Source organism: Erithacus rubecula (genome assembly GCF_903797595.1).
Source record: "Erithacus rubecula genome assembly, chromosome: Z".
In the NCBI taxonomy this organism is placed as follows: Eukaryota; Metazoa; Chordata; class Aves; order Passeriformes; family Muscicapidae; genus Erithacus; species Erithacus rubecula.
Genome location: NC_136661.1, coordinates 31,527,510 through 31,597,587, shown reverse-complemented (window position 1 = coordinate 31,597,587; position 70,078 = coordinate 31,527,510). Strand labels below are relative to the sequence as shown.

The 70,078-nt window shown below is 54.4% G+C and overlaps 2 protein-coding genes across 2 annotated transcripts; one reads left to right on the top strand and one right to left on the bottom strand.

Moving 5' to 3' along the window:
* Window positions 1-14,085: 14,085 nt before the first annotated feature.
* On the bottom strand, window positions 14,086-44,857 carry WDR7 (WD repeat domain 7). Its single transcript, XM_079330289.1, has 29 exons — window positions 44,840-44,857; window positions 44,336-44,504; window positions 43,626-43,732; window positions 42,533-42,611; window positions 42,255-42,429; window positions 41,793-41,869; window positions 41,106-41,225; window positions 40,685-40,830; window positions 40,477-40,579; window positions 40,231-40,366; window positions 38,560-38,799; window positions 37,225-37,445; window positions 36,197-36,392; window positions 35,311-35,525; window positions 33,797-34,521; window positions 33,151-33,239; window positions 32,194-32,274; window positions 31,570-31,688; window positions 30,050-30,173; window positions 26,908-27,021; window positions 24,427-24,648; window positions 20,687-20,873; window positions 19,269-19,386; window positions 18,716-18,865; window positions 18,171-18,253; window positions 17,309-17,408; window positions 16,328-16,432; window positions 15,454-15,657; window positions 14,086-14,704 (listed from the first exon to the last, which is right to left on the bottom strand). The coding sequence occupies exons 2-28, from the start codon at window positions 44,489-44,491 to the stop codon at window positions 15,454-15,456; spliced, it is 4,392 nt and encodes a 1,463-aa protein (XP_079186415.1). The 5' UTR covers window positions 44,492-44,504; window positions 44,840-44,857; the 3' UTR covers window positions 14,086-14,704.
* Window positions 44,858-49,641: 4,784 nt separating this feature from the next.
* On the top strand, window positions 49,642-59,170 carry TXNL1 (thioredoxin like 1). The gene is made up of 8 exons (XM_079330239.1): window positions 49,642-49,841; window positions 50,636-50,732; window positions 52,258-52,431; window positions 52,592-52,714; window positions 53,829-53,898; window positions 54,128-54,300; window positions 55,589-55,693; window positions 58,968-59,170. Exons 1-8 carry the CDS (start codon window positions 49,744-49,746, stop codon window positions 58,995-58,997), a joined length of 870 nt encoding a protein of 289 aa, XP_079186365.1. The 5' UTR covers window positions 49,642-49,743; the 3' UTR covers window positions 58,998-59,170.
* Window positions 59,171-70,078: the final 10,908 nt, after the last annotated feature.

Sequence of the window (70,078 nt, the reverse complement as noted above, 5' to 3'; positions counted from 1 at the left end):
TGTGGATCCACTTATTGGAGCCTGCCCTGCACGGCTGCCTGGGCCTGCTTTAATGTTGGGCTGTCAGGAAATGCAAGCCAGGGAGGAATAGCTGGGGATCAGCTCTTTTGGTGCCAGCAGGAGAGGCAGGGGTGAGCTGGGGGCACTGGGGGCACTGGTGTGGGCTGGTCTCAATCCCTCCCTCAGGTGTTTGATGCTGGCAGCACACACCTTCTCCCGGTGCTGGGTGGGTCCCTCCCATTGACACCACACAGCTGCATTGATTTCATTAGGATTGCCAGGCAGCAGCCAGAGCAGAACTCACCCCCTTAATTAACTCTTGCTAAAGGCTGAATGATGGAGAGTAATTAACCCTGTAAAAGAACCACACGGTGCTGAGAAGGGGAGATAGATAATTTAGGAATCAGGAGGCCATTATGCAATATTAATTGCAGACAGCATGTCTGAGCAGCAGGGCACACCGTGAGGCCGAGCTGCTCTTGGGGTTCAACCAGGAGCCCCAGAGCTGCATCTCTGGGAGAAATGTCCTCCACACTGGGGTCACTTGGTGTGCTCAGGAGAGCTGCTTCTGCTGCTGCAGGCTCAACCAATTTCATTAATTAAAGTTCTAATTGTGCTAAGGGAGCTTTGACCTCCTAGGAGGACCCTTGCCCTTCTTTGCCAAGGAAATTGGATTATTCCACCTAGTGCTGATTGTGAGAGCCTTCTCTGCTGCTAAAATATTCTCTCTGCTTCCTAATCTAATGGTTTAAAAAGGCCAAACAAGGAACTTTCAACAGCAGTAACAAACACAGCCATTTATTAAAGCAGACACCAGAAACAGCAACTGCACAGGCAGTTTCTGGGGAAGGCTGTCAGGGGGGGTAAGGGAAGGTCCACTTGTCCCTGGTGGCAGCTCAGGGCTCAGCACTGGGCTGTGGAGCTCCTCTGAACACAGAAGGAGCAGTGCTGGAGATTGGGATGTGCCAGGGCTGGGACAGCAGCAGGAGCAGCTGGATCATTCCAGGGTGAGGACATTGCCACAGCTGCATGCCTCTCCTGTTTATTTCACCACAGTGAAACTTCCCTTACCCCTCTGCTTCCAACACTCTGCTCTCAGAGCAGCTCCATCATCGGGGCAGGGAAAGGTGGTGCTGACAAATCAATTAATGTTCATTTCCTATATCCATTAATGGCAAAGCTGGTAAGAACCATCTTGTTTAACTGTGAGGAGCAGAAAATGGTTTTCAGGGCTCTTGGCTGCCAGTTGCCTCCTGTGCACAGGGAAATGGTTGTGTGGTGCAGGGCTGCACAAAACCAGCAGGAAAATCCTGATCCTCCACATCTCACCCCTGTTTTGCTGACATCCCAGAGCACACCTTATTTTTATTCATCTCTTACATTTTATATCTTGCATTCTTAATTCAACCTTCCAGCTCATCCTTCTTGGTCCCCATTGCAGAACAGGCCTGAAGTTGTCAGGACCCAGCAGCAGGTGGAAGTGTCAGCAATTAGTCAGGCTAATGAACTGACACAGCCATGAAACTGCTTCCAAGGGAACAGCCTGGAAATCTCCTCTCACAGGTGCAGCTGCTGCTCCTGCAGAGGGAGGGCAGCTCCCTCAGGTGTGCACACTTGCACAGACAGACAGACAGACAGACAGGCAGGTCCCCAGCAGAGCTCAGCACTCCCTGTGCCTCTGTCCCTCAGCCTCCCCTCCTCACACACTCCATCAAGGGATTATTTCCTAGCTGACCCTAATTTTATTTCGTAGCTCTCACTAATGAGCTCTTTGTGTAATGTATCATAAATTACTTACAGCAAGATTTTTCTTTTACTTAGAATGGGTAAAAAATCGTCCTTGGCTCCAGCCTGTGCCCACACTGGACTGGATTTTTCCAGCCCAAGCTCAGCTATGCTCAAGCCCTAATTTTGCAGATAAACAGCTTCTATTTCATTAAATGAGCTCTGCACAGAATGTTTGTCTTAGTTATTTCCAGAAAATTAATTCATAGGGCTTAATCTGTTTAGCATCTGATTAATGGGATTTTTAATCACCCATAATAATGATAATAACAGGCTTAAAGTAATAACCCAGGCAAAGGTGTGTATTTGTCTTTTCTCTGCCCGTTGTGCTGACAGCCATCAGTGCTGCACAATAACTCCAGATATTTGGCATTGTTCCTTTCCAACCTATTGATCAGGTGGGAAAGCCAGGCCTGTTTGGAATCCATCTCCTTTAACAATGTTTGTAAAAGCACCTGTTATCAGGGAGGGACTTTGGGAAGCAGCAGTGGCAGCTCCTGGAGCCAAAATGCATCCAAACTGTCCCTGCTGGGACACAGATGCCATTGAGTGTGTCCCTGGGAATTAAACACCTGCTGCATGACACCTAAAATCAGATTTATTACTGGGCATGGCGAGGGGCAAACAGGGGTGTGGGTTTAGTGGGACAGTGACCATGCTGGGGCAGAGATGTTGGGGGCTGGTGTTCCACGGAGGGTTCTGAGCTCCGGTTTTGATCTGGGTGAGCCCCTGGGGGTCACAGAGAGCAGCTGAGAGCAGGCACAGCTCACTGCAGGGTGGCAGTCCTGCCAGGATTTATTCCCAGCTGCTTCCTGAGCTCTGCGGAGCCCCTGGCTCTGTGTGAGGGAGCAGCTCCTTGTGTGGCTGTTTCTGTGCCCGGCTGTGGCCGGGGCAGGTGAGCAGAGGGCAGGGCAGGGCTGCAGCCCTTCCCAGGAGGATCGATGGTGAGCGGGGAGGGGGCCGCCATCCTCTGCCTGCCCCTGAAACTGCAAAGGAGCCGATCGATCTCGGGCTCTTTTCGGGGTGGGGGGAGATGAGAGAACGAGATGGATGCGAGTAGCTGGAGCTCATCCTCCGCGGGAGAGGAAAATGCGGCGCAAATGTCACTCGGGGCTTCGCTCTGAGCTCCAGAATATTCCTCACCCGGCTGGGGTGGGAGGCTTGGAGCAACCCCACCGTGGCACTGGAGAGGCTTTAAAACCCCCTCCAAATCAAACCATTCTGGGATTTCCCGTGCCTGGAAATCCTCACACAGCCAAAGCTGCCTCCCATCAGCGCTCACTGTCCCGATCTGCAGCTCTTTGGGGTTCCAGCACCCATTCCTAGCGCACCCATTCCTGTCTCTCTGGCACAGAGTTATCAGTTCTCTGCAGTCCTGCAGCTCTTTGGGGTTCCGGCACCCATTCCCAGCGCACCCATTCCTGTCTCTTGGCACAGAGTTATCAATTCTCTGCAGTCCTGCAGCTCTTTGGGGTTCCAGCACCCATTCCTAGCGCACCCATTCCCGTCCCTGCCCCGCGGGATCAGCTCTGTGGCACAGCAGTTATCAATTCCCCGCAGAGCAGCTTCCAGGCTGATTGCCTTTCCTGACGGAGTCTCTGTGTAAATGAGGCTTTTCAGAGATGACAGATGGAGCTGCTCCTGCGGAGCATCAATCGCGGCAGCCCCCGGTGCCGCCACAGGCTGTTGAGCAGCGCGGCTCGGGGATGACACAGCGCTGCGCCGCCGGCTCCTCATCAATTAGCGCTGCGGGGCCGGGCCCGAGCGCCGGAGTGAAGCTGTCCGAGCACGGCTTCTCCCCTCGGAGGCCATTTCCCTTCTCCGGGACACCTCCTCCTCCTCCTGCTCATCCCCTGGCCGTGCAGGAGCTGCCGTGTGTCCTTTATCCCGTGCCAGCTCCGAGCTGGGCACCCCCCGGGCACCCACGGCAGGGGCAGGGGGGCTGCTGGGCATGGAATTGGCACAGCGAGGGAATTGGCACAGGGAGATTCCAGTGCAGGAATTGGCACAGGAATATTCCAGTGCAGGAATTGGCACAGGAATATTCCAGTGCAGGAATTGGCACAGTGCAGGAATTGGCACAGGGTTATGCAGTGCAGGAATTGGCACAGTGATGTTCTGGTGATGGAATTGGCACAGCGAGGGAATTGGCACAGGGAGATTCCAGTGCAGGAATTGGCACAGGAATATTCCAGTGCAGGAATTGGCACAGGAATATTCCAGTGCAGGAATTGGCACAGTGCAGGAATTGGCACAGGGTTATGCAGTGCAGGAATTGGCACAGTGATGTTCTGGTGATGGAATTGGCACAGCGAGGGAATTGGCACAGGGAGATTCCAGTGCAGGAATTGGCACAGGAATATTCCAGTGCAGGAATTGGCACAGTGCAGGAATTGGCACAGGGTTATGCAGTGCAGGAATTGGCACAGAGATGTTCTGGTGCAGGAATTGGCAGAGGGATTTTTGAGTGCAGGAATTGGCACAGTGATGTTCTGGTGATGGAACTGGCACAGTGCAGGAATTGGCACAGTGATGTTCTGGTGATGGAATTGGCACAGTGCAGGAATTGGCACAGTGATGTTCCAGGCAGGAATTGGCAGAGGGATGTTCTGGTGTTGGAACTGGCACAGTGCAGGAATTGGCACAGGAATATTCCAGTGCAGGAATTGGCACAGTGCAGGAATTGGCACAGGGTTATGCAGTGCAGGAATTGGCACAGTGATGTTCTGGTGATGGAATTGGCAGAGGGATTTTTGAGTGCAGGAATTGGCACAGTGATGTTCTGGTGATGGAACTGGCACAGTGCAGGAATTGGCACAGGGATGTTCCAGTGCAGGAATTGGCACAGTGCAGGAATTGGCACAGGGATGTTCCAGTGCAGGAATTGGCACAGTGCAGGAATTGGCACAGGGATGTTCCAGTGCAGGAATTGGCACAGTGCAGGAATTGGCACAGGGATGCCCCACACCAACCCTGCCCCAGTGCAGCACTGCAGAGGCAGCATGTGGAGGGATCATCCTGCCATCCAGCCAGGGCCCTTGTCCTGGGGGAGCCCAAAGTTTGCAGAGCAGACCCTCACTCAGGGGTGCTGTCCCTGTCCCAGCCATCACATTCCAGCCAGGCAGAGCTGCTGCCCCACGCTCATTACTCTGCTCCCAGATGAACAGTAAGTCTCTGCAACAGTACTTACAGCCTGTAATAATATTACTGCTCGCTCTGCTACATGGTCCCTCAGTCATTTTTTCAATTAAAAAAGGCCCAATGCTCTATTAACCTTTTGCCTGCTCCCCCATCCTTCATGTGCAGGGGCTGTGTGCAGCAGGAGCATAGATTATTGCAAAGCAGCACCAGCCCTGGCAGGGCCACGATGGACTGCCATTTGTTCAGTGCAAAATATGAGCCACTTTATCAAACTCCCCACCTCTGAACTGCTGCTGGAATCTCTTTGTTACTGTGCAGGAGGCAGGCACAGCAGAGACACAGGGATGCAAGGCTGGCAGGGCTGCTGCTGTCCCTTCTGCCATGGGCACAGGTGTTCTGTCCCAAATCCTTCAGCAGAGTCAGTATTATCAATAAATACATTTCCTTGCAGTGCCCTGGCAGTGAGGATTCTGCTCCTGCCTGTCCTGTGTCTGTGTGTCCCATCCCACCTTGCACGTGGGGAGCTCCATCCCATCCACCTTCCGTGGGATTTTCCTGCCAGGGTTCCCATACCTGGGTGCACCCCGTGTCCCACCACTGCCAAACCTGCTGGGTTTTGTTTTATCCCCATTTATTTCTGATTTGCTGCTTTAATTCCTCTCTCCAGGCACCATCCACTGGCTCTAGCTACAGGGACTTGTTAGGCAAGAGCCTGGGATGCTCCAGTTTGATTTCCAGGATCCACAAATAACAGTTTGCAGCACATTATTTGCTAGAAATTACCTGAAGCTCAGCCCTTCAGAGCTCACTGTGCTGTGCAGAAAAGAGACCCTGCTCCAATCAATATCCTTTCCACTCTCTGCCTGTCCACTGGCCATTATTTCACTGGGTTTATTTTCCTTACAGTCCCAGCTGCATCAATAGAGGAGCTCCAAGTGCTTTGGAGGTGGGTTTTGAGCTCTAACCCTCTCCCTGGCAAGGTTACAGGTCCTGGAAAAAAGGTGATATCCATAAAAAAATGCCTGTCTCTGTCCCAGCAGTGGGGAGAGCTAAAGCACAGAGAATTTACAGCATCAGCTGCAGTTTGGGCAGTGCCCACACATCCTCCCCTTGCCAGGTGAGCTCAGATTAGCAGGGGGCCAAAGCAGGCAGGGGACATGGGGATAACTCCCCAGGAGTATTGGGCTTTGTTTTCCACTTGAACTCAGGGTAAAGGTGCCTTGTCACTCCCTCCTGTTCCTGCAGAAATGCCCACACCCAGCCAGCAGGGCATTTCCCTGTCCTGCTGGGCTGAACACACCAGGCTCTCTCAGCTGCCTCTGGGAGGTCATTTTTGGCTGCAGGTGATCACCAACCTCTGTGATCCCAGGGAGGGCTGTCATGGGCTTGTGGCCACCTTTGCCAGGCTGGATTTGCCCCTCTCTGGGACAGAGGCTCTCCCTCTCCCAGCCCTGCTGATCTCCCCCCTTCCCTTCCTGGCTCCCAGATTTATTATTCTACAGTGATTGTGGTGAATTGCATTTGAAATCAATTAGCACAGGTACTCAGAGATGAATGTTCATGCTCTGAAAAAAGGTGATGAAAACATACCATTTAAATAGAAATCAATTTCCCTTTCATGTATTTCTTCCCAGCTGCTGGAATGAATAGTTTTTAGCTATTTGTGCTGGGAGAGGAGAGCTCCCCTGTAAAGCACTGCCCTGTCCTGTGCTCCAAGCATGCCCTGGAGGGGGGACTGTCCCTGGGCTGGAGCAGCTCTCAGCAGTGACCTTTGCTAGGCTGCCCCAAGAGTGACCTGTGCCCTCATCCTCTGCCCAGGCTCTTCCCAACCTGCTTGTCCACAGGGAGCAGCACTTTAATGCCATAATCATTTCATTTATTATCTTCTTTAGGCTACAAAACCTAATCCCCAAATTCAGGCAAGCATCTGTCCTCCTCATTTCCCACAAGGCTCCAAATTGCTGCTCAGCCCCTGTGCTGTGCCCTGATCCCTTCGATCTGGTTTGCCAGCGCTGCTGTTATTAATCTCCTCCTCCAATCACTTCTCCTCCCCATCTGTTTTCCAGCAGGACTCATGTTCTTGGGGGAGGACCCTGGGACTCCCTGGCTCTAATCCTGACCTCCTTGTGTCCCAGCCACAGCCAGGGTGGAAATAGGGCAGCAGGAGAGCTGAGGAGCTGTGCTGCTCTGGGAAATGAAGCACAAGGGTTAACTGGGTTCATCTTTATAGAGACGGGGGGCAGAGGCTGCTCCTGCTCCCTGTGTCCTTGTCCAGGGTCCCTTTCCCTGGATCAGACCCCACCCAGCCCTGGGAGAGCTCCAGGCACAGGGACACCTTGCAGTCAGCACCTCCACCTTTCATTTTTAGACGTTTTTGAGCTGTGCCCATGGCTGTCTCAGAGAAATGAGGTTTCCAGCTCAGGTCACAGTAAGAGCTGTTCACATCCTCAGTGTTTCTGGTCTCTGGGTATTGATCGTGGCTCCATTTTCCCCACTCTCTCTCCATTTTCCTGCCACTGCCTATTTTTGGTTGATGCTTCCTGCCAGCAGATCCTTCTGGAGCTTTTCTCAGGCTGCTGCTCTGCCTCCCACTGGCCCTGCAGCATCTCCCCAGGCCCTCCTGCTGGCCCCAGCCCTGCTCCTGCACTGTGCCATGGAGGGGCTGGCCCCAGTTTTGTACCTACAGCACATATTTCAGTCCTGAGACTCAATTCCCCTCCCAGCTAACCCCTCTGTGTTGCTAGGATCTCTATCCCCCTTTTATTTTTAGATCTAGATTATTTGCTGAAAGCACAGCTTTCCCCTGCTCTTGGGCTGCAATCTGTGTGGGTAGGAGTGCCAATCTGAGTTCCTGAATCTTTACCCAGCCAGGAGAATGTGCTGGGGGCCGATTTGGGGTTCTGCAGGCTGTCAGTGGAGTCTGGGCTATCCAAATCCCCAGCCAGCATTAGCTCAGCTGTGGCTGTGGTCCCTGATTGCCCCGTTTCTCCCTCCCTGTGCTGTCTGTCCCAGCTCAGGCTGGCAGGCTCAGCAATCAATCCAGCTCTGGAGTTCCTGGGCTGTGTGGGGATGGCTGCCACCTTCCCAGGACGCCTGTGACACAAGATAAATGGCCCTGGGTTTTTTGCCAACGTGCCATATTTCAAACTCATAATCAGCCCAGCATCAGCCTGGCCTTCCTGCAGCATCTCCTTCCTTCTGGGGGTGATTTATGGCCCCGGGTTCCAACACCAATTGTACATTTCTAATCCTCCCTGTATAATTCCTCTGTGCTGCATTTCCTTAATTACCCTCCTTCTGACCTTCCTTTTCCTTCCTTCCCCCTGCTTCCCCGACTCCTCCGTAACTTTACAGCGTGAGTGCTTTAGGAGCCCCCTGAGCCAGGTGCCAGCTCTGGGATCCTGGAACAAGGAGGAATTACACAACCTCTAAAGGCTGGAAAAGCCAAATATTGCCCTGTCTCTGCCCCGTGTCCCCAGAAGCCACATCCCCACCCTGGGCAGGGCCTGAGGGCAGAGGGAAAGCACAAGAGTTAACTCGGAGGAATCACTGGAACATCTTCATAATTAATAAATGGGAGACGTTGCTGCAGCTGATCAATAAAGTTGTTAGAGGGCATTGATCGCAGGGGGGAACTCTTTTTGTGGGTACAATTTCTCACCTCTGTGGAACAAAGGGCTCCCCGGGGTGCCCTCACGGTGATGGGCGCGGGGAGCCCGAGACAATTAACCAATTAATTAATTAGCGGCACCGCAGGGGCCGGACACTGTGCGAGGCCACTCGCGGCTGGCCTGGGCACGCCCGGCTCGGCCACCGGGGCCACCACCCTCAGCCCAGCGTGTCCCCCGCGGATTTTGGGTGCGAATGCTCAGCCCTGGGTGATTCCCCGTGCATTTTTGGCCATGACAAACCCCAGTGTCCGGGCAGGAAAAATCCCTCTAGCAGGGACTTTATAGGGTGATAATGAGCACAAAAACCCCGGGACTCGACATGAAAGGATTTGCCTCGGGAGATGAAATTTAAAGAGCTTGTTTGGGGGTTTTTCCTTGTTTGTTTTTTAGCTGTTTGGGTTTTTTGAAGTGGTTTGTTCCTTTTCTGCCTGGGCAGAGGGATCAGGGATCCGAGTGTGATGCATTATTTAAAACTTGGGGGACAATACAATTCTGGAGGAGACCAGCCCATTAGCTGGTCATTCCTCCCACTGTATTAGGGCTGTGTTAATGATTTTATATTCCCTTCTGACCCCACTCATTTCCTTTGCCTTTGTGTTGTTTAATGGGGCAGTGGGACTCGTTCCACGCACCCCTGGTTTGTCTGGCTCCTCTGGGCCCCTCAGCTCCCAGCTCAGATCCTGTGGGGTCTCAGAGGAGAGGGAAGCTGGCTAGAATCCCTTCATTAGCTCACTAACTCCCTAACTGGGGGGTGTTTGTAAAACACAGAAAACTTCCTGGAAATGAAAGGAGGGAAATAGGGAAAGGAGGGAAGGGGAGGAAAGGAGGGAGTAGCACAGCCCAGAGCCTCTAAGGGAGGTGGCACCTGTACCCAAAGCCACGGATCTGCTCCCTGGACCCAAAGCCATGGCTCGGGGCACAGCCTGGCAGGGCAGGGCAGGGGCCAGGAGCTGTCAGAAGGGACCGAGTCCCCCTCAGACAATGCAGCCCCCACTCATATTTGTCATCCCGGTTGAGGGTACAGTGTCAGCCCATGACCTTTGTCACACCCCAGTGCTTTCCGCGATGGAAATTAGGGCCTTTTTTTCCCCCCATCTGGACAGATAAGACGGACTCTGACTCGGAAGCCGATATTTATTGTGAGCCCACCGCTCCTCTCAGCAGGTGGACAAAGATAATACTGTCATTATGTGCTCAGAAAATGCTTTGTAAAATTTGGTAAAGTCCGCCAGATAACATCTGCCTCGAGCAGCGCTCCGCCGTAAACAGGGCTTGGAAAAGCGCGCCCGGCGCTTCCCGGCGGGAATATCGATTGTGGGTGTGGGGAAGGGTCGGATCCGAAGGGGCGGCACAAAGAGCGGCCGCGGCTCCGCTCGGCACAAAGAGCAGAGCGCGGGGCCGGCGCCGCTCCCACGGGAGCGGGCAGCTGCTGCCCGAGGGACGGGCACGGGATGGGCACGGGATGGGCACGGGATGGGGACGGGATGGGCACGGGATGGGCACGGGATGGGGCACGGGATGGGCACGGGATGGGGACGGGATGGGGACGGGATGGGGACGGGATGGGGGCACGGGATGGGGCACGGGATGGGGCACGGGATGGGGCACGGGATGGGGGGCACGGGAGCGGGCAGCTGCTGCCCGAGGGACGGGCACGGGATGGGCACGGGATGGGCACGGGATGGGGCACGGGATGGGCACGGGATGGGGACGGGATGGGGGGCACGGGATGGGGGGCACGGGATGGGGCACGGGATGGGGCACGGGAGCGGGCAGCTGCTGCCCGAGGGACGGGCACGGGATGGGCACGGGATGGGCACGGGATGGGGACGGGATGGGGCACGGGATGGGGAGCACGGGATGGGGCACGGGATGGGGGCACGGGATGGGCACGGGATGGGGGCACGGGATGGGGCACGGGATGGGGGGCACGGGATGGGGCACGGGATGGGGCACGGGATGGGGGCACGGGATGGGGCACGGGATGGGGGCACGGGATGGGCACGGGATGGGGGCACGGGATGGGGCACGGGATGGGCACGGGATGGGGCACGGGATGGGGCACGGGATGGGGGCACGGGATGGGGGCACGGGATGGGGGGCACGGGATGGGGCACGGGATGGGGCACGGGATGGGGGGCACGGGATGGGGCACGGGATGGGCACGGGATGGGGCACGGGATGGGCACGGGATGGGGCACGGGATGGGGCACGGGATGGGACACGGGATGGGGCACGGGATGGGACACGGGATGGGGCACGGGATGGGGGCACGGGATGGGGTACGGGATGGGGCACGGGATGGGGCACGGGATGGGGACGGGATGAGGGGCAGAGCCTGGGGAACACAGCCTGTAGGACAGAGCCCGTGGGGTAAAGCCTGGGGGCACAGCCTGGGAGCAGAGTGGTCTATGGGGAAGAACATCCTATGGGGCACAGCGTCCCGTGGGACCCTTTCCCCGTCCTTCCGCCTCAGAGATGCTGCCTCAAAAACCGGGAGAGAAACACGGGGGGAACCCGGGATGGTGTGCTGTGTCCCAGGTGTGCCCAGGTGTGTCCCACCCCTGTGGGCGTTCCCGTCCCCGCTCTGGTGCAGATCCCAAATCCCCAAATCCCCAATTCCCGCTGGTGGGTGTAAGCAGCCCCCCAGCAGAGGGGCTGCAGCGCTGACAGTGTGGAAACGCTCCAGCCGAGCTCCTGTCCCTCAGGAGCCCTTGGGCACAGCTCCTGCTCTAACGGGAAACAGAACACAGAACGGGCAGCAGGGGGAACGCGGCAGCGGCACAGAGGAGAGGGGCAGCTCCACATCCCTCAGCGTTCATTCACATCCCCTCTACGGGCTGGGACACGAGACACCGCCCGTGGGTCCTGTTCTGAGACAGAGAGGGGACTGGGATGTAGGGCTGGGAACAGAAGGAACCAGGATCCATTCTCCATCCCCACCCTCCCTCCTGTGCCTGCCCGGGTGCTCCGGGGTCCTGCCCCTGCCTCCCCCTCCCTGGCTGGATGCGGCAGCAGCAGCCCCAGGGAAGCTCCATCTTTCCCCTCCGGATCCCCCGAGCCCGGGGAGGGGGTTTAGCTCCAAATCCATCTCCCAGCTCATTATTATGCCGGGCAATTTTTCATTCATCGGGAATCTACGGCGGCATTTTAATGTGAGAAGCTCCCTGCTCTGTTTCTCTTTCCCTGAAGAAAAATAGCTTAATTTCTGCAGTCTGATAGATTTTCCTGAGCCTTCAAAAGGTAGAGAAAGACTCTTGAAAATCGGTCGTTGAACTATCCACAGGCATTTTATAATGGCCGTAAATAGGCCTGGGCTGAATAGCTCTCCAGGCAGCAGCTTGAATGGTGTCCTTGACACTGTTATTATTATCCCCACGGAGAAAAAAGGGAAAAAAGAAAAGGAGAGAAAGTCTGGGAGCCTCTCCACGCTGCAGTTGGTGTGTCTGTAGGCTGGAAGAGCTGGATCAACACCCCCCCGATGTGCTGCTTCTCCCTTCCCAGGATCGCCATGAACTTCATGGAATTTCCCGCATTAAAAAAATCCATCAGCTTGGCAAATTCCGCAAACTCCGGAGCAAATGAAGTGCGAGAAGTTTGGGGGGATTTATTTTCTGCCTTTTTGCCGCTTTGTCCCCCTAAACCCGTGGTTGTTTTCCAGCAGGGAATTACTTTTGTAGCTCCCCTCGGCAGGCAGAACTAGCGCGTCCTGGGAATGTGGGTGCGCCTGGAGGGAGGAGGATCCGGGAAGGGCTGGATGCTCGCGGGGCAGCCTCGGCGGGGGATGCTGTGCCAGGGTGAAAATGGGAGCTGCAGGGCGGGGAAGGGCTCAGAGCCAGAGCGGGGAGCGGGGGATGCCCCCATGGCCCGGCCGGCGCCGAACCGGGACAAACCCGCGCGTCCCAAAGCGGCACCGGCTTCGGCTTCCCTCCCTTCCCGGCACCGCTGCCTTTCCTGGAAGCGTTTCCTGCTCCAGTTCCGCCTCCATCCATAATTGATGCCGGGCTGGCGTTCCTGGGGCCGGCGGAGCTGCCATTTGGGATTTCTGCAGCGCTCCCACCCGCCCCGCCGCGTTCCACACACTGCCCTGAGCGAGTCCCTCCCTCTCCATCCATCTCAGCCCCGCAAACGCGGAGCCCCCAGCCCCAATTCTGTATTTAGAGCCCCCAGCCCCAATTCTGTATTTAGAGCCCCCAGCCCCAATTCTGTATTTAGAGCCCCCAGCCCGCCCCGCGCTCACAGAGCTCCCCCAGATTTTACAGCCCTGTTAATCGTCCCCCTCCTGCCCGCAGTGCAGGCACGAAATGAATCCCACAAAACCGCGGCTGACAGCTTTAAAAATCTATTTTGCTGCCAGGAGCTACGGGAAGGACGGCTGATTAATGAAGACTATGAAGAAAAGGTTTTATCCAGCAGATTAATTTCAAGGGGTGTTTAAATCCTTGGTGGGGCTGGACAGGATGCTCCGAGGAGGAGCTGGGGGGGCTCCCCCTGCCCGTGTCCCCCCCGGGCAGTTTGGGTGGGAGCTGCAGGAATTCTCAGCTTCCAGTGTCCATTTGGAAAGCAGGTGAGCAGCAGCAGGAACAGAGTTGTGAATCATGCAGTGTTTTACCAAAACAAGGGAATGTTTGTTCCCCAAAAAAAAACCAAGAAAAAAAGCCAAATCAAAACTTGCACTGCTCCCAGGCTGCTGCTTTGCTCTGGGTTGTAAACTGGGAGCAGCTCTGCAGGAGGAGTAAATGGCTGTTTAAGGTTATTTACATCAATAAATAAATATTTACCCCTTCTTAAGCGTCTGGAGCCCTGTGCAAACAGTTTTGCAATTTCCAGAAATCAATTAAAATCTGATATTGGAATGCACAGCCCAGGGTGCTGTTCCCGGAGATGTCACTCAGCTCCACTCCAAGCCCCACATCAGCATTCCAAAAGCTCTGCTGCTGAAAGAGCAGAAAGTTTCACCTTTTAATTTTTCATAGAGGATTAATTTTTAATTTTCAGACATCAGAGAGAGGGGGAAGCTCCCCAGGAGCCTCTCCTGCTTCAAAGCTCCAGGCTGGATCCAGTGTCAATTTATCACACTGGAGGCTCCCATCCAGATTTACCCTGATTATTTTTATTTTTTTTTGTTTTGTTCAGACATAAGTAAGAATGCTGAAGTTTTCTAAAAGGCTGTCCCCTGTCCTTGAACCCACAGGATCCCTCAGTGCCAAGGAAATGGTGAACTGGAATCACCAGCAGCACATCTCAGCCCAGTTTATTCCACAGACACATTTTGCACAGCAATTCAGCAGCCAGGGCAGGCAGCAGCTGCTCCTCCACCTCCCCAGGCACGGAGCTGCAATCCCACCTGCACAAATAACATCCCTGCAATGAAATCATCCTTTGCTCTTCTGGAGCCACCTGAAAATTCATTCCTTCATTTGTCCTGCAGCCTCAGGGAGGAGCTCGGCAGCCAAGGAAAAGCTGCACAAACACAGATATTGAAATCAAAGAGGATTTGAAAGATTTGGTTTTTTTTCTCTTTCCCATGAGCAGGAAACAGTGAATTGCACACAAAATAGTCCACAAAATCAGATATGTAAGGAGGAAACACAGTCACAGTGAGTATCACACAGGAATATTCCTACTGGAGGAAATAATTCAGTACATCCAGTCAATAATTCATTTTTCCCATAATTCTGATCATTTCTCCATTCAAATGGCCCCCTTTGTCCTTTATTTAAATAAATACCTGCACTGGTGGCAGAAACCACCTTTCTATATAAATACTGCTTTTTCTCAAGCCTGCCACTGAACAGGATTTTTAAATTACTTATTTACACGTGGACTAGCAGGGCACAGCAGCAATGCAATCCCCTCAGAAATGGGGATTTCTCCCCTGGGGATCAGCACAGCCCAAACCTGCAGCCCCATTCCCAGGGGTCTCCCAGCACTGCAGGGTCCATGTAAACTGGAGTTTGGTAAATACTGAACTCTGGGAGCTCTGCAGGGACAGGGGTGGGTGAGGGATGAGAATGGGATGAGCTGATCCTGATCCCAATCCTGGTCCTGATCCTGGTCCCACCTTGCCAGGCCACACTCGGAGCTGCCCTGGGCCCTTCTTCATCCTGGGGAAAAGGAAAAGGGTCAGTGCCACCAGCCCAGCCTGCAGGGATGGGATGGACCCCAAATGAACCCCTCAGATCCCAAATGAACCCCTCAGATCCCAAATGAACCCCTCAGATTCCAAATGAACCCCACAGATCCCAAATGAACCCCTCAGATCCCAAATGAACCCCTCAGATCCCAAATGAACCCCTCAGATCCCAAATGAACCCCTCAGGTCAGGGCAGGATTCCCTCAGATGTGACCCTGAGCTGCAGGAGGAGCCCAGTGACTCCCCAGTACCCACCTAGATGGCAAAGTGCTGCTCCCTGCCAGGTGCCCCATCAGGATGATGTTTGGGGTGCCCCATGATGATGTTTGGGGTACCCCAGGGTTACCATGCCCTATCAATATGATGTTTGGGGTGCCCCATGAGGTGTATTTTGGGGTACCCACCTAGATGACAAAGCGGTGCTCCCTGCCATCGTGCCCCATCAGGATGATGTTTGGGGTGCCCCAGGATTACCATGCCCTATCAGGATGATGTTTGGGGTGCCCCATGAGGGTATTTTGGGGTACCCACCTAGATGACAAAGCGGTGCTCCCTGCCATCGTGCCCCATCAGGATGATGTTTGGGGTATCCCAGGGTTACCATGCCCCATCAGGATGATGTTTGGGGTGCCCCATGATGATGTTTGGGGTACCCCAGGGTTACCATACCCTATCAATATGATGTTTGGGGTGCCCCATGATGATGTTTGGGGTACCCACCTAGATGACAAAGCGGTGCTCCCTGCCATCGTGCCCCATCAGGATGATGTTGCGGTTGGAGGTCCAGATGAGCCGCGCCAGGCGCAGGGCGCTGAGCGAGCCGGGCGAGGGCGGCTGCACCGGGGGCACCTGGAACGTCCTGACACAGCGCAGCTGGGGCGCCGAGTTCAGCATGCCAATGCTGCCCAGCAGGGATGTGTTCATCTGGGGAGACACACACTGGTTATTGGGGAGCTCCCCCAAAATCCCACAGTGCAGGGATCCCCCAAAATCCCACAGTGCAGGGCTCCCCCAAAATCCCACAGCCCAGGGCTCCCCCAAACCCCAGAGCGCAGCTGGGGCGCCGAGTTCAGCATGCCAATGCTGCCCAGCAGGGATGTGTTCATCTGGGGAGAGACACACTGGTTATTGGGGAGCTCCCCCAAAATCCCACAGTGCAGGGCTCCCCCAAAATCCCACAGCCCAGGGCTCCCCCAAAATCCCACAGTGCAGGGCTCCCCCAAAATCCCACAGTGCAGGGCTCCCCCAAACCCCAGAGCGCAGCTGGGGCGCCGAGTTCAGCATGCCAATGCTGCCCAGCAGGGATGTGTTCATCTGGGGAGAGACACTGGTTATTGGGGAGCTCCCCCAAAATCCCACAGTGCAGGGATCCCCCAAACCCCAGAGCGCAGCTGGGGCGCCGAGTTCAGCATGCCAATGCTGCCCAGCAGGGATGTGTTCATCTGGGGAGAGACACACTGGTTATTGGGGAACTCCCCCAAAATCCCACAGTGCAGGGCTCCCCCAAAATCCCACAGTGCAGGGCTCCCCCAAAATCCCACGGCACTCTCCATCCCCAGCCCTTGGGGACACCTGTGTCCCCAGGTGCCCTTACCTGCCAGAAGCAGAGGTGGCTGTCACAGTTGGAGTAGGTGGCCAGGTAACGCCCGTCGGGGGCGAAGGCCACGGCCGTGACTGGGCCCTTGTGCCCGTGGATGGTCTGCAAGAGGGGCACACAGCTGGCATGGCACCCCAAAATAACTGCAGCTGCACCCCAAAAACAGCAGCACCCCAAAAACAAACAGCCCCAAAACCAAGAGCCCCCAAAGCAGCCACTGGGACACTGAAACACTCTGGGACACTAAAACCCACTCAAACATTCATTAAACATATTCAAACATTCATTAATCACTCTTAGAGCAGGATTGACTCTCACCTGTCAGTTTTGGGGCAGGACTGACCCTCACCTGGCACTCTTAGGGCAGGGTTTGACTCTCCCCTGTCAGTTTTGGGCAGTGTTTATCCCTCCCCTGGCACTCTTTGGGCAGTGTTTATCCCTCCCCTGTCAGTTTTGGGCAGGGTTTGACCCTCACCTGGCACTTCCCCGTGCGGATGTCGTACAGTGCCACGCTGCCCTGGCACTCTTAGGGCAGGGTTTGACCCTCCCCTGGCAGTTTAGGGCAGTGTTTATCCCTCCCCTGGCACTCTTTGGGCAGTGTTTATCCCTCACCTGGCACTTCCCCGTGCGGATGTCATACAGTGCCACGCTGCCCTGGCACTCTCAGGGCAGGGTTTATCCCTCCCCTGTCAGTTTAGGGCAGTGTTTATCCCTCCCCTGTCAGTTTTGGGCAGTGTTTATCCCTCCCCTGGCACTCTTTGGGCAGTGTTTATCCCTCACCTGGCACTTCCCCGTGCGGATGTCGTACAGTGCCACGCTGCCCTGGCACTCTTAGGGCAGTGTTTATCCCTCCCCTGTCAGTTTAGGGCAGTGTTTATCCCTCCCCTGTCAGTTTTGGGCAGGGTTTATCCCTCACCTGTCAGTTTAGGGCAGTGTTTGACCCTCCCCTGTCAGTTTTGGGCAGGGTTTATCCCTCACCTGGCACTTCCCCGTGCGGATGTCGTACAGTGCCACGCTGCCCTGGCGCGCGCCCACGGCGATGCGGTGACTGCGCTCGTAGTAACTCACCATGTAGAACCTGAGCAGCCATTGACAGCACACACTAATTAACAGGGCTCCTTAAGGACTGCAAACCAGCTTTGATTCAAAATCCTGCTCGCTGGAAATCAAATGGTTCAGTGCCCATCAACACCCTGTGTGGTTTCTGGGCACTTCCCCTGAGAGGGAGGGAGGGAGGGAGGTGGAGGGAGAAAGAAGCAAACTCATCCATTTTTGATCAAGGAAAAGAGGGAAATTGAAATCAACCACTCTCTGCACCAGTAACACCCAGTGTGACCATGTGGCATTGACTGGAATCCCAAGAATTGCAAAATCCCAGGAATTCCAGCACCTCCAGCCCTCCCCATTTGCTGGGACCTGCTGGCATTTCCCTTGGGTGCTGGATCATTTTCACACTGCTGTAACCAGGAAATTTAAAATGCCATGACTGGGTAGACTGGGCACTAACTCCCATTTATCCTTCCCTTCATGGTCCAAGGAAAGCCACTTAAAGCATCAGGAAGGAGGAAGAGCATCTCCATCAGTATCCAACCTGTTCTTGAAACTGTTCAATATTTTAATAGGTTCTTCAATTAAAATGTAATGGCTGACAGGTGATTATTTGAATTTATTGGTTGGAGCAGTTTAAGAGGATCACTGGGATATTTATCCACCTTTAAAGATACTGGAAATGCTCCCAGTTTATAAATCACCTTTTGCTCTCTGTTGTGTCACCTGCTTCACTCTGAATTAGGAAATGATCCCATCATTGACTTGCCAGTGTTCCCAGAGAGGAGCTCACCTGCAGATGGCTGGGAAACACTCCTGAAGACCCTTTTTCTTCACCAAGGATCCTTCCAGGCAGTACATGATGATGTCCATCACCTTGGAAACCAAAATTACAGAATGAAAACTATCAACCTGTGCTTTATGTTCCAGAATTCAAGTTCTGAACACTTCCCAGCAGACCAGGTTGTTCCAAGCTGTGGAATAAAAGATCTTTGCCTTTACAGACAAACTGCAGGTTTGCTGAGAAACGAGACTGGATATTGAAATATGAACCAATGGGGGGAACCATGAGAATGAAAGGTTCAAAGGGAGGGCTGTGCATTAGAGGGGATCTCAGGTGTCAGGTGCTGTAGGAAGTGCCTCAGCCCTTGGGGAGAGAGAGGGAAATTGGGATAAAGGGAGGCTGTGTCCTCCAAAAACCTGAGAGACCCCACAGCCTCTGCCTTTATTGCAATAAAGCAAAATGACTCCTGTCTCCTTTCTGGACACAACCCCTGCTGTGGGTGGGTTCTCTTCCATGAGAGCAGCTCCCAGGGCAGGAGGATGGGCTGGGCTCACCTCCACCAGCAGCTCCACCACGTCGCTGGGCATCTTGTCAATGAGGATCTCGATGACGCGCAGCACCTCGGCCTTGGCACGCGCCAGGGCACTGGTGTGGATGCTCTGCTGGGACTGGGAGTTGGCAGCCAGGGCAGTGTGCCTGTGCACCTGGGGGACACAGGGGGTGACAGCAGTGACACGGGGTGACAGCAGGGACCCCCCCAGCCCGTGCCCTGTCCCTCACCTCCTTGGCGATGGTGGTGATGAAAGCGGGCGGGATCAGGGCCAGTGCATGGCAGTGACACAGGGGGTGGCACAGTGACACAGGGTGACAGCAGTGACACGGGGTGACAGCAGTGACACAGGGTGACAGCAGTGACCCCCCAGCCCGTGCCCTGTCCCTCACCTCCTTGGCGATGGTGGTGATGAAGGCGGGCGGGATCAGGGCCAGTGCATGGCAGTGACACAGGGGGTGACAGCAGTGACACAGGGGGTGACAGCAGTGACACAGGGTGACAGCAGTGACACAGGGTGACAGCAGTGACCCCCCAGCCCGTGCCCTGTCCCTCACCTCCTTGGCGATGGTGGTGATGAAGGCGGGCGGGCGCGCCGTGGCGATCAGCGCCAGCGCGTGTCGCGCCGAGCGAGCCGAGTCTGCGGCGGGGCTCAGGGGCAGCCCCATTGTGATGCTAAACCGGCCCCGGGCGGCCACAAAGGAACACAGCGGCAGGATTAGCGTGTCAGCTGAAGGTCGGCGATAATGCGCTCCCGACAAAGATCCCCGCGCCCGCGCCGGGTAATTAGCACCACGCGCAGCCTCGTTAACAAATGACCGTGTGTGCTGAACGGCCCCGCTCTGCTCCCTGACAGGGTTTGCAACAGCGGGAAAATCCCCTGGCCCGTCATGCCCTGTAACTCACGGCTTTACTCGCTGGGACAAGATAAAAGCAATAAGGTCCTAAGGACACGGGAACTGCAAAAATAAAATTTCTACGGGTCCTGCACATTATCCAAAGTTTCCCCGAGTGCAGAAATGTGGCTGGGCTGGGAGGGGTTTTCAGCATCTCCTATTCCACACCTTCCTCCCTCCCTGGCTGCTCCAACCTGGCCCTGAACCTTCCAGGGATTGGGCAGCCCCATATTTTCCTGGATAACCTGTGCAAGGGCTTCCTCCCTCTCCCCTGTGCTCTTGGACTGATTTTTTTGGGGGAAGAGAACAGCAGGAGTTTTATTTCCCTTTCCCATCCCTCACCATCAACATCAATGAAAACTCCCAAATGTGGAACTAAAGTCCCCATGTGAGCCCAGAGCTGCTGTGCAGGTGCTCCCTGCAGAGGGACAGTCAGGCAGGAGTGATCCCAAAGGCAGCAAACCCCAGTGCCTGCAGGGCTCCAGCACTGATTCTCCCCCAGGATGGTTGGCATTGAGAGAATTCTCCTGGAAAGCAACAGCTCCATTTCCCCCTGGGCTATCAGCAGCCCCATGGGGCTAGCAGCAGTGCTCACCTGGCCAGCTGCCTGTCAGCATCAGCACAGAGCTCCAGCAGCCCCACTGGGCTAGCAGCAGCCCCACTGGGCTATCAGCAGCCCCACGGGGCTATCAGCAGCCCCACGGGGCTAGCAGCAGCCCCATTGGGCTATCAGCAGCCCCACTGGGCTATCAGCAGCCCCATGGGGCTAGCAGCAGTGCTCACCTGGCCAGCTGCCTGTCAGCATCAGCACAGAGCTCCAGCAGCCCCACTGGGCTAGCAGCAGCCCCACTGGGCTATCAGCAGCCCCACGGGGCTATCAGCAGCCCCACGGGGCTAGCAGCAGCCCCATTGGGCTATCAGCAGCCCCACTGGGCTATCAGCAGCCCCATGGGGCTAGCAGCAGTGCTCACCTGGCCAGCTGCCTGTCAGCATCAGCACAGAGCTCCAGCAGCCCCATTGGGCTATCAGCAGCCCCACTGGGCTATCAGCAGCCCCACTGGGCTAGCAGCAGTGCTCACCTGGCCAGCTGCCTGTCAGCATCAGCACAGAGCTCCAGCAGCCCCATCAGCACGGCTGACACGTCCATGTAGGGCTCCCAGACGGTGAAGCCGCGGCCGATGAGGTCGATGGCGGTTCTGCGGATGGTGCTGTGCGCCGGGCAGCGCGCGCCCGCCGGCTGCAGCAGCAGGAACGTCAGAGCCTTGCCTGGGACAGGGAGAGATGCAGCTAGAACTGCAGCTGCAGCAGCAGGAACGTCAGAGCCTTGCCTGGGACAGGGAGAAATGCACCCAGAACTGCAGCACAGCTGCAGCTGCAGCAGCAGGAACGTCAGAGCCTTGCCTGGGACAGGGAGAAATGCACCCAGAACTGCACCCAGAGCTGCAGCTGCAGCAGCAGGAACGTCAGAGCCTTGCCTGGGACAGGGAGAAATGCACCCAGAGCTGTACCCAGAGCTGCAGCTGCAGCAGCAGGAACGTCAGAGCCTTGCCTGGGACAGGGAGAAATGCACCCAGAGCTGCACCCAGAGCTGCAGCACAGCAGCAGGAACGTCAGAGCCTTGCCTGGGACAGGGAGAAATGCACCCAGAACTGCACCCACAGCAGCAGCTGCAGCAGCAGGAACATCAGAGCCTTGCCTGGGACAGGGAGAAATGCACCCAGAACTGCACCCACAGCTGCAGCTGCAGGAATGTCAGAGCCTTGCCTGGGACAGGGAGAAATGCACCCAGAACTGCACCCACAGCTGCAGCTGCAGCAGCAGGAACGTCAGAGCCTTGCCTGGGACAGGGAGAAATGCACCCAGAACTGCAGCACAGCTGCAGCAGCAGGAATGTCAGAGCCTTGCCTGGGACAGGGAGAAATGCACCCAGAACTGCAGCACAGCTGCAGCTGCAGCAGCAGGAACGTCAGAGCCTTGCCTGGGACAGGGAGAAATGCACCCAGAACTGCAGCACAGCTGCAGCTGCAGCAGCAGGAACGTCAGAGCCTTGCCTGGGACAGGGAGAAATGCACCCAGAACTGCAGCACAGCTGCAGCAGCAGGAACATCAGAGCCTTGCCTGGGACAGGGAGAAATGCACCCAGAACTGCACCCACAGCTGCAGCTGCAGCAGCAGGAACGTCAGAGCCTTGCCTGGGACAGGGAGAAATGCACCCAGAACTGCAGCACAGCTGCAGCAGCAGGAACGTCAGAGCCTTGCCTGGGACAGGGAGAAATGCACCCAGAACTGCACCCACAGCTGCAGCACAGCAGAGCTGGAAGGACCCCAAACCAGCCAGTGCCACCTCACAAAGCTGCACTGCACAGTAACCAGCAATAAACACATCTGGGATAAAACTGGAGTGGAGGTGCCTCGTTAGGAGGGGACAGAAACACCCCAAAGTTCACCAGGTCTGGATCCTCATCCAGCTCCTGCACATTGTGCAAACAGTTAGTATTTCATGAAATGCATGAAATTGTTAATACAATTCATGTAAGAAATGAAATGAGTATTTCAGTTAGCAGCCTGCTTTAAATAGAAGTAATTATGCAGGCACAAATGGAGGAGGGCTGAACCAGGCAATTTCTCCTTATTCCCCATCATTACTTATTACCCCTCACTGCTGTTTCTTGTGGAAGGATAATTACTGATTCTATCAGATCTCTCCTCAACAAGTTGCTGGTTTTGTTTATTAAACAAGCCTGGGGAAAGCCAACAGTTGATTCACACCCAAGAATCTCCATCCCAAAACTCCTTCTCAGGCTGATTTGGTGCCTCAAAACCACAACCTTATTAAAAATGTGCCTCCTTGAGCATGAAATAAAATGAAATGAAACTAAATAAAACGAATATTCCCACTTTTCCTGACTGAGGCAACATCTTTGTTGCCAGCTTTGCCTGGGTTCCAAGGCAGGAATTAATATTGACAAAAACATCCCTGTGCTAATGAGCTGTTGGTTAGGGCAATAAACATGTCACATTAGAGTCAGGCCAGCAATCAGCTAATTAGCCCTGCAGAAGCTCAGCAGGAATATTCTGGGATAGCTGCTGGAATCTCTGTGGGCACAGGGCTCCTCGTTATCCCCAGCCTGCCAATGGATTTGCAAAAATGAAATTATCTGCTTGGGCAAACCCAGAGCCCAGGCAGGAGTGAGACACTGCAAACTCTGAGCAGGATCCAGCTAAATCCAAAGTGCAGGGTCCCACTAGCAGGAGGGAGGTTCCCATTCCCCATTCCCCATTCCCATTCCCCATTCCCATTCCCCATTCCCAGGTGTGTCTGTGCAGGGTCCCACTAGCAGGAGGGATGTTCCCATTCCCCATTCCCCATTCCCAGCCCCAGGTGTGTCTGTGCAGGGTCACACTAACAGGAGGGAGGTTCCCATTCCCCATTCCCCATTCCCCATTCCCCATTCCCCATTCCCATTCCCAGGTGTGTCTGTGCAGGGTCACACTAGCAGGAGGGAGGTTCCCATTCCCCATTCCCCATTCCCCATTCCCCATTCCCCATTCCCCATTCCCAGGTGTGTCTGTGCAGGGTCCCACTAACAGGAGGGAGGTTCCCATTCCCCATTCCCCATTCCCCATTCCCCATTCCCATTCCCCATTCCCCATTCCCCATTCCCAGGTGTGTCTGTGCAGGGTCCCACTAACAGGAGGGAGGTTCCCATTCCCCATTCCCCATTCCCAGGTGTGTCTGTGCAGGGTCCCACTAACAGGAGGGAGGTTCCCATTCCCCATTCCCCATTCCCAGGTGTGTCTGTGCAGGGTCCCACTAACAGGAGGGATGTTCCCATTCCCCATTCCCCATTCCCCATTCCCCATTCCCCATTCCCCATTCCCAGGTGTGTCTGTGCAGGGTCCCACTAGCAGGAGGGAGGTTCCCATTCCCCATTCCCCATTCCCAGCCCCAGGTGTGTCTGTGCAGGGTCCCACTAGCAGGAGGGATGTTCCCATTCCCCATTCCCCATTCCCCATTTCCCATTCCCAGCCCCATTCCCCATTCCCAGCCCCAGGTGTGTCTGTGCAGGGTCCCACTAGCAGGAGGGATGTTCCCATTCCCCATTCCCCATTCCCCATTTCCCATTCCCAGCCCCATTCCCCATTCCCAGCCCCAGGTGTGTCTGTGCAGGGTCCCACTAGCAGGAGGGATGTTCCCATTCCCCATTCCCCATTCCCCATTTCCCATTCCCATTCCCCATTCCCAGCCCCAGGTGTGTCTGTGCAGGGTCCCACTAGCAGGAGGGATGTTCCCATTCCCCATTCCCCATTCCCCATTCCCATTCCCCATTCCCATTCCCCATTCCCAGCCCCAGGTGTGTCTGTGCAGGGTCCCACTAGCAGGAGGGAGGTTCCCATTCCCATTCCCCATTCCCCATTCCCAGGTGTGTCTGTGCAGGGTCCCACTAGCAGGAGGGAGGTTCCCATTCCCCATTCCCCATTCCCAGGTGTGTCTGTGCAGGGTCCCACTAACAGGAGGGAGGTTCCCATTCCCCATTCCCAGCCCCATTCCCCATTCCCCATTCCCATTCCCCATTCCCAGCCCCAGGTGTGTCTGTGCAGGGTCCCACTAGCAGGAGGGATGTTCCCATTCCCCATTTCCCCTCCCTTGCCGGGTCCCACTAACAGGAGGGAGGTTCCCATTCCCCGTTTCCCCTCCCTAGCAGGAGGGAGGTTCCCATTCCCCGTTTCCCCTCCCTAGCAGGAGGGAGGTTCCCATTCCCCATTCCCCTCCCTTGCAGGAGGGAGGTTCCCCTCCCCAATTCCCGCAGGTACTCACAGGTGTGCCTGGCCAGGGAGTAGTTGGAGCCGCCGGTGGTGGGCCCGAAGCCGTCGGGGGCCTGGCTGGAGCTGCGGGCCCTGCCCAGCAGCCGGCCCGGCTCCATCTCGGCCCCGAACTCGGCGCCGATGACACCCAGCAGCACGATGGCCGTGGCCTGGCGGCGCCGCTCCTCCGAGCACGGGGACAGCCTCCGGGGCGGGGACAGCGACAGGGGACAGCCTGCGGGACAGACAGGGGGACAGGGTGGGTGCTGAGGGACAGGGGACAGCCTCCGGGGCGGGGACAGCCTGCGGGACAGACAGGGGGACAGGGTGGGTGCTGAGAGACAGGGGACAGCCTCCGGGGCGGGGACAGCGACAGGGGACAGCCTGCGGGACAGACAGAGGGACAGGGTGGGTGCTGAGGGACAGGGGACAGCCTCCGGGGCGGGGACAGCGACAGGGGACAGACAGGGGGACAGGGTGGGTGCAGTGACCCTTGGGTTCCAGCTGGGGACAATCCCATGCAGGATTGCTGGTGTGAGCACCAATGGAGTCATTCCATCCACCCCAAAAACCTCCCCAGGAACCCAAATGTCCCTTCAGCCCCTGCCAACAACAACTGGGGACAAAAAACCCACCAGAAAACTCCCTGATTGCCCCTGGAAACATCTGGATGAGGAAAAACCTGCTTAAATACAGGGGAGACAAACTTATTAATACTCAATTTTAGTGGGGGGAAAACCTGTTTAAATAGAGGGGGATATAAACTCCTTAATACTTGATTTTAGGGGAAAAAATCTACTTAAATAGAGGGGAATATAAACTCAATACTTGTTTTGTTGAAGTATTTATTTCTTTTTTGTTTTCCTGCCAAGGGTCAGGCTGCCCAGCTAATGGGACTCAGCTCCTGTTAATTGGCTTTGCACATTTGGGGGTGGAAATTAATTTCCAGCCCAGCTTAAAATAAAAGGATTAAAGGTGCAGTGAGTTCTCCAGGTTGAACTTGGCACAGGAATCCATGGATTTGGGTTAAGGAGGTTTTAGGAAAGGGGCACTCTGGATTTGGCAGCAGGTGCAAAATGGGGAATCAATCCCAGAATAAATCAGGAGTGAAAGGAGGAATCCCAGTGACAGTGAGCACAAGGAAAACAAAGCAGGAAAATGTTTGGGAAATCCTCAGCAGCAGTGGGGCCATTCCTGCAGCCACAGCTCCCCCAGCTGGCCCAGCAGGAGGTTTCCAAATGGAAATTTGGATTTTTCTCCCTGATTCCCCATCCTGGAGCTGCCCCAGCACAGAAGGGACAGCAGGAGGTTTCCAAGAGGAAATTTGGATTTTTCTCCCTGATCCCCCATCCTGGAGCTGCCCCAGCACAGAGGGGACAGCAGGAGGTTTCCAAGAGGAAATTTGGATTTTTCTCCCTGATTCCCCATCCTGGAGCTGCCCCAGAGAAGCAGCAAGAGCTGAGTGCAGAACAGGGGGGTTGTTGTGTTTGCTGCTGACCCCAAAGGGTTAAATTCCCATTTCCTGCCCAAATTCAGAGCCAGGAGTGGCTTGAAATCCACCCCAGTTGATTATTAAATCCTGATCAAAATATCTCTGCTGTGATAACTCAGTGTTAATCTGTCACTTCTAATGAACTCTGGAATACCTGGAATTCTAAACTGGGAATCATTTCAAGGCAGAGCTAATAGGTTCTCAGTATAAAGAGATTTTTTACAGCAATGATCTTTAACACTTAAATCAAATAAACCTGAACTTTAGTGACAACTTCCCAACAGGATCACTTGAGCAAATAGGGATCAGCAAGATTTAATTACTTGGAACAAATAGGATGAGCAAGGCTTAATTTGGAGTAGTCAGGAAAGAAGGAATATTTTAAACCCCTTTTCTGAGCCATATTCCTTTAGAAAAGAACATTTTCTGAGCCATGCTCCTGTAAAAAGAAATATTTTAAACCAAATTTCCAAATTCTGACCACTGGAGCCAGGAGAATTTCTACCCTGCTGTCCATGTGTGTGTTATTGAAACCAAACATTTGTTGTTATTTTCAGTTACCCCAAAAAAAGCATTTCAGGCATGGAAAGCAAATTTTTAAAATAATTTCTGAAATGTTTAAAATACCTGTATGAAGGATTTCATTGGAAACATGAGACAACACAGCTAAAATGTTTCACTCTCCCTAAGCTGTGGGGTGTAAATATTCTTTTAAGAAATGACCTCCATGACTGGAAATTTTTAAATTGGAAAAGATCCTGTTGAGCATCACACACCAGCAACAAATAATGGGACCATCCAAAGTTGTCTCCAAATTCTTATTTTTTCCCTCCAAACCTGACTCAAAATTGAGGTTTTCCCCCTAGAACAATAAATTGTGAAGGATCCCAGAAAAGCTGCACTTTTTGAAGAGCTGCTGCAGTTTGTGGGCAGATTGAGAGCTGTAAATGCATTGGGACAGAGGCAGGTTAATGAAGCTGGTGACACTAATGAGCTGCTCACCTGCTGCAATGTCATCATCCCCCAGGTCCTGCTCCTCCTCCTGCACTTTGGCTTCTGCTGCTGAGGGCTCTGGGCTGGCAGAGGCAGCCTGCAGGGATTCTGGGGTCACTCCAGCTGCAGAACAACCCACAGCCCAGGGTTAGGGGCTCAATTACTAATCATTCATTCATGATTACTAATAACCAGGTCTCAATATCAAATGGCAGAATTGGGAGGAGTACAGGATGGAGGACAAAAGGAATATTTCCTATTTCTGTTCTCCTCCCTCTGCTTTCAGCAGAAAATGAGATTTTTCACAAATCTCTCAATTCTTGTTCCCTCTAACTGCTCCAACTCTGTATCCTTCATTCCAACACTTACAAAACTTATAAAAACCTAACCCAAATTTGCTAATTTTGACCCACTGGAAAGATTTCCAGTCTGAGCAGTGAATTAATTTCCCAGGGGATGGATTCAGGGGCTGCCCCTCACTCCCATTTCCAGGGATGGATTCAGGGGCTGCCCCTCACTCCCATTTCCAGGGATGGATTCAGGGGCTGCCCCTCACTCCCATTTCCAGGGGATGAACCAGGGGCTGCCCCTCACTCCCATTTCCCCAGGGGATGAACCAGGGGCTGCCCCTCACTCCCATTTCCAGGGATGGATTCAGGGGCTGCCCCTCACTCCCATTTCCCCAGGGATGGATTCAGGGGCTGCCCCTCACTCCCATTTCCCCAGGGATGGATTCAGGGGCTGCCCCTCACTCCCATTTCCAGGGGATGAACCAGGGGCTGCCCCTCACTCCCATTTCCAGGGATGGATTCAGGGGCTGCCCCTCACTCCCATTTCCCCAGGGATGGATTCAGGGGCTGCCCCTCACTCCCATTTCCCCAGGGATGGATTCAGGGGCTGCCCCTCACTCCCATTTCCCCAGGGATGGATTCAGGGGCTGCCCCTCACTCCCATTTCCCCAGGGATGGATTCAGGGGCTGCCCCTCACTCCCATTTCCCAGGGGATGGATTCAGGGGCTGCCCCTCACTCCCATTTCCCCAGGGATGGATTCAGGGGCTGCCCCTCACTCCCATTTCCCCAGGGGATGAACCAGGGGCTGCCCCTCACTCCCATTTCCCCGGGGATGGATTCAGGGGCTGCCCCTCACTCCCATTTCCAGGGGATGAACCAGGGGCTGCCCCTCACTCCCATTTCCCCAGGGATGGATTCAGGGGCTGCCCCTCACTCCCATTTCCCCAGGGATGGATTCAGGGGCTGCCCCTCACTCCCATTTCCCCAGGGATGGATTCAGGGGCTGCCCCTCACTCCCATTTCCCCAGGGATGGATTCAGGGGCTGCCCCTCACTCCCAATTTCCCCAGGGATGGATTCAGGGGCTGCCCCTCACTCCCATTTCCCCAGGGATGGATTCAGGGGCTGCCCCTCACTCCCATTTCCAGGGATGGATTCAGGGGCTGCCCCTCACTCCCATTTCCAGGGATGGATTCAGGGGCTGCCCCTCACTCCCATTTCCAGGGATGGATTCAGGGGCTGCCCCTCACTCCCATTTCCAGGGGATGAACCAGGGGCTGCCCCTCACTCCCATTTCCCCAGGGATGGATTCAGGGGCTGCCCCTCACTCCCATTTCCCAGGGGATGGATTCAGGGGCTGCCCCTCACTCCCATTTCCAGGGATGGATTCAGGGGCTGCCCCTCACTCCCATTTCCCCAGGGATGGATTCAGGGGCTGCCCCTCACTCCCATTTCCCCAGGGATGGATTCAGGGGCTGCCCCTCACTCCCATTTCCCCGGGGATGGATTCAGGGGCTGCCCCTCACTCCCATTTCCCCAGGGGATGGATTCAGGGGCTGCCCCTCACTCCCATTTCCCCAGGGGATGAACCAGGGGCTGCCCCTCACTCCCATGCCCCAGGGGATGAACCAGGGGCTGCCCCTCACTCCCATTTCCAGGGGATGAACCAGGGGCTGCCCCTCACTCCCATTTCCCCAGGGATGGATTCAGGGGCTGCCCCTCACTCCCATTTCCAGGGATGGATTCAGGGGCTGCCCCTCACTCCCATTTCCCCAGGGATGGATTCAGGGGCTGCCCCTCACTCCCATTTCCAGGGATGGATTCAGGGGCTGCCCCTCACTCCCATTTCCAGGGATGGATTCAGGGGCTGCCCCTCACTCCCATTTCCCAGGGGATGGATTCAGGGGCTGCCCCTCACTCCCATTTCCCCAGGGATGGATTCAGGGGCTGCCCCTCACTCCCATTTCCAGGGGATGAACCAGGGGCTGCCCCTCACTCCCATTTCCCCAGGGATGGATTCAGGGGCTGCCCCTCACTCCCATTTCCAGGGATGGATTCAGGGGCTGCCCCTCACTCCCATTTCCCAGGGGATGGATTCAGGGGCTGCCCCTCACTCCCATTTCCCCAGGGATGGATTCAGGGGCTGCCCCTCACTCCCATTTCCCAGGGGATGGATTCAGGGGCTGCCCCTCACTCCCATTTCCCCAGGGATGGATTCAGGGGCTGCCCCTCACTCCCATTTCCAGGGATGGATTCAGAGGCTGCCCCTCACTCCCATTTCCAGGGATGGATTCAGGGGCTGCCCCTCACTCCCATTTCCAGGGATGGATTCAGGGGCTGCCCCTCACTCCCATTTCCAGGGATGGATTCAGAGGCTGCCCCTCACTCCCATGCCCCAGGGATGGATTCAGGGGCTGCCCCTCACTCCCATTTCCCCAGGGATGGATTCAGGGGCTGCCCCTCACTCCCATTTCCCCAGGGATGGATTCAGGGGCTGCCCCTCACTCCCATGCCCCAGGGGATGAACCAGGGGCTGCCCCTCACTCCCATGCCCCAGGGGATGAACCAGGGGCTGCCCCTCACTCCCATGCCCCAGGGGATGAACCAGGGGCTGCCCCTCACTCCCAATTCCCCAGGGATGGATTCAGGGGCTGCCCCTCACTCCCATTTCCCCAGGGATGGATTCAGGGGCTGCCCCTCACTCCCATGCCCCAGGGGATGAACCAGGGGCTGCCCCTCACTCCCATTTCCCCAGGGATGGATTCAGGGGCTGCCCCTCACTCCCATGCCCCAGGGGATGAACCAGGGGCTGCCCCAGCCCTCTCCCCCTGCCAGGGAGGGGCAGCTGCAGGTTGCTCACGGGAGATGATGCTGTCCATGTACTGGGGCAGGTAGGGAGCCCAGGTGTCGATGGTCTCCTTGCGCCCCTCCTGCTCGATCCGGCGCAGCTCGGCCAGCAGCAGGGCCTGAGCTGCCTCCCTCACCTGCAGGGACAGGGAACACACTCACACAGCCATTTAACACCATTCCTGACTGGGATCAACTGGTCAAACTGGCCTTGCACCAGCCTGTACTGGTACCATGTCACCCAGCTCATGTCGCAGCAGCAGAGCCTGAGCTGCCTCCTGCACCTGCAGGGACAGGGACCTGCAGGGTGCTGGGGGTGCAGCAGAGGGTGTGTCAGAGGGGCAGTGTCACCGTGCTGTCCCCAGGGTGCTGGGGGTGCAGCAGAGGGTGTGTCAGAGGGGCAGTGTCACCGTGCTGTCCCCAGGGTGCTGGGGGTGCAGCAGAGGGTGTGTCAGAGGGGCATGTCACCGTGCTGTCCCCAGGGTGCTGGGGGTGCAGCAGAGGGTGTGTCAGAGGGGCATGTCACCGTGCTGTCCCCAGGGTGCTGGGGGTGCAGCAGAGGGTGTGTCAGAGGGGCATGTCACCGTGCTGTCCCCAGGGTGCTGGGGGTGCAGCAGAGGGTGTGTCAGAGGGGCAGTGTCACCGTGCTGTCCCCAGGGTGCTGGGGGTGCAGCAGGAGCAGCAGAGGGTGTGTCAGAGGGGCAGTGTCACCGTGCTGTCCCCAGGGTGCTGGGGGTGCAGCAGGGGGTGTGTCAGAGGGGCAGTGTCACCGTGCTGTCCCCAGGGTGCTGGGGGTGCAGCAGGAGCAGCAGAGGGTGTGTCAGAGGGGCAGTGTCACCGTGCTGTCCCCAGGGTGCTGGGGGTGCAGCAGGGGGTGTGTCAGAGGGGCAGTGTCACCGTGCTGTCCCCAGGGTGCTGGGGGTGCAGCAGAGGGTGTGTCAGAGGGGCATGTCACTGTGCTGTCCCCAGGGTGCTGGGGGTGCAGCAGAGGGTGTGTCAGAGGGGCATGTCACTGTGCTGTCCCCAGGGTGCTGGGGGTGCAGCAGGAGCAGCAGAGGGTGTGTCAGAGGGGCAGTGTCACCGTGCTGTCCCCAGGGTGCTGGGGGTGCAGCAGGAGCAGCAGAGGGTGTGTCAGAGGGGCAGTGTCACCGTGCTGTCCCCAGGGTGCTGGGGGTGCAGCAGAGGGTGTGTCAGAGGGGCAGTGTCACCGTGCTGTCCCCAGGGTGCTGGGGGTGCAGCAGAGGGTGTGTCAGAGGGGCATGTCACCGTGCTGTCCCCAGGGTGCTGGGGGTGCAGCAGAGGGTGTGTCAGAGGGGCAGTGTCACCGTGCTGTCCCCAGGGTGCTGGGGGTGCAGCAGAGGGTGTGTCAGAGGGGCATGTCACCGTGCTGTCCCCAGGGTGCTGGGGGTGCAGCAGGAGCAGCAGAGGGTGTGTCAGAGGGGCAGTGTCACCGCGCTGTCCCCAGGGTGCAGCAGGAGCAGCAGAGGGTGTGTCAGAGGGGCATGTCACCGTGCTGTCCCCAGGGTGACTCACCTCCAGGCAGCGATCCTGCCAGCGCCGGGCCAGCATCTCCAGCAGGGGGGGCCGGAACCTGTCCAGCCCCAGCAGCTCGGGCAGCATCACACAGTGCATGGCAGCCAGCTGGCTCCAGCCTGCCATGGGGACACAGATGAGATCAGGGACACCCAATCCTGCTGGCACTCACCCCTGTGTGCTGGGGTGGAGTTACTGACTTTATTAAATGTGTTATTAACTCTATAGTTAACTGTCTAACTCTGTGTTCTGGCTCCAGCCTGGAACGGGGACACAGCTCAGGGACACCCAATCCTGCTGGCATCACCCACCCTTCTGTCCTGGTTTGGAGTTATTTAACTCTGGATTCAACCCAATTTAATGTATTTTGAACTCTGTATTTTCCACCTCAATCTATATTTTAACAGCCTTAATCCAGGTGGATTCCTGCTACAGAACTGCAGAGCTCAAATCACAAGTGTGTTAAATCCCCCACATTATATTAAATATATACCAAATATTACATCCAATATTAGATTCAAACCTCCATCAGTACCAAAACTCAGAAGGATTCAAATAAAAATAAACAATGAGAAAGGGTTTTAGCTGAAGTAAAGGACAAGTAGAAAAGTGAGGAAGGAATACCTTCATTGACTAAGAAACAGGAATGGAAAGCAGAAGTGTCAGAGTGCCCAGATTCCGTGCTGGAAGCAGCAGCAGGAGCAACTTGCAGAGGAAAGAAGGAGAAATAAAAGAGAGAGAAAAAAAAAAACAAAAACAAAAAGAGGAAAGTGAGGAGAGCAGCAGCAGAAAAACAGATTAGTATCACTGGAGAATGGAAAACAAGGAGGCTGTGGTGATCTCCAAATGAAAGACTCAACTTAAAAATAATACTTGGCTTCAAAATGAGATTTAACTCAAAATGAGATTTAACTCAAAGTGAGATTTAACTCAATGAGAATTGCAGGTTTTCTAAGGAGGAGGAGGAGGCAGACATGCAGCTGCAGAGGAACATGGAGACAGAAGAGACCTGGCATGTTCTGAAATACCAGACACCTAAACCCTGAGATTCCAATCTGTCTTTAGGCAGGTGTGACTGTAAATTAGGAACCCAGGAATTTTGGGTTTTTTCTCATGCTTTTCCCATATTTCCATGGATTTGGATTGCACTATGCATCAAAGACCCCAAAAATAACCCTTGAGCTGCCCCACCTGTCACTCCAAGGTGTCCAGAATGAATTCCTGAGGGCTAATTGGAATTGAACTGCATTTTAACTGGAAAAAAATGCAACTTTACCACAGAAATGCCAAAAAGCCTGAAGGAAGAAATACCCCCTCCACTCCAGGGTTTTTTGCCTGTTTTTTTGCCTCTTTTCCAAGGTGACCATCTCAAAGATAAACCCTCCTCACAGCCAGGAAATTTGGGAGCATTGCAAACAGGCAAAAGCTCCTTGTCAGGGAGTGATGCCATGGCAGAACCAGCATCCTGTATTTAGACAAATCCCAATCCCAGTAATTCCACTGAGATGAACACTTTCTCCTCCCAGGCAACCACCTGATCTCCTGATAACGAGGTGTTAATTGAGTGCAAGGAGCTCTTACCTTGTTTGATTTGTCCCTGTGCTGCTTGGCTGGACACTGGAGGGGGTGGCTTCACCTTGGCCATCTCAGGAGTGCCTGGCCTGGGTGGCCTGAACATGGAACAAGCAGCAGAGACACATCAGCCCCAAGGGACAGTGTAACCCCCAAACCAGTGCTGAAGGAAAGCAGGGGCTGTGGTGGGGTCAGGGGGAAATCAGAGTGCAGGGATTGAACAGGTTTTAGGGTGAGTAAAGGGTCTGAAATGCCACAGCAGCAGAGATGTTCTAGTGAAGGTTGAAATAAACTGATTCTTCAGTAGAGGCTCCAGGCCCACAGCTGCAGACTGAGACATGATAGAGCTACAGTAAAAATATTGCTGACATTTCTTAGATAGAACAAGACAGATGTGTGCACAGCTGTATAGGTAACCTGGTGTGCTAAGACACTGGAATTCTAATAGGCTAAGGAATGATGGAGAAACTGGAATTCTAATGGGTTAAGGAGTGGGCTGAGTGTGCATCACAGCTTATATAACACTATATATTGGGAGAGTTGTTGCTTTTAGCCATTGGTGCTTTTGGCCATTGCTCTTTGCAGGTGTTGGCTGTGCTTGCTGCTGCCTGCTTTGCCATGAACAGCCCCCTGTGCCCCTGTGCCCTGGCTGTACCTGCTGGGACCCCTCCTCATGTGCTCCCCGATGAAGGTGGCGTTGCTCATGCTCATCAGCGTGTTGGCCAGCGAGATGACGGACAGCAGGTGCTGGGTGGTGACGGCGCGGGACACGCCGTAGGTGCCCCCGCCCGGCGCCGCGGCGCCCCCCGGGGCCGGCTGCTGGCCCGGGGGGCGCTGGTAGCCCGGCAGCAGCAGGGACATGTGCCCCCCCCGGGACAGCAGGCCGAAGCAGACGGGGCAGTGGGGCCGCAGCAGCCCCAGGCGCTGCAGGCACAGCCCGTCCAGCCCCGCGTTCAGCCCCCAGGCGTGCAGGCAGGACATGAAGAGCTTGGCCGTGTCCATGGTCAGGTTGTACTCCAGCAGGGTCAGCGCCTTGCACTTGCTGCTGCGGTACTCGGGGTCGGCCTCCTCCCCGCCCCGCGCCTCCTCCTCGTCCTCCTCGTCCAGCAGGTGCTCCTTGATGTTCTCCTTGATGGTCTCCTTGACCTGCTGCAGCAGCACGGCCGCCCTCTTGCCCGCGAGGAAGGAGCCGCCCTTGTCGGAGCCCGGGGCTCTCTGCGGGCTCGGCGGGGCGGGGCTGGGCCGCGCCGCCTCCTCGCTCAGCAGCTGCACGATCAGCGCCTCCACGTCGAAGAACAGCACGTGCATGTCGGGGTCTGCCACGTTGGTCTTGATGGCCTGCACCATCAGCGAGTGGTGGGAGTACTTGGGCAGGTTCCCCTGGGGAAACAACAGCAGCCGGCTGCGGCTCCCAGCGGGGCGAGGCACCCACGCAGCACAGAAATGCAACTTGCACATCTACCTCGGTTTATCCCTAAACAAGTGCACGGTTCCCCCTCCTCAATCAGAAAAACCCCAGCCTTTAGTGGCTAAGCCTAAAACACACGAAGAAATATTTCATCTCTGGAGGGTGAACTCTGCAATCAATATATGCCACTGCAGCCTTCAGTGCATCCCCTCCCGAGGGGAAAAAAGGGAGGAGGAGGGAGTGAAGGTGCCAGGGGATAAAAGCTGAAGAGTGTCTGAAAGGAGACTGGAAACCAGAACATTAACAGAGGTTTGGAGGATTATTCTCATTACTTATTTGTTATCAGTTCTAGTAATATTTGGAGTTTATTCTCCCTAGCACCTTCATGTGACGGATGAGGAGCCCACAAAGGACACACTGCAGGAACAACCACAACAGTGCCAGTTCTGCCTGGAGCCAGCAGCAGCAGCAAGCCTGAGCACACATTCTGCTGGTGCTGCTCTCTCCAAACAGGAGGGATGGACGGGAGGAGCTGGGAACGGAGCTCTGCTGCACTCTGCTGGCCAAGATCAGCTCCAGGCTGCTCTGGGGGGATTGCTGTGCATGTGGCACACACACTGAAGTGATTTCACAGGCAGCAGCACCAACACCGGCAAGAAAAACGGTGAGGAGGCTTTGGAGAGCTCTGGCTGAGAACCTGCTTACAAGGATGGCAAGCTCTGCATCAATCTTTTTCCTGGCAAACTAAGAAGCACACCTACTTTCTCAGAGGCCTCAGAGGCCAGCAGGTTGGTGGCCAGGGTCTGCAGCTTCTGGTGGGCCACGTTCTTGAGGGCAGCCAGGCTGCGGCGGGTCATGGCCTGCTTCAGGTTGACTGCAGGGTGGCTCAGGGTGTCCACAGCAGCTGGAACAGCCTCGTCACAGGCACTGAGGATCTCCACGGCTGTGATCCCCATCACACAGCGATCCAGAGCCCCTGCATGGCCACAGGAACAGCTGTGCCCACTGAGGGGGGTCCTGCCAGCATCTGGGTGGGCTCTCACCCTGAGCTCAGCAGGGTCAGCTGATATTGCATGTTGCTGTTTGCACTGGATGCCAGAGGAAACTGTGCCACTGCTGCAGCTGCAGGAGGATGCAGCACCATGGCATGGGACTGTGCCAGCACTGCCTGACTGAGGGGTGCCAGCTTGGATTGTTCTCTGGAACTCGGCATTTCTATTTTAATGTTATTCCTAATTCCCATCTCTTTGCCTGAGAGCCCCTTCATTTCAGAATTATAATAATTTGGAGGGAGGGAGTTTACATTCTCATTGCATTTCCCTCACTTCTAACGGGTGCTGTCAAACACTCTGTACTTCCTGATAAAATTTAATAAACAAGCAAGCCCAAACACAAAAAAAATTCCATTTTTATCACATATTTATCAATGCCAGCTGGAAGTGAAAGCAATAAAACCTAAGACAAACCCCCACCCCTGTTCCACGAACCTCAAGGACAGAATTCCCCCTAAATTTCCATGAGGCTCCAACACCCCCCAGTGTGACTCTGCAGTGACAAACTCCAAGCAGAAGTGCCTGAGCTGTCCCCTCAGCCCCAGCTGGGCAGCACTAAGAGCAGGGGTGTGTTTCTGTGCATGCCTGGGCTCACCTGTGTCCATCTGCCAGACGTACACGGAGCCGTCGGAGCAGCCCACCACCAGGTAATCATCAGATGGCCTCCACTTGATCACCTGGATGGGGAACAGGTGCCTAGAGGCCAGCATGATGCACTTCTTCTCCCTCAGGCTCAGCAGACCCACTGAGTGATCAGAGGCCACAGAGCAAACACAGTGCTGCACCCTGGCCTGATAAAGGAAAAAATAATAGAGGAAAAGTTTCATTGTCATGAGGAGTTGGTATGGAAAACCTTTCCCTCACTGGGGTGATGAAAGCATCTAATGAACAAAATTCAGGCACCTACATCAATGCTCAGACTCACTGAGGTCACTGGGAACAGAATTCCCCTTGCACACCATAAAGAGAAAATGGGTATTAAACCATTAAACCTCATTCTGCTAAGCAAACCCCAGAGTCTTCAATCAATGTCACTTTGCTCATTAAACTCCATTTATCCACTAAGTTTCAAGAGGCAAAACTGCCTCTAAACCCTATTTTTAATAGGTTTAATGAAGCCCCTACTTTCAGTCCTTCCTGATGGAAGGATTGGATTGGAATGGATTCTATTCTATCCTATTCTATATCCTACTCTACTTCTATTGTGTTCTATTACTATATCCTATCCTATTCTATTCTATATCCTATCCTATTCTATATCCTATTCTATCCTATTCTACCCTATTCCTATGTCCTATTCTATTCTATATCCTATTCTATCCTATCCTATTCTATTATATCCTATATCCTATTCTATCCTATATCCTATTCTATCCTATTTCCTATTCTATCCTATATCCCATTCTATCCTATTCCTATGTCCTATTCTATTCTATATCCTATCCTATTCTATCCTATATCCTATCCTATATCCTACTCTATTCTACCCTATCTCCTATCCTGTCCTATTCTCTCTACTCTGCCCACAGCTGGAATGCTCAGTCTCTTTGTGCTGCAGCTCTTGCAGGAGCTGCCTGGGGGCTGCACTCCCCCCCTGTGACAGGGCCAGCCCAGAGCACTCACACTGCAGTTTTCAGGAGGCACCAGCAGCTGGGTGATTTCCCCCCCGTGCACACAGAAGATGTGCTTCATGTCTCCTGAGAAGATGTCCCAGATGATGACGGAGAAGTCGACGCCCCCCGAGACCAGGTAGCGCTGGTCGTAGCGGGGGGACACCTGGTGGGGGTACAGCAGGCAGGTGACCTTGCTGCGGTGGGCTCGCAGCGTGCGGTGAGGGGGCCAGCCTGGGAGCACAGAGAGAGACAGAGACAGTGAGACACGGGGAGACAACCCCAGGGAAATCAGCAGGTGCTGCCCCATCTCATCTCAAAGCATCCACAGAAACTGCCTGGGGTAATGGCTGGGAAAGATTCCTTGTGATCTCTATATTCCACTCAGTTCTGCTCGCTGTGACACAGAAGCCACAAGAGAACTGGTTCTTGTGGGGAAATAACCAAGCACCATCCCACACGACACCTTTTCCATTTACACAGAACTGCTCACGTTACACGTTATGTGAGTGGCTAGCCAATCACCTGAGTTGGCAACTATGTGTTCAACTTGGAGACTTGTTTTGCAGTGCTAATTTCTTTTGGCTTTGGTAAAAACCATATTTTTGTCTTCATAGAAAACATGCCATATTTGAAGAAGACTTTTGCTTGACAGCCACTTAGTTTATGGACTGGAGTCATAAAACTCCTTCCAACTCGACTAAACCTTTATTATTTTTCAGCCGTTTTAGCAACAACTGACTTTCAAAGAATTTCTTATATATTAGAACCTGCTTTCATTTCTGCAGAACCCTCTGTATACCTATACAACTTTTCTGTTCAATTTTCACCCTTCCCAACCATTTGCCTGTTAAATAACCAGCTTTTTATTCCACTTCTCTCCAAAAAAACTGAAACGCTCCAATGTGTTTCCTGCAGAGACCCCAGTGAGAGTTTTGCTAAATGAACCAGTGAAGGGCAGCACTGCTCCAATGCATTTCCTGCAGGAACCCCAGTGCCAGCTTTATCCCCCAGCCCCACACCCATCACAGGGTGTGTCCCCATCCCCGTACCCATCACAGGGTGTGTCCCCAGCCCCACACCCATCACAGGGTGTGTCCCCCAGCCCCACACCCATCACAGGGTGTGTCCCCAGCCCCGCACCCATCACAGGGTGTGTCCCCAGCCCCGTACCCATCACAGGGTGTGTCCCCAGCCCCGTATCCATCACAGGGTGTGTCCCCAGCCCCGTATCCATCACAGGGTGTCCCCCAGCCCCACACCCATCACAGGGTGTGTCCCCAGCCCCGTACCCATCACAGGGTGCCCCCCAGCCCCGTACCCATCACAGGGTGCCCCCCAGCCGTACCCCGGCGCAGGGTGTGCTCCCCCTGCAGCAGCTGCACCATGGCAGTCTGGGTGGCGGGCACGATGACGATGCTGCCGTCCTCCCTGCCGCAGGCCAGCCGCCCGTGGGCCGGCATGTAGACGCTGGCGGTGACGCGCAGGGGCTCGCCCGCCGCGCTCAGCTGGTCGATGATCCCCGCGGGCCGGGGCTGCAGCTGCTCGAAGGCCTCCTGCAGCGACATGGACCGGGCTGTCCGCAGCGCTGCGGGACAAACAGGGTCAGCTTCTCACCGACCCCGGGAGCGGTACCGGCACCGACACCGGGAGCGGTACCGGCACCGACACCGGGAGCGCCACCGGCACCGACACCGGGAGCGCCACCGGCACCGACACCGGGAGCGGTACCGGCACCGATACCGGGAGCGCCTCCGGCACCGAGACCGGGAGCGCCACCGGCACCGATACCGGGAGCGCCACGGGCACCGATACCGGGAGCGCCACCGGCACCGATACCGGGAGCGCCACCGGCACCGATACCGGGAGCGCCACGGGCACCGATACCGGGAGCGCCACGGGCACCGATACCGGGAGCGCCACCGGCACCGATACCGGGAGCGCCACCGGCACCGATACCGGGAGCGCCACGGGCACCGACACCGGGAGTGGTACCGGCACCGATACCGGGAGCGCCACGGGCACCGATACCGGGAGCGGTACCGGCACCGATACCGGGAGCGCCACGGGCACCGATACCGGGAGCGCCACCGGCACCGATACCGGGAGCGCCACCGGCACCGATACCGGGAGCGCCACCGGCACCGATACCGGGAGCAGTACCGGCACCGATACCGGGAGCGCCACGGGCACCGATACCGGGAGCGCCACGGGCACCGATACCGGGAGCAGTACCGGCACCAATACCGGGAGCAGTACCGGCACCGATACCGGGAGCGCCACCGGCACCGATACCGGGAGCGCCACGGGCACCGATACCGGGAGCGCCACCGGCACCGCACTCACTGCTACATCACAGAGTTTAGGATTTGCTGAAATTAATTAGAACTGGATAGAGAGATAAGCCTCGCTGGAATAAAAAGTTGGCTCAGCTGTGCTTGCAATGACAAAAGAAGATCCAGAGAAGCACAAACAATTACAACCAGATTCAAAGTCACAAAGGAGGAAATGGGAGTTCTCCCAGAGGTTGTTTGGATGGAAAAGGCCAAGAGTTTTACTTCCTCCCCACAAAAATGACCCCAGATTTAATTCAAGAAGCCAACCATGCATATTTAATAGCCACTCTAGCTAATTACCATAGCAAGTGGTGCTGGTGTTAAGAATATGTAAATATTTCTAACTTTTGTCAATAAATAGGCTCCGATCACTTGTGACTTTGCAGAGTCTATTAGGGGCTTACTGAATTCAACATTCACTTTCTAACTTTAAATTGTTAGAGAATCTTTTGCCTGTCACAGCTGGGTATTGGTATCAGACCAATACTCCTATTTTAGTAAATGAGGAGGGTTTGAGCTGCTGCTGCATCCAGTGGGAGTTGGAACTGGATATTTAATGTCTGTCCCAGCCTGCTGAGGGATTCACTAGTGAATGAATTCCCAACAAGAACAGAACAATTAAAGTGCACGACGTGTGGGGTTCATGCAGCAGCAGCAGCAGGCTGTGCCTGCAGATGAGGTACCTTCAGCAGGCTGCTGCAGGCTGTCAGGCAGGCTCCAGATGCTCAGCCTCCCCGAGGAGTCTCCCTGGATCAGGAGCCTGTAGGGAACCTCTCTGCGGCCACAGAAGAAGCGAGTCACTGGAGGACATATCAGGAGCTGCTGGGAAATGGGACAAGCTCAGCTGTGCCCAGCCCCAAGCTGCCCTCCTGCTGCAGAGGACAGGAGCCAGCACAGCCCACGGGCAGAGCTCTAAGACACAGGAGTACCTGCTTCTCTGCTCTGTCCAGCACGCTGTGCAGCGCAGGAGGATCCAGGCTTTCCACTGCTTTCCCCACATCCCTGCGGAAGGAGGCGCTGGCTGGGAGGCAGCTGGGGCAAGGGCAAGCAGAGGAGAGAATTAATTAGTGAATTAATTAATTAATTCAGTTCAAATTAATCAAAAATTAAATAAATGGGCTGTTTTTTGTGGAGTACCTGGCTGGTAATTTATAGATGAAACTTTGCCCATCCTCTGTCCACACAATCACTTTATCAGCTGCCACAAAGTCCCCACCAGTCCAGGTCTTCTCATTTTCACTGGGCACTGAGCATAGGAGGGAATAATCTCCAGCATCATAAACCTGAGAGGAAACAGGAAACAAAGTCTGCTGTGATTAACCAATTAATTACACACTAAAATGCCCAGGCAGCAGCTGATTTGGGGGTTCAGTATCACAGATCATGATGGTTTGGGTTGGCAAAGCCCTCAGGGGCCATCTTGCTCCCAAGCTGCACTCCAGGCAGGGATTTGGGTGGAATGTGCAGAAATACATGGAATTGCTGGCAGAGAACCCCCCAGGGAGCTGGAGCAGGCTGGTGGGGCAGCTCTCCTGCAGCCACTGTGGGCTGTGCTTACCCTCCAGTACTTGGAGCAGACGAGCAGCAGCGAGCGCTGGGTGGAGCTGCAGAAGGAGATGCTCTGGCAGTTGTCACAGTAGATGGGCTTGGACTCCTCCTCAAACACTGGGCTGGTGTCCTGCACCAAACACAGGCACCCCAGCAGCTCCAGGGAGGCTGCCAGGGCAGACACACACCCTGGCAGCAGCTGCCCTCCCTGAGCACTCCTGCAGCAGCACTGCTGCCCAGGCTGCCATCTCCCACATTCCCCAGCAGGGATTCGTGTGCCTGGAGGCTGCAATGGAGCACATCCCACTCATAAACACGGCTGACTTCTCCTCACTTGATGAATATCTTTTGCAAGATATTGAAAGAGCTGATTTACCACAGGTCTGAGACCTGGGGCAAATCACCTTTAAGAATTTTGTTCATGAGTACCCAACAGGGAGGTGGAGATAATCCAGTACACAAAATATTCCCAAAAATTGTATGGTCTGCTCAGGAAAGTATTAACCCAAATCACTACATGGTACAAATAATAAACAGATTTGGAAAAACTGGACATAATCCTACACTTAATCTGGACATCAGTTAGGAATTCTGACAGCAACTTAAATCAGTAAAGGACAATTCAAGAAGCTGATTTTCCACCATCAGCAAATCAGGAACAGCAGCGAGTGTCCCTGCTCCAGCTGCCTTTGCCTACCTGCACCCGACTGACTTCAGAGGAGATGATCCAGACCTTGAGGATGCCAGTGACAGACACAGCCACCACAGTGTCCTCTGGGAAACACAGAAAGCAGCCTGAGGCACAGGGACCTGCTCAGCTGGGCACACCTGAGAAATGCAAACTGACCCAAGCACCCCAAAGGGAACGCTGTTTGTGAGATGGGCACGGAACAAGGAATTAGTGAAAGGCTCATCTCCAGTTGTTCCAGCCATTGATTTGTTGTTTGGTTGGTTTTTACTGTGGGGATCAGAGCTGAGCTTTCCCAGCCCAGAGTTTTGGGAATGCCCAGTTTACAACTGCTGCTGAGCCTTAACTCAAGAGAGAAGTCCTTCAGTCAGGACTTTCTCCACAGGAAGACCCAAATCAGAGCCCCCCAGATGAACAGCAATTAGCAGAACAAAGGGCAGTGGAAGGGTCCCTGGCACAGGACACACTCACCCTGTGTCCGGCTGGAGTGGATGATGGCCATGGAACTGATCCAGTCAGGAGAGATCTTGGAGATGAGGGAATAAAGAACCTCCAGGCTGGCTGCATCCAGCACCAGGATCTCAGGATAGTGCCCGTGGCACAGCAGCCTCCCCTCACGCTGGGTGCCCACTGTCAACTGATAGAACTGCCCAGAGAGACAAACACCATCTGCAATCCCTGCAGGACACAGCTGCCTCCCCCTGCAGCCATTCCCCAGAGTGGGACCCTCCCAGTGTGTCCCCACTCACCTGCATGCCTGTGTGGGCACAGGCCAGCTTGGTGAACTCAATGCACCTGCCATCGTTCACATCCCACAGGCACATCTCCCTGGAACACAGCAAACCCACATGGAGCCCCTCCCTGGAACACAGCAAACCCACATGGAGCCCCTCCCTGAAACACAGCAAACCCACATGGAGCCCCTCCCTGGAACACAGCAAACCCACATGGAGCCCCTCCCTGAAACACAGCAAACCCACATGGAGCCCCTCCCTGGAACACAGCAAACCCACATGGAGCCCCTCCCTGGAACACAGCAAACCCACATGGAGCCCCTCCCTGAAACACAGCAAACCCACATGGAGCCCCTCCCTGAAACACAGCAAACCCACATGGAGCCCCTCCCTGAAACACAGCAAACCCACATGGAGCCCCTCCCTGAAACACAGCAAACCCACATGGAGCCCCTCCCTGGAACACAGCAAACCCACATGGAGCCCCTCCCTGGAACACAGCAAACCCACATGGAGCCCCTCCCTGGAACACAGCAAACCCACATGGAGCCCCTGACACTGGCAGCAGTTCCATCTGCACTGTTAATTAGGTATTATATCCACTGTATCTAGAGAAACTCAATGGGGATTTTCAGTCCTAAACCCACACAATCTCCTATGAGGATAAACCACACAACTGCAAGAGTCCAAATGAGCAGCTAGTACCCCCTTTGCAGTACTTTTCAATTTAAAACTTTATACTCAGGTTAACCAGAATAGATTCTTTCTCCTTTCCATCAGATAGATAAATTCCTGATGAAAACACACTTTGGTTCTAAATCCAATAGGAAGAGATTACTTAACTCTGAAATTGGCCCAACGTGGAAATTCTAAATTTTGTCACATTCTCCCCTTCAATTCCTTGCTATTTGGATACCAATTGCACAAGAAATCCTTCCAAGCTGCTGCTTTGTGATAAATAAATAATACCAATCAAAAACGACAATATATTTGCTGAGTAGTTTTTTCTTGAGGATAAAAATCAAGCACAGTGTTAAATACATGGATAAATTCAGGACAAATTCCCATTATTGCAGTTCTGCACATCAACAAACACTTAGAAACTCACCCACTCTCTGATGCACTCACTATATATTGCTTTTCAGGGGAAGCTGAGGCCTTGGATAAACAAGTGACTGAGGCTGTATGACCAAAGAGCAGAGCTCTGGGATTGATCTGGGATCAGGAGAAGAAAACAGGCAGTCACAATCACCCAAAGGACACAACACCCATATCCCAGCTTTCCACTTGGTGTGTTTTATATCCAGTAATACGTGCACACACAATTAATTAACACAGCAGTGGATGGATCATCGTGGGAGACTTTCTACTTCACACAGCAATGAGAATTTGGGGGGGAAAAAAAATGCATTTTACAAACTCCTCTCAATATTTACAGATCAGGGGCTGAATTGGCTGCGTTAAATTTAAATTGAGTTTGGCAGATTGAAAATGACTGTGTTGCACATTAAGTTGAGTTCCTGTACACCCATAAATAAGGGCAGAGCGATTTAGGACAGGGAATAGAGCACCAGGAAAAGGAGGAAAGGCTTCAGATGGGCTATTGGGAAGGAATTCCTTTGCACAACACAATATCTTGCGGCTGCAAGGAATCGGAATGAGTTTAAATCTGTTCCTAGAGGAGCAGGCAGGGAGCCAAAGCAGCCGCAGGTAAGGCGGGACAGCGCTGAGGGAGGGAGGGCAGAGCAGCCACGGCTGGCAGAGCAGGCGGGCTGAGGGCGCTGGAAGGAACCAAGGAGGGCGAAGGCAGAGCCGTACCTGCAGGTCCGCAGCCAGGTCCCAGAGGCAGATCTGGCCGTCATGGCAGCCGGTGACGATGACGGAGCCGTCCACGAGCAGCAGGGAGGACACGCAGTGTGTGGGGGCGCGCCGGCCCCACAGCACGATGGGCAGCACCAGGCTGTTCCCGGCCATGGCGGCGCCGCGCCTGCAACGGCGGCAGCACAGTCAGCAGAGGCTGGGCAGCTCCCTCAGCGTGCTTGTAATCCTTCCCCTCAGTCTGTACCCTCCTGCTCCCGGCCATGGCGGCAGCACAGTCAGCAGAGACCGGGCTGTTCCCTCAGCGTGTCATCCTTCCCCTCAGTCTGTACCCTCCTGCTCCCGGCCATGGCGGCAGCACAGTCAGCAGAGACCGGGCTGTTCCCTCAGCGTGTCATCCTTCCCCTCAGTCTGTACCCTCCTGCTCCCGGCCATGGCGGCAGCACAGCACCAGCAGAGACCGGGCTGTTCCCTCAGCGTGTCATCCTTCCCCTCAGACTGTACCCTCCTGTTCCCGGCCATGGCGGCAGCACAGCATCAGCAGAGACCGGGCTGTTCCCTCAGCGTGTCATCCTTCCCCTCAGACTGTACCCTCCTGCTCCCGGCCATGGCGGCAGCACAGTCAGCAGAGACCGGGCTGCTCCCTCAGCGTTTGTCTCCTTTCCCCTCAGTCTGTACCCTCCTGTTCCCTCCCGCCTCTGGCATTCTGTCCCCTCACGTTTCCCGCTCTTTTCCCCTCACATTTCCTGCCTTTTCCCCCTCACGTTTTCCGCCCATTTCCCCTCATGCTCCCTTCCCTTTTCCCCTCACGTTTTTGCCATCTTTTCCCCTCATGCTTTCTGCCCTTTTCCCCTCACGTTTTCAGCTCTTTTCCCCTCACGTATCCTGCCCTTTCCCCCTCACGTTTTCCGCCCATTTCCCCTCATGCTCCCTCCCTTTTCCCCTCACGTTTTTGCCATCTTTTCCCCTCATGCTTTCTGCCCTTTTCCCCTCACGTTTTCAGCTCTTTTCCCCTCACGTTTTTGCCATCTTTTCCCCTCATGTATCCAGCCCTTTCCCCCTCATGCTTCCTGCTCTTTTCCCCCTCATGCTTCCCACCCTTGTCCCCTCATGTTTTCAGCTCTTTTCCCTTCATGTTTTGGCCATCTTTTCCCCTCATGTATCCAGCCCTTTCCCCCTCATGCTTCCTGCTCTTTTCCCCCTCATGCTTCCCACCCTTTCTCCCTCATGCTTTTGCCATCTTTTCCCCTCATGTTTCTGCCATCTTTTCCCCTCATGCTTTTGCCATCTTTTCCCCTCATGTTTCTGCCATCTTTTCCCCTCATGCTTTTGCCATCTTTTCCCCTCACGTTTCCCACCCTTTCCCCCTCATCCTTCCTGCCATTTTCCCCTCATATCTGAGGGGTCCCAGGATGAAGCAGACGGACAGACAGACAGACAGACACGACCCCCAGGTATGAGGCAATGGTGCCATTTATCTACATAAGGGGGGGGGGGGCTCCTGCTGTCTCCCAAAATCCAAATTATTCTCCTTCAAAGCAAGAGGGAGGGGAGTAAAAGGTGGGGGCCAAACATCACATCCCGGTGCACACAAGGATTTTTGCCCAAATCCCTCATTTCGGAGTACTTTAGAAGTAAAAAATGCTTTAAGCCCCGAGGCTGAAGCAGTTTTTATATCCCTGCTGTTATTATGTCCCTGCTACACAGACATTCATGGTGGAATATGGAATATCCTGCCTTAGGTGAAATCAGGCCTGTATAATCCTCTGATAAACTGGATCCTGGCCACTCTCCAGCAGGAAATAACTCTAGCACTATCTTTACAGCAACTTTTTGGATTTTCCAAACATATTGACACAAAAAACACAGCAGAATTGCAATTGTCCCCAGGCCAAAATGGTCTCAGTGACTGGGAATAGAAACTTAAAGTTGTGGCAATAAAACCCAGTTGGATTTGCTCAATATTTAAAACCCCCAAAACAACCCTCTGTTTGTGGTAGCAACATTCCCAGCTTGTGGAGCACTTCTATGATTTTAGAGCTGAGGTTTCCTTATCAGTGAAAAGGGTCATGTTAAATAAATAACCAAACACTCCTTGTGGGTTATCCTCTGGAGCTTTATGCTCTGAACTCACCCCAGCTCTGCTTTAGAGGAGCACGAACACACCAAAGCAGGCAGGATTCATGGGAGAAATATTTGAAATGTTGTGTGTTTTTGTGGGGTATTTTATAGCTATACACACTATTCTACACACATTCTTGAGGTACCCAGCAGTATTTGCATTTCTCACAGGTCTGTCAACCTGTTTCACAGCACTTCAGAGGGAACAAATCTGAATTATTATGACACAACAACAAGGGTCAGCCTGAATGTGAGTGAGGTTCCCAACTCCATCCCACGGGTGTCCCTGGTCCATCTTCATTAAAAAACATTTAATTAGGAGCTCACATTTAACCCTCAGGTTCAATAAACACCAAAAATCCACACTGCAAACCACACCTGGCCCTGCAGAGTTAATTGTTATGCAATGCTGGATCAATTGCTGTCTGCACCATCACAACACAGAAAGAGAAATTAATTCAGCATTATAAACAACAGGGTGACAAACAAAGAGCTACAATTAAACCAGGCCCCATTTGCAGGGAAATCATCACAAAAATGGAATAAAGGCAGGAATAAAGTGTCCAGATGCAACAGAACAAAACACAAATAACACAAGAACAAAACCACCCACGGCAAACAGAAATACCCACCCGATTTTTTGTGAGGCAACCACCCAAAAATGACTAAACCAGAGCAGGAAAACAACACCAAAATCCCCTCCCAGTCCTCTGTGACTACTGGTCCCAGTTTAGGGAACGAGTCAGTGCTCCTGTGTCCCCTGGCTGATATTTTGAAAAAAATGCAGCAACTCCCCTACCGGGGCACGGAATCACTGCATTTAATGACTCTGCATTTCAAGCTGCCGCCGAGCACTGCCAAACCCACACCGCTCCGAATAAAGGGAATTTCCAACAGGAACACGCAGGGGATGTCACAGCCCAAGAGATTCGCCATGCAGGAAACACATTTCAAACACAGTTCTCAGAATATTTCACAGCAAAGCTCTGGGAGAGAGAGGAAAAAGAAAAACTACCTTTTTCCTTCTAGTTTTTGACTATGGCAGCTCAAGGCCTTCATAAAAAGCTTCCTTCTCAGGAAAAGCCACATTGTAACTCCCCAGGAATTGGGATTGCAGAGCTCAGCCCCGGCAAACTGCAGCCCTGCCAGCACCAAAACCCCTTTTTGTCTGAAAACAATCAATAATTCCATTTTTTTGACATCAGCGATGACAAAGGGCAGGAGCAAATCAAAGCTGTGCCAGTGCCAAACGGGTGCAAAACCCAAGCAGGGAATTATTCCACACCAATTCCTGCACTCCAGCCATTCAGCACTGCCCCAAATCCACCATTTCCTGCAGAAAATGGGAACTTGGAGGTGCAAAATGGAGACGCCACGAGTTCAGCTCTTCCTCTTAATCCTCCTCTCTCCAGAATGTGTAAATTTGTCTCTGCCAAAAGTCTGGTTTGCTTCCCAAAACACGATAAAGCAGATTATTCTGTTACCCCATGCACACAGGGATAGACACACACACTAATCATCCCTGCATTTATTCCCTCCACTTGCAATTTTCTAACATTGAACCTCGCAACTCGCAATAAATAAAAACACAGAAATCATTCTAATCTTACACATGCAATAAGTGCAGGGATGTGGGAATAAATAAAACGAATGCAGGGATGTGCCCAGGATTTTTACAACATTTAGACAGAAAGCAATTATTTAAAGGAGGAAATGAACCAAAAGAATGTTAAATAATGTGTTAACCTGGCAGGATAATCCAGTGACTCTTTGAACTGCTCTGCTTAAAGATTTAGGCACGTTTAATAATCCCGGATCAATTCCTATTTCAGTCAAGCCACTAAAGTGATTTTTCAAGTACAAGGTATTAAATTCTGAATCCCAGACTCAACCAAACACCTTCCCAGAAATCCACAGGATGGATTTTCATAGAATAAAAGTGAGAATACAACCAAACCACCTTCCCTGGGTATGCAGGAGCTTCCAAACCGAGCCAGAGAAGGAAATACTAATTTGGGGCACGAGATTGGAGTTAATGAACAGTTTCGGAAGCCACGGGCAGGTTTTCCTGGTGAACTCAGTGTCATTTTTTGTGTTTCCAGCTGTCCCAAAGGACAGTTATCCAAAGCAGCTGGAGAACTCCCAACCCCATCCCAGCGTGCCAAGAGCACGGGAAATTCAATGGCCATTAAAATGAATTTAATCCCCAAAAGGGTGAGGAGACATGGAAACCTCCACCCACCGATAACCGCAGGGAAAGCTGGTGAAATTCTGAATGCAACCGTGCTCCGTTAACAGCGCGGGCCGCTGCCGGTGTCCCGGGATCCCGGCGCTCCCGGTGCCAATGCTCAGGGGCCTGCGGAGCGCCGGGCGCTCAGCCCACCCCTTCTCCCGCCGCTTTCCCCGGTGGAACCTGTTCGGTGCCGATCCCGCTCCCGCTCCCGGCCCCGGTCGCTGTCGCGGCCCCGCCGCGCTCGGTGCGGCAGCGGCCGGATGACAGCGCCTCTCGCGACACTGCCGTAAAGCGCCCGCCGGCGCACTTGACGGCAGCCGCCGCCGCCGCGGGCAGCTAGTGATTACTTGCGTACTTAATTAATTAATTAGAAATTACTATAAGGCTTTTAAAATATAACGGAGTGCTGGGGGTATTCCTGGTTTCTGTGTGGAAAAACGGAAATGTGAGACATCCTGAAGTGACGTTTATTGTGTTGTGGTATAAAGGACGTTGGGAAGTTGTCAGCGTCAAAGTGTTGGGTTTAGTTTTCGGTTTTATTTTGCTTGTTTATCCCCATAACGCCACTGAAAAACGAGTTCATGACGAAACTAGAGGTATTTTATTTTACGTTCAAATTTCAAGGCGCGTCTCCCCTCACGGAATTCCCGCGTTTGCCCTTTCCCAAAATGGCCGCCGGGTTCACGCCCTTACGCATTGCCCTTTCTCAAAATGGCCGCCGGCACCGCCCCCTTACGCATTGCCCTTTCCCAAAATGGCCGCCGGCACCGCCCCCTTACGCATTGCCCTTTCCCAAAATGGCCGCCGGCACCGCCCCCTTACGCATTGCCCTTTCTCAAAATGGCCGCCGGCGCCGCCCCTCACGCATTGCCCGTTTCCAAAATGGCCGCCGGCGCCGCCCCTCACGCATTGCCCGTTCCCGAGATGGCGGCGGGCGGGCGCGGGGCGGGGCGGTCGCGCGTGCGCCCGTGCCCGTGGCAGCGGTGCATGCCGGGCGTCCTGCCCGCCGTGACGCTGCACATCGCAGCCGGCGCCGCCACCGGGGCCCGCGGCCATGGCGGGCGTGAAGGTGATCGCCAACGACACCGAGTTCCAGCCCGAGCTGAGCGCCGCCGGCTCCCGCCTGGCCGTGGTCAAGTTCACCATGAGGGGGTGAGTGAAGCGCTTCTCCGCGCGGCTCCGGCGCCGTTCCCCCATGCTGTATTAAATTCCTTCTTTTCCCGCCCATCCCGCGGAGCCGCCAGCCCTCGGGCGCTCTGAGGGAGCGGGGGCTGCGCTGCTCTGCAGGGCTGCGAACTGCTGGCAACAGCGCTGAAACACCTAAAAACTCGGGCAAACCGCTGGTGTGCCCGCAAAACTTGGCTGCATCCGCACCCATTTACCGGGACAAGTGGATTATCCCCTTTCCCCTCCTCAGCGGCGATGAAATCGGGATGAGTGTCACCAGCGTGTGAATTATTGCCATTAATCTGTGCAGTCAGGAGAATAGTGATGATCTCGGGAGTTTTTGGTTCACGGGGCACCGCATTGGGGATTTTGCTTTACTTTTCATTTCTCTTTCGCTATGAGAAACTCCCTTGACGGGAATCGGTGCAGCTGAGCGCTTCCTGCACTTCCTGCTGGCACAGAATGAGTCCAAAATACACGCTGCAGTTAAATCGAGAGAAACCAGCTCTGTCCTCCCGAATAAATGTGGCAATAACTGGTTATAGGTGCAAATGAGATTTATTGTGGGAAAAATTTTATGATCCTTGGAGCTTTGATAAATCATGACCATAGAATATTTAAATTATGTGCGAATATGATTTTTTTCCCCAGGAAGGAGGTAAAAACGCTACAGGTAGAGAGGTTATTTTACAGCAGGATGTTGGGAATGTTCTGTTTGTGTTTTGGACAGTGAGAAATAAAAGCAAAGTGGAATTGCAAATGTCACTTTTTTTGCTCAGGTGTGGCCCTTGCTTGCGGATCGCTCCTGCCTTCAACGCCCTGAGCAACAAATACCCCCAGGCAACATTCCTGGAGGTGGATGTGCACCAGTGCCAGGTGTGTGCCCCAAAAATCCTGCTGAGGTGTAGCAGGGGATGGGGGCAGAGCCTTGGACCCCAAAACCCTGCTGGTATATGGGCTGGGGTTCAGCCCTGTACCCCAATCCTGCTGTCAGTGCTGGGGTTCAGCCCTGTACCCCAATCCTGCTGCTGTCAGTGCTGGGGTTCAGCCCTGTACCCCAATCCTGCTGCTGTCAGTGCTGGGGTTCAGCCCTGTACCCCAATGCTGCTGTCAGGGCTGGGGTTCAGCCCTGTACCCCAATCCTGCTGCTGTCAGGGCTGGGGTTCAGCCCTGTACCCCAATCCTGCTGCTGTCAGTGCTGGGGTTCAGCCCTGTACCCCAATCCTGCTGTCAGGGCTGGGGTTCAGCCCTGTACCCCAATCCTGCTGCTGTCAGTGCTGGGGTTACAGCCCTGTACCCCAATCCTGCTGTCAGGGCTGGGGTTCAGCCCTGTACCCCAATCCTGCTGCTGTCAGGGCTGGGGTTCAGCCCTGTACCCCAATCCTGCTGCTGTCAGTGCTGGGGTTCAGCCCTGTACCCCAATCCTGCTGCTGTCAGGGCTGGGGTTCAGCCCTGTACCCCAATCCTGCTGTCAGGGCCGGGGTTCAGCCCTGTACCCCAATCCTGCTGCTGTCAGGGCTGGGGTTCAGCCCTGTACCCCAATGCTGCTGTCAGTGCTGGGGTTCAGCCCTGTACCCCAATGCTGCTGTCAGTGCTGGGGTTCAGCCCTGTACCCCAATGCTGCTGTCAGTGCTGGGGTTCAGCCCTGTACCCCAATCCTGCTGTCAGTGCTGGGGTTCAGCCCTGTACCCCAATCCTGCTGTCAGTGCTGGGGTTCAGCCCTGTACCCCAATCCTGCTGTCAGTGCTGGGGTTCAGCCCTGTACCCCAATGCTGCTGTCAGGGCCGGGGTTCAGCCCTGTACCCCAATCCTGCTGCTGTCAGTGCTGGGGTTCAGCCCTGTACCCCAATGCTGCTGTCAGGGCTGGGGTTCAGCCCTGTACCCCAATCCTGCTGTCAGTGCTGGGGTTCAGCCCTGTACCCCAATGCTGCTGTCAGTGCTGGGGTTCAGCCCTGTACCCCAATGCTGCTGTCAGTGCTGGGGTTCAGCCCTGTACCCCAATCCTGCTGTCAGTGCTGGGGTTCAGCTCTGTACCCCAATCCTGCTGTCAGGGCCGGGGTTCAGCTCTGTACCCCAATCCTGCTGTCAGGGCTGGGGTTCAGCCCTGTACCCCAATGCTGCTGTCAGTGCTGGGGTTCAGCCCTGTACCCCAATCCTGCTGCTGTCAGTGCTGGGGTTCAGCCCTGTACCCCAATGCTGCTGTCAGTGCTGGGGTTCAGCCCTGTACCCCAATCCTGCTGCTGTCAGGGCTGGGGTTCAGCCCTGTACCCCAATGCTGCTGTCAGGGCTGGGGTTCAGCCCTGTACCCCAATGCTGCTGTCAGTGCCCCGGTGCCGAGGGCAGATGTCCTGGTGGGTGCCCCTGACCCCAAGCAGTGACCCGGACTCGTTTGTGCCGCCAGGGCACGGCTGCCACCAACAACATCTCGGCCACGCCCACGTTCCTGTTCTTCAGGAACAAGGTGCGAATTGACCAGTACCAGGGCGCCGACGCCGTGGGGCTGGAGGACAAGATCAAACAGCACCTGGAGAACGACCCCGGCAGCAGCGAGGACACCGACATCCCCAAGGGATACGTGAGTGCTCAGGGAACGAAAGCTAAACTGATGGCCGGGATACTTGGGGAAGGCCTGAGTGTGCCACGGGAGCTCAGTAACGGCTGAAATGGCTGGAGGGGCTGGGAGGGTGCGTGTCCCTGACCCCAGGGGGCTGCTCATGTCCCTGCTGTGTCCCCAGATGGACCTGCTGCCCTTCATCAACAAGGCGGGCTGCGAGTGCCTCAACGAGAGCGACGAGCACGGCTTCGAGAACTGCCTGCGCAGGGACTCCTCCTACCTGGAGTCGGACTGCGACGGGCAGGTGGGGCTGAGCTGGGGCTGCGGGGGGAATGGGGGGGCTGCGGGGGGGGACTGGGGTCACTGGGGGGGCTGCAGGGGGGGAATGGGGGAGCTGCAGGGAGGCACTGGGGGGGCTGCAGGGAGGCACTGGGGGGGCTGCAGGGAGGCACTGGGGTCACTGGGGCTGCAGGGAGGCACTGGGGGGGCTGCAGGGAGGCACTGGGGTCACTGGGGGGGCTGCAGGGAGGCACTGGGGTCACTGGGGGGGCTGCAGGGAGGCACTGGGGTCACTGGGGGGGCTGCAGGGAGGCACTGGGGTCACTGGGGGGCTGCAGGGAGGCACTGGGGTCACTGGGGCTGCAGGGGGGAATGGGGTCACTGGGGGGGCTGCAGGGAGGCACTGGGGTCACTGGGGCTGCAGGGAGGCACTGGGGGGGCTGCAGGGGGGGAATGGGGGGCTGCAGGGAGGGAATGGGGTCACTGGGGGGGCTGCAGGGGGGGAATGGGGGAGCTGCAGGGAGGCACTGGGGGGGCTGCAGGGGGGCACTGGGGGGGCTGCAGGGAGGCACTGGGGGGCTGCAGGGAGGCACTGGGGTCACTGGGGGGGCTGCAGGGAGGCACTGGGGTCACGGGGGGCTGCAGGGAGGCACTGGGGGGGCTGCAGGGAGGGAATGGGGTCACTGGGGCTGCAGGGAGGCACTGGGGGGGCTGCAGGGGGGGAATGGGGGGCTGCAGGGAGGCACTGGGGGGGCTGCAGGGAGGCACTGGGGGGGCTGCAGGGGGGGAATGGGGGGCTGCAGGGAGGCACTGGGGGGGCTGCATGGAGGCACTGGGGGGGCTGCAGGGAGGCACTGGGGGGGCTGCATGGAGGCACTGGGGGGGCTGCAGGGAGGCACTGGGGGGGCTGCAGGGAGGCACTGGGGGGGCTGCAGGGAGGCACTGGGGGGGCTGCAGGGAGGCACTGGGGTCACTGGGTGGTGTCACTGCAGTGCAGGATTGCCCTTTTCCCTGCTGGCATGTCAAGGCAATTGCAGAGTGTGTGGTGTCCACCCCTCAGCCCAGTTCCCTGTGTTGCCTGTGCTGGGTTTTTCCCCAGTGAGGAAGCCAGTGTGTGATTGTGGTTTTTCCCTGCACAGCTGCTCATCACTGTAGCTTTCAGCCAGCCCGTCAAGCTTTACTCCATGAAGCTGCAGGGGCCAGACAATGGTGAGTGCTGCAGAATTATTTATTGCTGATTGGCAGGAGAGGATTGCAGCTTGGTGCACAAATGTAACCATTGACAGACAGTGTACGGGTACAAATGAAGTGTTGATTGCTGTGTGATACACGAGCACTGCTGGTTTCTTCCTTGTGTAGTAACCCAGCTTGCAGTGCACAGATTCCACCCCATCCTGCCTGGAACACGCCCCCAGGCAACCCCACCCTGTTTCCCCAGGCCAGGGGCCCAAGCTGATCAAGATCTTCATCAACCTGCCGCGCTCCATGGACTTCGAGGAGGCGGAACGCAGCGAGCCCACGCAGGCGCTGGAGCTGGGCCCCGAGGACATCGGCCACGAGGGCAGCATCCAGCTCCGATACGTCAAGTTCCAGAATGTTAACAGTGTCACCGTGAGTGAGGGGGAGCGGGGAGGGGACAGGGATGGCAACAGAGTTACTGTGAGTGAGGGGACAGGGATGGCAACAGAGTCACTGTGAGTGAGGGGACAGGGATGGCAACAGAGTCACCGTGAGTGAGGGGGAGCGGGGAGGGGACAGGGATGGCAACAGAGTCACCGTGAGTGAGGGGGAGTGGGGAGGGGACAGGGATGGCAACAGAGTTACTGTGAGTGAGGGGACAGGGATGGCAACAGTGTCACCGTGAGTGAGGGAGAGCGGGGAGGGGACAGGGATGGCAACAGAGTTACAGTGAGTGAGGGGACAGGGATGGCAACAGAGTCACTGTGAGTGAGAGACCTGGGAGGGGACAGGGATGGCAACAGAGTCACTGTGAGTGAGAGACCTGGGAGGGGACAGGGATGGCAACAGAGTTACTGTGAGTGAGAGACCTGGGAGGGGACAGGGATGGCAACAGAGTCACTGTGAGTGAGGGGACAGGGATGGCAACAGAGTCACTGTGACTGAGGGAGAGTGGGGAGGGGACAGGGATGGCAACAGAGTCACTGTGAGTGAGGGAGAGCCTGGGAGGGGACAGGGATGGCAACAGAGTCACTGTGAGTGAGGGGACAGGGATGGCAACAGAGTCACCGTGAGTGAGGGGGAGCCGGGAGGGGACAGGGATGGCAACAGAGTCACAGTGAGTGAGGGGACAGGGATGGCAACAGAGTCACTGTGAGTGAGGGGACAGGGATGGCAACAGAGTCACTGTGAGTGAGGGGGAGTGGGGAGGGGACAGGGATGGCAACAGAGTCACTGTGAGTGAGGGGACAGGGATGGCAACAGAGTCACCGTGAGTGAGGGGACAGGGATGGCAACAGAGTCACCGTGAGTGAGGGGACAGGGATGGCAACAGAGTCACCGTGAGTGAGGGGGAGCGGGGAGGGGACAGGGATGGCAACAGAGTCACCGTGAGTGAGGGAGAGCGGGGAGGGGACAGGGATGGCAACAGAGTCACCGTGAGTGAGGGGACAGGGATGGCAACAGTGTCACTGTGAGTGCCACTCTGTGCCTCTGGGCTGGGGACAGGAGCTGCCCACAGGTGCTGAGTGAACTCCAATCCATGTTCATTCAGCTCCTGGCAGATCCCAGGGATTTCTCAGGTGAATGGGAAATGCCAGGAGAGAGCAGTGCTGTGTAAACCATCAGTGAGATGAGCACAGAGACACAACTGTCACTGGCAATTGTCACTGGGAATTGCCATTTCACACAACCCAAGCTGTGTTTGGCTTTTCCCCTGCAGTTGTTTGTCCAGTCCAATCACGGTGACGAAGAGACGACACGAATCACTTATTTCACATTTATTGGCACTCCAGTGCAGGCCACCAACATGAACGACTTCAAAAGAGTGAGTATTGCACTGCAGGGGGGACAGAAACACTGCAGGGGGGACAGAAACACTGCAGGGGGGACAGAAACACTGCAGGGGGGACACAGAGCATGGGGGGACAGAAACACTGCAGGGGGGACAGAAACACTGCAGGGGGGACAGAAACACTGCAGGGGGGACAGAAACACTGCAGGGGGGACAGAAACACTGCAGGGGGGACAGAAACACTGCAGGGGGGACAGAAACACTGCAGGGGGGACACAGAGCATGGGGGGCACACACAGAGCATGGGGGGCACACACACAGAGCATGGGGGGCACACAGAGCATGGGGGGCACACAGAGCATGGGGGGCACACACAGAGCATGGGGGGCACACACACAGAGCATGGGGGGCACACAGAGCATGGGGGGCACACACACAGAGCATGGGGGGCACACACACAGAGCATGGGGGGCACACAGAGCATGGGGGGCACACACACAGAGCATGGGGGGCACACAGAGCATGGGGGGCACACACACAGAGCATGGGGGGGCACACAGAGCATGGGGGGCACACAGAGCATGGGGGGCACACAGAGCATGGGGGGCACACACACAGAGCATGGGGGGGCACACAGAGCTGGGGGGCACACAGAGCTGGGGGGCACACAGAGCTGGGGGGCACACCACACAGAGCATGGGGGGCACACAGAGCATGGGGGCACACAGAGCATGGGGGGGCACACACACAGAGCATGGGGGGCACACACACACAGAGCATGGGGGGCACACACACAGAGCATGGGGTGGCACACACACAGAGCATGGGGGCACACACACACAGAGCATGGGGGGCACCACACAGAGCATGGGGGGCACACACAGAGCATGGGGGGCACACACACAGAGCATGGGGGGCACACAGAGCATGGGGGGGCACACAGAGCATGGGGGGCACACACAGAGCATGAGGGGGGGGGTCACACAGAGGCATGGGGGGCACACGAGCATGGGGGGCACACAGAGCATGGGGGGGACACACAGAGCATGGGGGGCACACAGAGCATGGGGGGCACACACACAGAGCATGGGGGGCACACAGAGCATGGGGGCACACACAGAGCATGGGGGGCACACACAGAGCATGGGGGGCACACAGAGCATGGGGGGCACACAGAGCATGGGGGGGCACACACACAGAGCATGGGGGGCACACAGAGCATGGGGGGCACACACAGAGCATGGGGGGCACACAGAGCATGGGGGGCACACACAGAGCATGGGGGGCACACACACAGAGCATGGGGGGCACACACACAGAGCATGGGGGGCACACACACAGAGCATGGGGGGCACACAGAGCATGGGGGGCACACACACAGAGCATGGGGGGCACACAGAGCATGGGGGGCACACAGAGCATGGGGGGCACACACACAGAGCATGGGGGGCACACAGAGCATGGGGGGCACACACACAGAGCATGGGGGGCACACACAGAGCATGGGGGGCACACACACAGAGCATGGGGGGCACACACACACAGAGCATGGGGGGCACACACAGAGCACGGGGGGCACACACACAGAGCACGGGGGGCACACACACAGAGCATGGGGGGCACACACACAGAGCACGGGGGGCACACACACAGAGCACGGGGGGCACACACACAGAGCATGGGGGGCACACACAGAGCATGGGGGGCACACACACAGAGCACGGGGGGCACACACACAGAGCATGGGGGGCACACACAGAGCATGGGGGGCACACACAGATAATGGGGGGTCTCAGATTTTGGGCTGCCTGGGAACAGCAGCAGCTGTTGTGCTTTTCTGGTTTAAGCCCTGGTGCAAAGGTGGGCACTGATGGCAGCAGGGGTGCCCACCCACACACAACATTTCCATTTATCTCTTGGTTCTGGGGCTCTTTCTTGGCAATTTTCTTGCCAAAAGTCACCTGAATTGATGGCACAATTCCACAAGGTGAAAAGCACTGACACCAACCTTTTGGGAGCACAGCTTGATGTAGAGTTAAAGCTGAATTCCTGTGCTGGGTTCAAGGGTTTGGCAGAGCATGGGTGGGTTTCCCTGCTGTGCAGGGGGCTCCTCTCTCCATCACCATCCCAAGCTCTGCTGGGTTGAAGGTTTTGGCAGAGCATGGGTGGGTTTCCCTGCTGTGCAGGGGGCTCCTCTCTCCATCACCATCCCAAGCTCTGCTGGGTTGAAGGTTTTGGCAGAGCATGGGTGGGTTTCCCTGCTGTGCAGGGGGCTCATCTCCATCACCATCCCAAGCTCTGCTGGGTTCAAGGGTTTGGCAGAGCATGGGTGGGTTTCCCTGCTGTGCAGGGGGCTCCTCTCTCCATCACCATCCCAAGCTCTGCTGGGTTTTGCAGATCGTCCCCATGGGCCTCTTGTCCCTCAGTGCCTCTGACTGGTACACACCATTTCTGCTGCTCCGTGCTGAGAATAACCCTTAACCCTTTAACTGCTGCTGTTCTCCCCCTGCTGACCTGTGCCAGCACTTTGGAGTCACAAATGCCACACTGACCCTGGCACGGGGAAATGCTCCTGCTGCCTGGGGCTGGGGGGCTATTCCCTGGGAGAAATGAACATGCATTTCCTTGGGTGCTAGTCCCTAAAAGAATAAAAACATGGATTTCCTTGGGTGCTATTCCCTAAGAGAAAAAAAACCCCCATGGATTGCTGGGATTCCCTTGGGTTCCAATCCTAAGAGAAAACAAACATGGATTGTTGGGAATTTGCTTGGGTTCTATTTCCTAATGGATTTCTGGGGGATTTATTTGGGTGCTATTCCCTAAGAGAAAAAAATGGATTTATAGGGGATTTGCTTGTGTTCTATTCCCTAAGAGAAAACAAAAAAAAAAAGGCTTTTGGGGGATTTCCTTGGTTATATTCCATTGGATAATTCCCATGGATTTTGGGGGAATTCTTTGGATAATTCCCATGGATTTTGGGATTCCCTGTGTTCTCCATTATAACCCCCATGGATTTTGGGATTCCCCGTGTTCTCCCCATGGATTTTGGGATTCCCTGTGTTCTCCCCATGGATTTTGGGATTCCCTGTGTTCTCCATTATAACCCCCATGGATTTTGGGATTCCCCGTGTTCTCCCCATGGATTTTGGGATTCCCTGTGTTCTCCATTATAACCCCCATGGATTTTGGGATTCCCTGTGTTCTCCCCATGGATTTTGGGGGGATTTTTGGGCTGTTCCCCACCCTTTAACCCCTCGGCTGCCCTGCCAAGGTCTGACCCTGCATTCCTGTTTTTCCTCTCTTGCAGGTAGTTGGGAAAAAAGGAGAGAGCCACTAGGAAGGAGCAGCACTGGGACTCCTCCTGCCAGCCCCATTCCCATTTTCTCTGCAATCCTGGGATTTGTGCCCATGGCCAGGGACTGGCTCTGGTGCTGCCATTCCCCCCCCACTGCTTCAGCTGCCCCTGCTCTGCTCCTCCTGCACCTGTAAATAAAATCCCTCATTTTTGCCAACTTGCAGCTGCTTTTCCCAGCAACGGGGGCTCTTTGTTCCTCTCAGTTCCACCTGTCAAACACAGCAAGATTCGAGGGGGGCTTTGGGGTTGTTATTCCTACAAAATGATGTTTGATTCCCTTTAAAATCAAAGAAATCATCATTCCATCAATTCCCACCAAATTGTTTTTATTCCTTCTTTTCATTGGATGCTTCTCCTCTCTCTGATTTTAATAAGGGAATATTTCTTACCAATGAAATGAATTTTCCATCCTCATTGGAATTTCTCTACCACTTAGGGCACATTTCCAAGGAAAGTTGGTAAATCAGGCATTGATCAGCAGAATTCTCTCAATTCTATTGTAAAGTGAATTTGCTTCTGGAATTTTTTTTTTTTTTAATTTGGGGTGGTTTTTTTTTTGTTTTTTAATTATTTTTGCATTTCGCGGCGGGTTTGTTTTTCCATTGTTGTTACGGGCTGTTCTTACAGCGGCGGCCACGCGGTGGCGCTGCGGCCACGGCGAGTTTCCCCAGGCCCGACTTAACTAAACCCGAATTTAACCCAGTTCAACTCCACCCCTCCCGGGCCATTCATCCCCAAAAACAAAAGGGAAAATTCCCTTTCCACTCAATCCAGGATTGCACCAGCACGAGATAAGTGAGATCATGGATCAGGTACCAAAAGGATTTTTTTGTTTGGTTTTTTTTTTGGTTTTTTTCCCTGCAAAAATGACATTTAAATGAGCAAACATGAACTAACCCCCTCTTCCCAACTCTGCAGCTCCCGAGGATGGAAAAGCCCCAGGAAACTCTGGAGCTGCTGAAGGTGATGGAGAAAATACCCCAGAATCTCCATCCCAGCCTGCAACCCTTGGTGGGTTTGACATTTTGTATTTATTGCTTTTATTCTTTGTTTTTATTCATATCCAAATGAGCAAGTCAAGAACTCACACGGAAAGGAAAAAGGAAAGGAGAAAGGAAAGTTTGAGGTGATTTCTCTCTTTATTTCCATTTTAATGTCGATAGCAAAAAGGGAGAAAAAACGAGGGAAAGGAAAAAGGGAAAGTTTGAGGTGATTTCTCTCTTTATTTCCATTTTAATGTCGATAGCAAAAAGGGAGGAAAAGGCTGGAATCTGGTGAAATTCCTCCATTGCTGATCTGCAGAATTGGAAGGTTTTTCACTTCCCAGGCAGCTCCAGGGGCAGTGAAGGTGATTTTCCTCCTGAGCTCTGTGTGGGGTCAGTGTCACTGTAACCAACACCACAAAATGGATTTTACCTGCACATCTCTGAAGCCATCAGGAGCTCCATCCCAGCCCCGGGGACAGAAAGGTTGGGAGGGTTTGTGTTTTGTATTTTTGGGTTTTTTGTCACATCCCTGTTGGTGCAGAGGGTGTGGGGAGGCATCTGCTGCCGGAGCAGAAGGTGTGAAAGGGGAGGAGAAACCCGAGCACAGAAATGGCACCAGGGATGGATGGAGGGGCTGAGAGCAGCATGGGGGTCCCCTCAGGATTTGGGGATATTTTGGGGTGTCCCAAAGCTCCCTGTCCCTCAGGATTTGGGGATATTCTGGGGTGTCCCAAGGCTCCCTGTCCCCCAGGATTTGGGGATATTCTGGGGTGTCCCAAGGCTCCCTGTCCCCTCAGGATTTGGGGATATTCTGGGGTGTCCCAAGGCTCCCTGTCCCCCAGGATTTGGGGATATTCTGGGGTGTCCCAAGGCTCCCTGTCCCTCAGGATTTGGGGATATTTTGGGGTGTCCCAAGGCTCCCTGTCCCCCAGGATTTGGGGATATTCTGGGGTGTCCCAAGGCTCCCTGTCCCTCAGGATTTGGGGATATTCTGGGGGGTCCCAAGGCTCCCTGTCCCTCAGGATTTGGGGGTATTCTGGGGTGTCCCAAGGCTCCCTGTCCCTCAGGATTTGGGGGTATTTTGGGGTGTCCCAAGGCTCCCTGTCCCCCCAGGATTTGGGGATATTCTGGGGGGTCCCAAGGCTCCCTGTCCCCCCAGGATTTGGGGATATTCTGGGGGGTCCCTGTCCCTCAGGATTTGGGGATATTTTGGGGAGGGCCAGCACACAGTGTCCCCCCAGCTGGTGCCCAACAGGATTTGTGGCACTCCAAGCCACAGTGACCCTGGTTTCAGAACAAACCCAAAGATGGGATGGGAGCTGCCACAATGGGATGTTTGGCCAGGTGCCAGCCCGGGTGACTGTCCCTGTGTCCCCAGGGCCAGTGGCATCTGCCCAGCTGGTGGCCAGGGGACACTTAATGAATTCTGTGACCTTTCCAGCAGCTCTGCAGCCCCAGGGGCACCTTGGGCTGTGCCTGGCCAGGGGGGAGCACAGGAGCAGCTCCTGGGGTGCCATTATGGGATGGAATGCTGTGCTACAACGAGGGAAGCTGTCTGTCTGTCTGTCTGTCTGTCTGTCTGTCCCAGCACTGTCACACATCCCCCAGCCAGGGCGAGGCTGCATTTCCAACTCATTAACTTCCCATCTCTCAATGCCTGTGCTGCCTTAATGGCACTCGTGATTTCAGCTGAGTTTTGGGGGGGTTTGAAGCACAACCAGATGGATTTCAGCTGAGTTTTGGGGGGTTTGAAGCACAGACAGACGGATTTCAGCTGAGTTTTGGGGGGTTTGAAGCACAGATAGATTTCAGCTGAGTTTTGGGGGGTTTGAAGCACAGATAGATTTCAGCTGAGTTTTGGGGGGTTTGAAGCACAGATAGATTTCAGCTGAGTTTTGGGGGGTTTGAAGCACAACCAAATGGATTTCAGCTGAGTTTTGGGGGGTTTGAAGCACAGCCAGATGGATTTCAGCTGAGTTTTGGGGGGTTTGAAGCACAACCAGAGCCTGGATCCCACAGGATGTGCCCCATTCCAGAGCACTGGAACATCCTCCCAGTCCCTTCCCACCCACAGCACTCTGGAATTGCACAGCTAAACCCGTGTTAAACCCACATTTTAAATGGCCACTGACTATTTTTGGGGCTCAGAGGTTCCCAAAATCAGCAGCTCTGCCATGCAAGTGCCTTTGGGACAGCTGCCTTTAGGTGGCCACGTACAAACAGATTTTTTCCCGAGCAGACAAAGCCGGGAGTGGGAGCAGAGCCTGATGTGCTAAAGGGATTAAAGGGGGATTTTTGGGAGAAAGGCGGGATCTGTCGTGTCGCGATTGCCCCGCCCGAGCCCCCGGGTTAAATCACTTGATTTCAGAGCTGGGAAAAGCTGCTCCCAGCCTGCGCTCGGATTTTCTGGGCCAGTGATGGTTCGGGAATGGCAGAGATTGAGAGACCCCCACCCAAAGGAACCCAGGCCTTGCTGCCCCCCCCAGCTTAAGGGACTCCAAGGTCCCCTGGCCGCGGGATTAGAGTTTGTCCAGCAGAAGGAGAGAACTTTAATCGGCTCCAGGGCCCGTTTATCCTCTTTGCGGGGACTGATCCCTGCGGGTGGACGTGCCGCATCCCCGGGGGTCCCGGCTGAGGGACCGCACGAAGGCGGAAGGGCGTTCCGCCGGGAATGTCGCGACTATCGCGGCTCATCCCCGAGTACAGAACTGGCCGTGCCAGCGGCAGCCCTGCAGCGGATGGCTTGGCCAGGGAGAGGAGGGAAGGAAGCACTCAGAGCTCTCATCAGATGCTCCGAAAATTATTTCAGCTGCTAAAAATGCTAAACAAATTTGGATTTCAAAGGACGCGTTCCAAAGCCTTCCCCTTTGATAATTGCCTTTTTGGTTTCTTTCAGCCATCTGTCAGAGATTTCCTTCCAGTCTCGGAGGGGGGAGGCGGCAGCGCCCCGGGGACACTTTGGGACCTTTCCAGAGATCCCGGGGCTCGGTGATCCCGGGGTTCAGAGATCCCGATTTGGGGCTCGGTGATCCCGGGGCTCAGAGATCCCGATTTGGGGCTCGGTGATCCCGGGGCTCGGTGATCCCGATCCCGATTTGGGGCTCAGAGATCCCGATCCCGATTTGGGGCTCGGTGATCCCGATCCCGATTTGGGGCTCAGAGATCCCGATCCCGATCCCGGGGCTCGGTGATCCCGATCCCGATTTGGGGCTCGGTGATCCCGGGGTTCAGAGATCCCGATCCCGATTTGGGGCTCGGTGATCCCGATCCCGATTTGGGGCTCAGTGATCCCGATCCCGATTTGGGGCTCGGTGATCCCGATCCCGATCCCGGGGCTCGGTGATCCCGGGGCTCAGAGATCCCGATTTGGGGCTCGGTGATCCCGATCCCGATTTGGGGCTCGGTGATCCCGGGGCTCGGTGATCCCGATCCCGGGGCTCGGTGATCCCGGGGCTCGGTGATCCCGATCCCGGGGCTCGGTGATCCCGGGGTTCAGAGATCCCGATCCCGATTTGGGGCTCAGAGATCCCGATCCCGATTTGGGGCTCGGTGATCCCGATCCCGATTTGGGGCTCGGTGATCCCGGGGTTCAGAGATCCCGATCTGGGGCTCGGTGATTCCGATCCCGATTTGGGGCTCGGTGATCCCGATCCCGATTTGGGGCTCGGTGATCCCGGGAGATCAAACCGTGACAGCAGCGCCACCTGCTGGGCGGAGCGTGGCGGGAAAGCAGCGCGGGAAAGGAGCGCGGGGCGGGAAAGGAGCGCGGGGCGGGAAAGGAGCGCGACCTGTCCCGGGATAACGATAACCCAGGACAGCGACACCTCCGTTATCCCGGGATAACCAGCCCGGCCAGGACAGCGACATATTCCCATATTCCCATTCCCACATTCCCATTTCCCCGTTCCCACATCCCCACATTCCCATTATTCCCATTTTTCCCCATTTTCCCATTTTCCCCCATTCCCATTATCCCATCTGGAGGGTGCCAAGTGCTGGGAGCTGCCGCCCCTCTTTGTTCTCGGCTTTCCTGTATCCAACCAGCCACTCCAAAGTGCAAAGCTCTGGGGCTAAAAATAGCTCAGCTCTCCAAACAGCTGATTTGGTCTGGGGAAAAAAAAACACCCAAAAAACCCCAAATTTACTTCTCTCTTCCAACAGCCATGTGAAACCGCGGATTTCAAAAGAAACTTTTGTTTTTTTGGCGGGGAGGATGTCCCAGAGTTCCCAAATTTTGGGGAGTCTGTGAGCCATGGAAAGGAGGAGCTGGAACAAGACTCCAAATTTTTATTTTAATGAGAAAATTCCCAAATTTTGGGGTGTGTGTGAGCAGCCCCCCCTGCTGCTCTGGGATATTTTGGGATGGGGCAGTGGGAGATTCTCCTCCCCCTCCTGTTTTTTTCCCAGCTCCTCTGTTTGTTCAGCCCCAGTTATTATTGATGGCAATTTTTCCCTGGGAATAAATAATTCGGGATCTGATGTTCCCCCAAAATCTCTTTTTAAGTGTCACTAATTACAGCTCAGCACCAAAACCCAACAGAATGTTGATTATTTCTCCCACAAAGGGGAGAAAAATCATCAATTCTGTCTGATGGGATCTTTACTAATAAAAAAGAACATTATCATTAGCAGAGATGGATGGTTTCCATGGGGCCGAGTCCAGCCCCACTGCATTAATTAGTGCACAGTAATTAGCCCAAATTGCAGAGGGGCCCTAATGAGGGACCCCAAACTCTTTTCATTCCCAGTTTTTGGTGATGGTGGAAACGACTCTGGGAGTTCCCAGGAATGTTCGGGGTCCCTTTGCTGGGAATGGGGGGAGCAGCAGGGGGTCAGGGGTCAAGGTCAAAGGTCAGGGAATGCACCCTTGGTGTGCCACAGAGCTGCTGCCCCATCCCAGTGGGATTAATTAAGCAATTAACAGGGAAATGGGGCAGTTTCCCCCAGCTCCTAAGCAGATTAAAAGCTTTGGGTTTGCAAATTCCTGGGGATTTGGAGGGTGTAATTCCTGATTCACTTTCCCTCCAGGAGGGACTGGGGGGTGAGATGGGCTGCCAGATATCCCTGTCAGCTCTTAATGGGATTTACATCCCATAATCTGCCCCCCAAGCCCTTCCCATGCACTTGTGCAGCAGACTGGGAAACCAGGAGGGGTAAAAGTGAAACCAGGAGGGGTAAAAGTGAAACCAGGAGGGGTAAAAGTGAAACCAGGAGGGGTAAAAGTGAAACCAGGAGGGGTAAAAGTGAAACCAGGAGGGGTAAAAGTGAAACCAGGAGGGGTAAAAGTCAAATTGCTGCTCCAGGTGTGGGTCACACCTGCTGCAGGTGAGAGAGGAGAGAGGTGAGGAGCCAGAGGGACCCAAAGGGACACAAAGGGACCCAAGAGGACCCCAAAGGTCCAAGAGTGACCCCAAAGCCTCAATGTGACCCCAAATCCCCAGAGTGACCCCAAATCCCCAGTGACCCCAAATCCCCAGAATGACCCCAAATCCCCAGTGACCCCAAATCCCCAGAGTGACCCCAAATCCCCAGTGACCCCAAACCCCCAGTGTGACCCCAATTCCCCAGAGTGACCCCAAATCCCCAGTGACCCCAAAGGTCCCAGTGTGACCCCAATCCCCAGAGTGACCCCAAATCCCCAGTGACCCCCAATCCCCAGTGACCCCAAATCCCCAGTGACCCCAATCCCCAGTGACCCCAAATCCCCAGTGACCCCAAAGGTCCCAGTGTGACCCCAATCCCCAGAGTGACCCCAAATCCCCAGTGACCCCAATCCCCAGTGACCCCCAATCCCCAGTGACCCCAAATCCCCAAAGTGACCCCAATCCCCAGAGTGACCCCAATCCCCAGTGACCCCAAATCCCCAGTGACCCCATCCCTGTCCTCCCCTGCTGCCTGCACTGTTTCCATTGTGCCTTGATGCTCAACGTGCATTTCTTAATTGCATTAAGCCAAATCATTAGCTAATACATCTCTGCCTAACGATGAGCTGAGCAAATATCACCAGAGCTCAGTAAATGTGGGAAATTAACAGGCTCCCAATTTCCTAATTACCTGTCTCTAATTCCAAACTGCAGCAATGGAACCTTCCTGCCTTTTTCCTTCAGCTGGGGAAACTTTACAGCACCTGGCTTTGCAATTTGTGTCCTCTCAATCAAACAGGAGTGATTGTTTTCATTCTATTCTATTCTATTCTATTCTATTCTATTCTATTCTATTCTATTCTATTCTATTCTATTCTATTCTATTCTATTCTATTCTATTCTATTCTATTCTATTCCATTCCATTCCATTCCATTCCATTCCATTCCATTCCATTCCATTCCATTCCATTCCATTTCCATTATTTCTATACCCAAACTTGCTTTAATCTCCATTATTTCCATATTCTGCCCCTAATCCAGCCCCCAGGGCAGAGGGGCCAGGATGAATTTTGATTTTTCCCAGCCTGGGATGTGCTGGGGTCACCTGGAACAGGGGCAGCAATGGGAGAACCTTTGCCTGGTCCATCCCATCAGTGATTAAACTGATGAGCAGGGGCTGTTAAATGCTGTTTGCTCTGTGCTCAGCCCCTCCTGGCTGCAGCAGCCAAGGGCAGCTCAGCTTTTATTGCAAACAACCAACAACTGGCTGTTAGCTGTTTATTCTTGCCCTGCCATAGCTGCAGCCAGTGTGCTCATGGTGGGGTTTGCAATCCCCAAAAAATGCTGTGGCACAGTTTAATCAACATTCCCAATGCCCCAAGTTGAATTCAAGCACTATCCCAGTCCCAGCCAGTTCTGTCTCTCTGCACAAACCCACCCACAGCCTGTCCCTGCTGTGCCTTTAAACTGCCTCCCTGAACCAGCCTGGCACAAACAGCTGCCAGCCCCATTCCCTCTGCTCCAGTGGCTGCAGAGCAGCCCAGGGCTCAGCCCCTGTGCTGCATTGTGTGCTGCATTGTGTGCTGCATTGTGTGCTGCATGTGCTGCATGTGCTCCATGAGCCCCTGTGCTGCGTGTGCTGCATGGTGTGCTGCATGTGCTGCATGTGCTGCGTGTGCTGCGTGTGATCCATGTGCTCCATGTGCTCCATGTGCTGCATGTTCTCCATGTGCTGCGTGTGCTGCATTGTGTGCTGCATGTGCTGCGTGTGCTGCGTGTGCTCCATGTTCTCCGTGTGCTGCGTGTGCTGCATGAGCCCCTGTGCTGCATGTTCTCCGTGTGCTCCATGTGCTGCATGTGCTGCATGTTCTCCGTGTGCTGCATGTGCTGCAGCCTGGGCAGCTGCTGCCCTGTCACTCTGATTGAGCTCAGCAGCCTCCAGGCTGCAGCTCTGCTGCTGCTGCTGCTGCTGCTGCTGCTGCTGCTGCTGCTGATCCACCCTGGGGTTATGGAGCACTGCACAATTCCCTGGGAATGCTGCTGATCCACCCTGGGGTTATGGAGCACTGCACAATTCCCTGGGAATGCTGCTGATCCACCCTGGGGGTTATGGAGCACTGCACAATTCCCTGGGAATGCTGCTGATCCACCCTGGGGTTATGGAGCACTGCACAATTCCCTGGGAATGCTGCTGATCCATCCTGGGGTTATGGAGCACTCCAGAATTCCCTGGGCAGTTCCAGTTCCTGACAATTCCCCATTTCCATGAGGAAATCCCTGAGCAATTCCTCATTTCCATGAGGAAATCCCCATTTCCATAAGGAAATCCCCATTTCCCTGAATAAATCCTCATTTCCATGAGGAAATTCCCATTTCCATAAGGAAATTCCCATTTCCATAAGGAAATCCCCATTTCCATGAGGAAATCCCCATTTCCATAAGGAAATCCCCATTTCCATAAAGAAATCCCCATTTCCCTGAATAAATCCCCATTTCCATAAGGAAATCCCCATTTCCATAAAGAAATCCCCATTTCCCTGAATAAATCCCCATTTCCATAAGGAAATCCCCATTTCCTTGAGTAAATCCCCATTTCCCTGAGGCATTTCCCCATTTCCCTGAATAAATCCTCATTTCCATAAGGAAATCCCCATTTCCCTGAATAAATCCCCATTTCCATAAGGAAATCCCCATTTCCATAAGGAAATCCCCATTTCCCTGAATAAATCCCCATTTCCATAAGGAAATCCCCATTTCCCTGAATAAATCCCCATTTCCATAAGGAAATCCCCATTTCCCTGAATAAATCCCCATTTCCATGAGTAAATCCCCATTTCCATAAGTAAATCCCCATTTCCATGAGGAAATCCTCATTTCCATAAGGAAATCCCCATTTCCATAAGGAAATCCCCATTTCCATGAGTAAATCCTCATTTCCATAAGTAAATCCCCATTTCCATAAGGAAATCCCCATTTCCATAAGTAAATCCCCATTTCCATAAGGAAATCCCCATTTCCATGAGTAAATCCCCATTTCCATAAGGAAATCCCATTTCCATAAGGAAATCCCCATTTCCATAAGGAAATCCCAATTTCCATAAGGAAATCCCCATTTCCCTGAATAAATCCCCATTTCCATAAGGAAATCCCCATTTCCATAAGTAAATCCCCATTTCCATAAGGAAATCCCCATTTCCATGAGTAAATCCCCATTTCCATAAGGAAATCCCATTTCCATAAGGAAATCCCCATTTCCATAAGGAAATCCCAATTTCCATAAGGAAATCCCCATTTCCCTGAATAAATCCCCATTTCCATAAGGAAATCCCCATTTCCATAAGGAAATCCCCATTTCCATAAGGAAATCCCCATTTCCATGAGCAATTCCTCATTTCCATAAGGAAATCCCCATTTCCATGAGTAAATTCCCATTTCCATGAGTAAATCCCAATTTCCCTGAATAAATCCTCATTTCCATAAGGAAATCCCCATTTCCATGAGGAAATCCCCATTTCCATAAGGAAATCCCCATTTCCATAAGGAAATCCCAATTTCCCTGAATAAATCCTCATTTCCATAAGGAAATCCTCATTTCCATGAGTAAATCCCCATTTCCCTGAGTAAATCCCCATTTCCATGAGTAAATTCCCATTTCCATGTGTAAATCCCCATTTCCATGAGTAAATCCCCATTTCCATAAGGAAATCCCCATTTCCATAAGGAAATCCCCATTTCCATGTGTAAATCCCCATTTCCATAAGGAAATCCCCATTTCCATGAGTAAATTCCCATTTCCTTGAGTAAATCCCCATTTCCCTGAATAAATCCCCATTTCCCTGAGGAATTTCCCCATTTCCCTGAGGAATTTCCCCATTTCCCTGAGGAAATCCCTCCAGCTGCAGTTTTATTTTGGGATTTTTTCTCTCCCGAGTGCAGGAACACCCTGGAATTCCCCAGAAATTACAATTTTCTGGGATCAGCATCAGGAGGAAGGAATTTCAAGTGACACAAAACTAAAGCTCAAACCTTGCAAACAGCTGTGCTGATAAAATAAAATAAAAAAATAATAATAATAAAAAAAAGAAGGAGCTGGCCTTTAAGCCTTCAATTAATCGAACAAAGATTCCCAAATTGTTCAATTGGTTTCATTAGGAAGTGGATAATAGAATAATAAAATAAAGCAAATGATAGAAAGCAGAGGCACTAATTAGCAGAACATGATTGATACAGCTTTGGACGAGGCATTTGATCTCCAACAAAATGCAGTTCCTTGTTAAGAGGATTTTTAATTGATGTGCAGAGAGGTATTAGATGATGTTGGAAAATAATTACTGCAAAGCTGCTCGTGCATTTGGCTGAACAGAACAAATGAAGTTTGGGCTGGGGATCTGCAGGAGTGGACACGTGCTAATTAATCACCAGGCTCTTAACCCCTTCTTTGCCGGGTAATTAGCAGCATAATGAGCAATCCTGCCTGGGAGTGCCACAGCCAAGGGCAGCAACAACAACAACAACAAAAAAGAAATATATTTATAGAGAATGGGGTGAGCAGTGAGCACTGCACTTAATCACAGAGTGGTTTTGGATTTTCTGACTCCCAAAAAATGATTTTGGATTCCCAGATCAGGCTGGACTTGTCACCCATTAAAAACCAAAGAAACTTTTCCAAAATGATTTTGGATTTCCAGATCAGGCGGGACTTGTCACCCATTAA

Excerpts from the sequence above, each read along its gene's own strand:
- WDR7 (XM_079330289.1), bottom strand. The coding sequence starts at position 44,491 with ATGGCCGGGAACAGCCTGGTGCTGCCCATCGTGCTGTGGGGCCGGCGC. Across the intron at positions 41,870-42,254 it reads CCACTCCAGCCGGACACAGG|AGGACACTGTGGTGGCTGTG; the intron begins GTGAGTGTGTCC and ends TGTGTTTCCCAG. Across the intron at positions 17,409-18,170 it reads TGTTTCCCAGCCATCTGCAG|GTTCTACATGGTGAGTTACT; the intron begins GTGAGCTCCTCT and ends ATGGCTGCTCAG.
- TXNL1 (XM_079330239.1), top strand. The coding sequence starts at position 49,744 with ATGGCGGGCGTGAAGGTGATCGCCAACGACACCGAGTTCCAGCCCGAG. Across the intron at positions 52,715-53,828 it reads AGTCGGACTGCGACGGGCAG|CTGCTCATCACTGTAGCTTT; the intron begins GTGGGGCTGAGC and ends TTCCCTGCACAG. Across the intron at positions 54,301-55,588 it reads AGAATGTTAACAGTGTCACC|TTGTTTGTCCAGTCCAATCA; the intron begins GTGAGTGAGGGG and ends TTTCCCCTGCAG.